Source organism: Puma concolor, chromosome B2, assembly GCF_028749965.1.
Source record: "Puma concolor isolate L17-30 chromosome B2, mPumCon1.1.hap2, whole genome shotgun sequence".
Lineage (NCBI taxonomy): Eukaryota > Metazoa > Chordata > Mammalia > Carnivora > Felidae > Puma > Puma concolor.
The window spans coordinates 1,064,834-1,136,922 of NC_141671.1; the positions used below are offsets into that span (position 1 = coordinate 1,064,834).

Below are 72,089 nucleotides of genomic sequence, written 5' to 3' on the forward strand. Positions count from 1 at the left end.
GACCAATGGAATAGAATAGAAACCCCAGAACTAGACCCACAAACGTACGGCCAACTCATCTTTGACAAAGCAGGAAAGAACATCCAATGGAAAAAAGACAGTCTCTTTAACAAATGGTGCTGGGAGAACTGGACAGCAACATGCAGAAGGTTGAAACTAGACCACTTTCTCACACCATTCACAAAAATAAACTCAAAATGGATAAAGGACCTGAATGTGAGACAGGAAACCATCAAAACCTTAGAGGAGAAAGCAGGAAAAGACCTCTCTGACCTCAGCCGTAGCAATCTCTTCCTCGACACATCCCCAAAGGCAAGGGAATTAAAAGCAAAAGTGAATTACTGGGACCTTATGAAGATAAAAAGCTTCTGCACAGCAAAGGAAACAACCAACAAAACTAAAAGGCAACCAACGGAATGGGAAAAGATATTTGCAAATGACATATCGGACAAAGGGCTAGTGTCCAAAATCTATAAAGAGCTCACCAAACTCCACACCCGAAAAGCAAATAACCCAGTGAAGAAATGGGCAGAAAACATGAATAGACACTTCTCTAAAGAAGACATCCGGATGGCCAACAGGCACATGAAAAGATGTTCAGCGTCGCTCCTTATCAGGGAAATACAAATCAAAACCACACTCAGATATCACCTCACGCCAGTCAGAGTGGCCAAAATGAACAAATCAGGAGACTATAGATGCTGGAGAGGATGTGGAGAAACGGGAACCCTCTTGCACTGTTGGTGGGAATGCAAATTGGTGCAGCCACTCTGGAAAGCAGTGTGGAGGTTCCTCAGAAAATTAAAAATAGACCTACCCTATGACCCAGCAATAGCACTGCTAGGAATTTATCCAAGGGACACAGGAGTACTGATGCATAGGGGCACTTGTACCCCAATGTTCATAGCAGCACTCTCAACAATAGCCAAATTATGGAAAGAGCCTAAATGTCCATCAACTGATGAATGGATAAAGAAATTGTGGTTTATATACACAATGGAGTACTACGTGGCAATGAGAAAAAATGAAATATGGCCTTTTGTAGCAACGTGGATGGAACTGGAGAGTGTGATGCTAAGTGAAATAAGCCATACAGAGAAAGACAGATACCATATGGTTTCACTCTTATGTGGATCCTGAGAAACTTAAGAGAAACCCATGGGGGAGGGGAACAAAAAAAAAAAAAAAAAAAAAAAAAGAGGTTAGAGTGGGAGAGAGCCAAAGCATAAGAGACTGTTGAGAACTGAGAACAAACTAAGGGTTGATGGGGGGTGGGAGGGAGGAGAGGGTGGGGGATGGGTACTGAGGAGGGCACCTTTTGGGATGAGCACTGGGTGTTGTATGGAAACCAATTTGACAATAAATTTCATATATAAAAAAAAAAAATAAAAAATAAAAAAAATAAAAGTAAAATGGCAAAAAAAAAAAAAAAAAAAAAAAAAAAAAAGAAAGAAAGAAAGAAAGAAAGAAAGCCATAAAAGGAGCCATTTTGAAGAGCTTTCAACTGGCCAAAGAGGAGGCATCTGAGCATCAGTAAAATAATGATTAAACCACAATAAAAGCATCAAATCTTGCCATTTGCAATGATGTAGATAGAGCTACAGAGTATTATGCTAAGCAAAATAAGTTGGAGAAAGACAAATATACCATTTCACTCATATAGGGAATTTAAGAGGCAAAAAAAGATGAACATGGTGGGGGGAAAAGAGGCAATCCAGAAAACAGAGTCTTAACTAAGGAAAATAAACTGAGGGTTGCTGGAGGGGAGGCAGGCAGGTGGAAAGGATGAAATGGGTAATGGGAATAAGGAGGACACTTGTGATGAAAGCTGCGTGTTATAAATAAGTGATGGACCACTAAATTCTACTTCTGAAACCAATGTTACACTATAAATTAACTAATTAGGATTCAAATAAAAACTTGAAACATAAAAAAAGACACATAGATCAATGGAACAGAATAAAAAAAAAATAGAAATGAACCCACAACTATATAGGTAATTAACTTTCAATGAAGCAGGAAAGAAAATCCAATGGAAAAAGAGACTCACTTCAACAAATGGTGTTGAGAAAACTGGACAGCAACATGAAGAATGAAACTGGACCACTTTATTACACCATACACAAAAATAAATCCAAAATGGATAAAAGAACTAAATGTGAGACAAGAAACCATCAAATCCAAGAAGAAAACACAGGCAGCAACTTCTTGGAAATCAGCAATAGCAACTTCTTACTAGACACATCTCCGGAGCAAGGGAAACAAAAGCAAAGATGAACTATTATGACTTCATCAAGATAAAAAGCTTCTGCACAGTGAAGGAAACAATTAACAAAAGCAACGTGCAACCTTCAGCATGGAAGATGGTATTTGCAAATGACATATTGGATAATGGGTTAGTATCCAAAATCTATAAAGAAAACTTACCACATTCAACTGCCAAAAACAAATAATCCAGTGAAGAAATAGGCAGAAGACAAGAATAGACATTTTTCCAAAGAAGACATCCAGATGGCTAACAGACACATGAAGTGATGCTCAACATCACTCTTTGAAGGGAAACATAAATTAAAACTACAATGAGGCATAACTTCACACTGTCAGAAGGGCTAAAATTAATAACAGGAAACAACAGATATCAGTGAGGATGGAGAAAGAAGAAGTCTTTTACACTCTTGGTGGAAATGCAAATGAGTGCAGACACTCTGGAAAAGAGTATGGAGGTTCCTCAAAAAATTAAAAATGGAGCATCCCACAGTTTATCAAATACACTACTGGGCATCTACCTGAAGGATATAAAAATGCAGATTCAAAGGGACACATGCACCCTGATGTTTATAACAGCATTATCAACTATAGCCAAATTATGGAAAGAGGCCAAATGTCCTTTGAACAATGAATTAATGAATACATATATCAATATATATATATAGAAATATTAGTCAGCCATAAAAAAGAATGAAATTTTGCCATTTGCAATGATGTGAACAGAGCTACAGTGCATTACGCTAAAAAACATGTCAGTAAGAGAAAGACAAATACCAATATGATTTCACTCCTTTGTAGAATTTAGGAAATGAAACAGATGAACATATGGGAGGAACAAAGAAAGAGGGAAGCAAACTATAAAACAGACTCTTAACTATAGAGAACACACTGAGGGTTACTAGAGGGCAGTTGAGGGAGGGAAATGCGTTAAATGGGTGATGGATATTAAGGAGGGTACTTGTGATGAACACCGAGAGTTATATGTAAATGACGTATCACTAAATTCTACACCTGAAACTAATATTACACTATAGACTAACTAATGGGAATTTAAATAAAAACTAGAAACAAACAAAAAACTTTAAACAGGAAAAAAAATAGAACTATTCCACAATCCAGAAATTCCTTTACTATGTATTTACCTAAAGGATACAAAAATACTGATTCACAGGTACACAAGCACCTTGAGGTTTGTAGCAGTGTTATCAACAATAGCTAAATCATGGAAAGAGCCAAAATGTCCATCAACTGACAAATGAATAAAGAAAGTGTGGTGTGTGTGTATATGTGTGTGTGTGTGTGTGTGTGTGTGTGTGTGTGTGTGTATATATATATATATATACTTTTATATATATATATACTTTTATATATATATATATATACACACACATATATATACATACATATGTATATATATGCACATACATATGTATACATAAGAGCTGGCATATGTGTATATATATACATACATACATATATACATATATATATATATATACATACATACATACATACAATGGAATATTTCTCAGTCATAAAAAAGAACTAAATATTGCCGTTTACAACAACATAGATGGAGGTAGAGTGTATTATGCTAAATGAAAAAAGTCAGTCAGAGAAAGACAGCTACCATATGATTTCACTCATATGTGGAAATTAAGAAATCAAACAGGTGAACATGGAGGAAAAAAGAGAGTGAGACAAACCATAAAACAGACTCTTAACTGTAGAGAACAAAGTGAGGGTTGCTAAAGGGGAGGTGAGTGTGGGGGTGCGTATTAAGGAGGGTACTTGCTGTGATGAGCACTGGGTGTAAGTGATGAATCATTAAATTCTACTCCTGAAATTAATGTTACACTATATGTTACCTACTAAGAATTTACATAAAACTTGAAACATGTGTGTGTGTGTGATGTGTGTACATATATATTTAATTGCACTGTAATTTGACTCAGTCAAGGAAAATCAACAACTGAAGACAACTGGATTTCATCTACCCAAGGAAAAGCAGAGACCAAGAGTAAGAATGTGTCTGTGTCTCTCCATCCCTCCAGCACCTCTTTCATGGGACTAAGAGCTCTTATTCAAAGAAACATAAAAAGGGACTGCATTCCTAGATTATATGATTTGAATATTCCTTTGATTGAAAAGCAGCATTTCTTATATTATATATCTGAAGCATAAAAATAAGACATGGCTGCCATTGAGAAGGATTATGAGGAGGTTGATGTAGATTCTCTTGAAGGAGAGGGTGACGAAGAAGTAGAGGAATGTTAATTACCATTCCTTTCAGCCTGTAAGCAGGACACACTCAGAACTTAAGCTTCAAAGTTAGCTGACAGGCTAAGCATTAAAATCAAAGAGGAAATGGGATTCTCTCTCTTTCTCTGCCTTTTCCCCAGCTTGGGCTCCCCCTCCTCTCAAAATAAATAAACATTAAAAACTGGCTGACAAGCACACAATATTTCTGGTTAGAATGTCTTCACTTTCACTGTGATAATGCCTTACTTTCCATGTGTACCTGGAACATTTCTCCATCATGTCTCAAATGCTTTAATAAAAAAAAAAAAATAATGCTTTATAGAACAAATGTGTTCTTTGTAGAGAACTAACCCCAGTGCTTGATCCAGACATTAACATAAAATTTCTATGAATATAATAAAATAATATAAATTTTAAAGTTTAAAATTTAAAAATAAAATAAAAGTGATCATTCCGAATGTAGAATGTTCCATAAGACAATTTGCCTGGACTCTTTAAAAAAGTCAGTTCCATGAAAGAAAAAGGTGAGTAAATTGTTCCACATACACAATATCTAATAGAAATGCCGTGTAGGAACATACACAAGCTATATGTGTATTTAAATTTTCTGGTAGTCACATTTAAAAAGGAAAACTGGGGGAGGAGTCAAGATTGTGGAAACAGTAGGGGGACCCTATGCTTGTATCTTCCCTCAAACACACCTACATAAATCAGCAAATCATTCCAAACACCCAAGAAATCAATCTGAATACTCAGAAAACAAACTGCAGAACTAGAAGGAGAAAAGAATCCAGCCACATTATGGGAGGTAAAAGGTGCAGAGACATGATGCCAGGTAGAAAAGAATCACAGGTGCTGCGGGTGGGAGGGAGTTCAAATCACAGAGAGAGGAGGCAAGAGAGATCGAGAGTGAGAGTGAGAGCATGAGAGAGAAAGTGAGTTAAAGCAGTACACAGGAATTACAAAAGAAAAACTTCTCCCAAACCATTCACTGGGAAAAGAGAGGGGCTGATGACCATAGGTTTTTATAGGTAGCAGAGCTCAAAGTCTGAAGTTTTAGAAGTCCACCCCATCACGGAAATCTTGCCTGGTGGGATTAGTGGTGTACCTGTGGCAAGGAGGGCAGAAGCCTGGGAGCAGACATTATGATTAGGGGATAACATGATGGCACTGGAAGACACAGGTCTCCTTCTTGGAATGCATTTCAGAGAGGTGGCACAGCCTCTCAGGGGACAAAAGAGCTGGTGGGCTCTAATGTGCTGCCCCATTCCTTAGCATAGGAACAGAGACACCTGCTGAGGAGAACACACCTTGGTGCCAGCTTCTTGTTGAACTTTACCATAGACTCCAACCCCTGCATGATCCTACAGCTGCTTTTCTGGGACAAACTGGCACCAGCCACAAAGTGGTGAGACTCTCCCCCAGAGGATCCGTGTGGGTCCATCCTGCCCCAGTTCTCTAAAATTTGGAGTTTGAAACCCAGCCTGGCACCTGACATAAAACACAGGAGTACAGTACTGTCTGGCAGGCAGACAGCTTGAACACAGACAGAGTGAAGGCAGAGACCTGATGGAAGCTGGGGACGCAAAAGGGGAGACTGTTTTCTCTTCTCTGAAGACTTCCTGAAACAGTGTTGGGTGAAAACTCCCCATTCCAGGAATGAGAGAGGGCAACATCGTTTCCCCCCTGGACCATCATCAGTGACAGACTTCAGTGAGCAACACAGAACCCCCAGTGGAGACTGGAAACACTTACAACAAGCCCTACACTCCCACACCCATGCGCTTGCAGGTGCATCTTTACTGAGGCAAGTTGCTCTGAAAACCACCACAGCAGGAGCCTCCCCCCCCCCCACCACAAGCCCCTCACACTCACCAAACTTAATGACCCTAGGATGCTGTAAAATTTTGGCTCTAATGCAAATAGAATTAGGCTTATTTTAACAAGCAAACCAAAGCACACATGATATAAACATCACACACCAGACCAGGTTAAACACTCCCCACTTCAGGCAAGGAGAAACCCTGCAGTCACAGGGCTGACCTAAGGAAAAGAGCAGCCAAAACACAAGAGCAGAATGCACACTCTGAAACACTTTCTGAAGCACCAGGACCTGGATGGTAAAGGATTTCTTCTTAATATAACCACTAGTCTCAGGAGCGGGAAACATAACAGGTTTTCTTTACACACAACAACAACAAAAACAACAACAACAACAACAACAAAATCAGTGACCTAGACAAAATGACAGGATAAAAAAATTCACCCATAAAGACAGAACAAAAAGAGGTCATGGCCAGAGATCTAATCAAAACAGATGTAAGTAATATGTATGACCAAGAATTTAAAACAACAATCATAAAGATACTATCTAGGCTTGGGAACAGCATAAAGACACTACAGAATCCCTTACAACAGAGACAAAAGACCTAAAAACTAGTCAGGCGAAAATTAAAAAAAAATGCTATAACAGAGATACAAAACCGACTGATTGCAGTGATAACAAGGATGGACAAGACAGAAGAATGAATCAGTGATATAGAAGATAAAACTATGGAAAATTATGAATCTGAAAAGAATAGGGAGATAAAAATATTAGATTACAAATGTAGATTTAAGTAACTCATTGTCTCCATAAAGCATAATAACATTTGTATGATAGGATTTTCAGAAGTGGGACAAGGGAGCAGAAAGTTAATTTCAGAAAATTAGAGCTGAAAACTTCCCTAATCTGGGAATGGAAACAGATCAAAATTCAGGAAGTACAAAGAACTCCCATCAAATTCAACAAAAGCCAGACAACACCAAGACATACCATAGAAAAATTTGCAAAATATAGAGAAAAGGAAAGAATGCTGAAAGCAGAAGGGAAAAGAAATCATTAACCTAAAAGGGAAGACAAATCAGGTTAGCAGCAGATCTCTACACAGAAAGCTGACAGGCCAGATGGAAGTGGCATGATATAGTCAAAGTGCTGAAGGGGGGAAATATGCAGCTGGGAATACTTTATTCAGCAGGACTCACTGAGAAAAGAATGAGAGATAAAAAGTTTCCCAGAAAAACAAAAACTAAGCCATTTGTGACCACTAAACCAGCATGCAAGAAATATGAAAGGGTAATCTTGGACTGTCAAGTGTTACAGAACCACGCTGGAATGCTGGCGGAAAAACCAAGTGGCACTCAGAGATCTTGGTGGATTGGAGATTTATTTAACACCGGCGGGATCAGAGGAGACCATTTCTCCAAAGATCTGAGCACCGAATGCAAGTGGGGAGGGTGATTTATAGTCACCTACAAATCCCACGCGCAGCAAACGAAGGAAGAAGAACCCAGAGGAGGGGTCTCTGAGATAGAGGTCAGAGCTTGTTTTAGCCCCATGGGCCATCTTTGGCATACTTTATGCACCTCTCCAACATTCTCTTCTTTGATGCCTTTAAAAAAAAACTTTTAGGGAATTAAAAGCAAAAATGAACTACTGGGACCTTATGAAGATAAAAAGCTTCTGCACAGCAAAGGAGACAACAAACAAAACTAAAAGGCAACCAACGGAATGGGAAAAGATATTTGCAAATGACATATCGGACAAAGGGCTAGTATCCAAAATCTATAAAGAGCTCACCAAACTCCACACCTGAAAAACAAATAATCCAGTGAAGAAATGAGCAGAAAACATGAATAGACACTTCTCTAAAGAAGACATCCGGATGGACAACAGGCACATAAAAAGATGCTCAACATCACTCCTCATCAAGGAAATACAAATCAAAACCACACTCAGATATCACCTCACGCCAGTCAGAGTGGCCAGAATGAACAAATCAGGAGACTATAGATGTTGGCGAGGATGTGGAGAAACAGGAACCCTCTTGCACTGTTGGTGGGAATGCAAACTGGTGCAGCCACTCTGGAAAACAGTGTGGAGGTTCCTCAATGCACTTGTACCCCAATGTTTATAGCAGCACTCTCAACAATAGCCAAATTATGGAAAGAGCCTAAATGTCCATCAACTGATGAATGGATAAAGAAATTGTGGTTTATATACACAATGGAGTACTACATGGCAATGAGAAAGAATGAAATATGGCCCTTTGTAGCAACATGGATGGAACTGGAGAGTGTGATGCTAAGTGAAATAAGCCATACAGAGAAAGACAGATACCATATGGTTTCACTCTTATGTGGATTCTGAGAAACTTAACAGAAACCCATGGGGGAGGGGAAGGAAAAAAAAAAAAGAGGTTAGAGTGGAAGAGAGCCAAAGCATAAGACCCTTAAAAACTGAGAACAAACTGAGGGTTGATGGGGGGTGGGAGGGAGGGGAGGGTGGGTGATGGGTATTGAGGCGGGCACCATTTGGGATGAGCACTGGGTGTTGTATGGAAACCAATTTGACAATAAACTTCATATATTGAAAAAAAAACTTTTAGTAGGCATTACCTTTCAGTTTTACAGATTGGTACTCTTGGAATGCTAAGATACATGCTGTAGTTTGACGAGCAACAGTGTTTTCAATAAAACATACCACGGCATTAAGTATACAGGGGCCAATGGATACAAGTAAAATTATGGAGGGGAGGGGCCCCACCAGGGCAGGAAGCCAGGATACCCAATCCGTGAGATCCCATCCTTTCCATTGATTGATACTTTCCTGTTGTCTATGTTGAATTCTTTCCTTGAGTTCCTTAACCTTAGTTGTAACTCTTCCTGACTGGTTTATGAAATAGCAACATTTCTCCCCCAGAAAGATGCAAGTCCCTCCTTTTTCTGAAGTGAGGAGGTCGAGGGCTCTTCTATTTTGGAGGGTCACTGCCGCCAGAGAGTTTATTTGGCTTTGTAAGGTTACCAGAGAATCTGCCACCTGTTCCATGTCTTCATTTAGCTCTTGAGATAGTCTATGGTATAATCCTACAGATGAATCTATGCCCCCAATTCCAGTTACTATTCCTGTTGCAATTCCTGCTCCTATCAGAACGGCAGCAGGATTGCCCATTTAGCCCAGGACTTGGGGCTAAAGGCTGTTAGGAACTGATCTTCAGTGTATAAGGATATCTCTGGGGTTAGGAAGACAGAATAACATATCCGAGTCCAGTTGGCCTCTAAGCATAGGTAGGCTGAATTAGAACACAGATAGAACACACCAGGGGTTGAATATAGGGTTGTATTCCTCTTTAAAGTTATATTTCTTCTGCATAGAGCGGTACCGTTCATACCTTCAGGGACTGTACATATTATATTGTCGGGATTTGTTAGATGAATCCCAGTGGCCAGGAGTCCAATTAAGACAGAGGTGTTGGTTTTGAGATTTTCAGGAGCTCCCCAGGTCAAAGAGATGGGAGTGGCTAAGTAAGCCCTCCGGCTGAGGGGTAAGCACATCCAGCAGGTTTGGGTGTGATTATCTATTTTATGGAGGACTTGTAGAGTAGTGTTGGCTCAACACTGGAGTGGGGAATTTGTAAGCATCTAATTGAGGGCTGAAAGGTTCAAACCCTGGTAGACTGCCAAGGGAGTGGCCGCCTTTATGGCTTGTATTACCCTATGCTGGGTATCCCTTATAACCTTTTGAAGATCCCTGTCTTTCACCCCTCCCCCATCCGAGATCCCCCATTAAGGAAGGTAAGTGTAGCAAGCTCATTTCCCTCTCTGGAAGCCCTTGTTGTGACATGGGTTCCTGACATTTTGGTTTATCTCTATGGTCCAATACTTAGTTCTTGAGGCACCGGATGACTGACAGAGAGTGGTTGTTTTCCCTTGTAGCAATCTTTGTGGAGGGAGGTAAAGGCTCTGAATGTCCTTGACCCCCTTATTGTCATATAACAATCCTGGGGGCAAAGTGGGTAAGCAGCAGTTGTGAGAGGGAGAGAGGTTATCATAATATACAGGCAGTAATTAATAATCCTACCGAACAGAGGAGGTATGTGAGACCCAGCATGCATCTTTTGTCCCATGTCCAGCTTGTTGGTGCAGTCTCTATCAGCCCAACGGTAAGAAGTAAGATCAGGGCAATGACACCAATAAGGGGCAAGGGCTGACAGAGTTGCATCCAAACCCCTGGGCTAGGTTCACGTGTTGATTCCTCAAGCTTCTGCCATCAGGCCAGCCAGCTTCTGAGGTGTCGCTGGAGCAAGGCTGGAGGTCTCAGTGGCAAGTTTCCCTTTTGAGGGTCAGTTTAAGCGGGTTGACTGGATCTGGATCACGTCACCAGGATATGGGTTCTTCTAAGTTGGCCTTATGGACCCATGGAATGATACCTGAAACTTTAAGGGCTGTAGGAGTTGTTATAATAACAGTATGAGGCCCAGTCCAGCATGGTTTAAGAGGTTCCCTTTTCCAATATTTGACCCACACAGAGTCTCCTGGCTGAAAGGGGTGAATGGGGGTCCCTAAAGAAATTGGGGCCCTCTCTATGGTGTATCTCTGTAACTTGTTTAGGACTGCCCCCAAGGTCTAGAGCTGTTCTCTTATTTCCTTGTCTCCAATCTGGTGTAGGTATCCTGGGAGTTTTCCTAAACATGGCAAAGGGGAGGTCGTCCATATAATAACTCAAAAGGGGAGAATCCTAGTGCCCCAGGCATGTATTGGGCACACAGGAGGGCCAGCAGTAGTAAATCTGGCTATGGGAGATTAGTCTCTGGTGGAACTTAGCCAGGGTTTCCTGGGGATGCAATTCATTTGCTCTACTTTCCCTGAGCTCTGGGGTCGGTAAGCAATGTGCAGTTTCCAGGTAATGTTGAAGGACTTTGTCAGGGTTTATATAATGTCTGCCACAAATGCAGATCCGTTATCACTGTGTATGGTTAAGGGTAGACCAAACCGAGGTACAATCTCCCATAGAAGAGCTTTGGCCACGTCGAGACTTCGTTCCATCCTGGTCGGGAATGCTTTGACCCATACCGAATATGTGCAGATTATTACAAGAAGGTACCTGAACCCTTTATTTGATTGTATGTCAGTAAAGTCCACCTCTAAGTCTTCGAAAGGGGCAGCCCCCATCCTTTGTGTGCCAGGCAGGGGCCATGGGGTAGACCAAGCATTGTTTTTGGCACACGTTATACATTGTTCACTGACAGTTCAGCATAATGCCGGCAGCTGGCTGATATAGTAATTCTTTTTGAGGAGGGCCTCTAGTGCAGTTTTCCCTAGGTGCAAGAGTTGGTGATATTCCTTCACTAGGTGTTTTCCCATAGATGACGGGAGAAAGATGTTTCCATTTGGCATGACCCACCATCCCTCTTTGCTTAGTGTGCCCCCTTCTGTCGAGGCCCAACTTCTTTCCTCACTTGTGTACTGGGGCGGGGAGGCTTCCCTCTGGGGCACAAGAGTCATAGGTAGGTAGGAGCTTCAACTGGGTCACCACAGGCTGCAGCTCTGGCTGTTTTGTTGGCCAGGCGATTTCCTTGAGTTATAGGGTCATCTCCTTTCTGATATCCCTTACAGTGTAGCATAGCTACCTTGTCTGGCAGCCATATGGCTTCAAGAAGCTTTAGTATTTCTTCCTTGTTTTTGATAGTTTTCCCTATAGCAGTAAGGAGGTCCTTCTTTATAGATGGCCCCAAGTACATGCACAGTAGCGATTGCATACTGAGAATCCATATAGATGTTAACTCATTTACCTTTGCTAAGGATGAGGGCTTGAGTTAAGGTGTACAGTTCAGCTTGTTGTGCTGACCATCCTTCCAGCAAGGCCTTGGCTTCCAGAACTTTGGTGGTTGTGCTTGCCACATATCCTGCTCTTTGGCTGCCCTCTTGTAAATGGCTGCTCACATCTCTGAACAGGGTGATCCCCAGGCTTGTTATAGCCTGGTCTTTGAGGTCTGGGCAGCTGGAGCAGACTTCATCCACTACTTCGGAACAATCATGGTCGGGTTCTCCCTCCTCCATGGGAAGGAATGTGGCTGGGTTTGGTGTTCTTACTATTTCAAGAGTGACTATTTCAAGAGGGGCCCTTGGGTTTTCATACAGAAGTCCTTGGTATTGTGTCAGCAGAGAATTGGAGAGGAAACGATATCCTTGGGTGCTCATGAGGGACACGACCACGTGTGGGACCTTAACATTAAGTGTTTGTCCCAGTGTGAGTTTGTCTGCCTCCTCGATGAGAAGGACTGTGGCTGCCAGCACTCTGAGGCATGGTGGCCATCCTGCAGCCACAGGATCAATTTTTTTTTGACAGGTAGGCTACTGGCCATTGCCAAGGCCCCATGCTCTGAGTGAGCACTCCAAGGGCTATTTTGTCCTTGTCATGTATGAGTATGTTAAAGGGCCTTTCTCTGTCAGGCAAACCCAGGGCTGGGGCTTGTCCAAGAGCCAACTTTATTTATGTGAAAGTGGCCCTTGCCTCCTCAGTCCATGCAAAGGGCTCCTGGTCTGGCCCTCCCAACAGGTCATACAGGGGTCTCACTATGGCTGAGAATCTAGGAATCCAAATACGACAGAACCCTGCGGCCCCTAAAAATTCATGCAAGCCCCGTTTTGTTTGGGGCTGTGGCAGTGTGGTGATAACACTCTTCCTTTCTGGTCCTAGTTCTCTTTTTCCTTTTGTGAGGAGAAAGCTTAAGTATAAGACGTGCTGCTGACAAATCTGTGCCTTTTTCTGAGAGGCCCATTACCCCGATCAGGATAGGAGCTGCAGGAGGGTCTTGGTACCTTTCATAGAGTCTTGTTGGGTGTCACTAGCAAGGAGGAGGTCGTCTACATATTAGAGGAGGACACACCGTGGGGTTTCCCTCAGAAAGTCGGCAAGGTCTGTAGCTAGTACTTCCCCAAAAAGAGTGGGCAAGTTCTTGAAACCTTGGGGAAGTCGTGTCCAGGTCAGCTGCATCTGCCGTCCTGTAATGGGCTCAGTCCATTCAAAGGCAAACAATGGTTGACTTTGAGGAGCCAGGCAGAGGAAGAAGAAAGCATCCTTTAGGTCAAGGCATGTAAACCACCTGGCTCACCCCAGAATTTGGCTGAGGAGAGTATACAGGTTCGGAACCACTGGGTGTAAGGAAACAGTCAGTTTGTTAATGGCCCTCAAATCCTGTACTGGTCGGTATCCTCCTCCTGGCTTCTTGACTGGCAAGAGCAGGGTATTCCAAGCCAACTGGCACTCAGTTAAATACCTGCTTCTCTGAGCTTGGTCAGGTGCTCTTGTATACCCATTCTAGCCTCGAGTGGAAGGGAGTACTGCCTTTGTCTCTGGGTTGGGCACCAGGGATCGGGGTCAACAATGATGGGTCCCAACTCCAAGCTAGTCCAGGTGGGTTATCTTCAGACCATACAGAGGGGAATATGAGCCTGAATTCTGAGGGGCTACAGGGTAGGGCCTGGGTGAAGAATAGTCTCCATTCTTCTTCTCTTGGCAGGGTAATCGTCAAGACCAGGGTTTCATTCTACCTTGGGTTTAACTGGAGGCTTGCGTGTTCAGTGGGTTCAAAAGTTATCTGGGCCCCAAATTTGGAGAGCAGATCCCGGCCCAGGAGAGAGCCGGTCAGGTAAGTAGAGGAACTCATGCCAGACCTTGTGACCCCCAAGTTCACATTGTTGAGCTTGACAGAAGGGCTGCTGCATCACCCGTGTCCCAGTAGCCCCAAGTATTGTTGCTGTCTTTTGGCTGAAGGGTGCCACCAGGGAAGTAACAACGGAGTATTCAGCCCCAGTGTCAACCATGAAAGTTATTGTTTGGCTCCCTACCTTCATTTCGACCATGGGTGTATGGGGACCAAGAAAGAAAGAGCCCAGTCCCCCTCAATCCGACTCTATCCTGGCCAGACCAACGAGGTTCTCGCCTCAAGGTTCCTCTCAATATCGGCTGTGTTTTGAGGGCCCCTTCTGATTTGGACATTCATTCTTCAAGTGTCCCTTCTCTTTGCAGTATGCACATTGGTCCTTTGCTAAGGGGACTCTGGGCTTCCCCCCTTGTGGTGGTTGGGGTCTTCCCGTCTTTACAGTGTCTATTTCTTTTAGTGCTGCTTTGAGAAGGGTGGCCTTCTTTTTTAGTCTTCTCTCCACTTATCTTTTGGCTGTGACTTCTCTGTTCATGAAATCTTTATTGGCGACCTATATCAGCTGAGTGATGTTCATCCCAGCAAAGCCCTCCAACTTCTGGAGCTTTCTTCTGATATCTGTGGCAGCCTGTGCCACAAAAGAGGTATTTACCATTTGTTGACTTTCTGGTGCCTCAGGGTCAAACAGGGTGTATGCACAGTATGCTTCACATAATATTTCATAGTAGTCTCCAGGAGACTCCCAAAGGTGCTGTGTGACTGACAATATCTTAGTCATGTTCATGGGCTTTTTGGCTCCAGCTTGGATTCCCCAAAGGAGGGCTTCCTGGTATCGTTGGATGTGGGTTTGTCCTTCTTCTGTAGTGAAATCCCATGTTGGGCAAGCTTCAGGTGCAGCAGCTTGAGCCCAGACAGCAGGATCATTAATCCCCAGAGGTGTGTGATCTTCTAGGTACTGTCATGTTTCTCTCATTATTCTTCTTCTTTCTTCTGTATTAAACAGAGTATGGAGTAACTGTTGACAATCTTCCCAAGTCAGTCGGTGGGTTTGGAAGAGGGACTCCATCAAGTCTACCATTGCTTGTGGCTTTTCAGAGTATGATGGAGTGTTGTGTTTCCAATTGAGGAGGTCGGGTGTAGAGAAAGGTTGATAATACATCATGGAACACCTGGTCTGGACTGTTCTATCCTCATTCTGTCTTTCAGTCTCTCTTGTCTCCCTTACAGGCATTTGGAGAGCATTAGGTCTGGGTCTTGGGCACATTCTAGCTGCTGGCCCCTGTGGGGGAGGGTTCTCTGGATCTGAGCGGGGCAGGGAGATGGGCGGTGGCGATGGTGGCAGCGGTGGCAGAGAGACAGACGGGGGAGATGTTTCAAGTTCAGAGGAAGGGGGGAGGGAGATTGAGGAGTCATAAGGAGGCAGAAAGACAATATCTTCCTCCATGTCTCCTTTAAATATTAGAGGAGTGGTGGGTCACTTCTTTGGTTCCCTGGGTGAGCCTCTGGATAAAGTGGCTAAAACCTTTGTCTGGCTCTTCTTGCTAAGGATGAATCACACCCAAGGCCGGCGATTTGGGGCAATTTCAAGCCAGGGGTTGATGTATGGAAATTGATCAGGGTGGCCTGGGTTCCCAGTGACTATTAGCCAAACCCACTGCACTATTTGAGCATCTAATGTCCCTTCTGGGAGCCATCGTACATTGAATATGGGTCATTCTAGTTCACAAGAGGCCCTTAACTTTCTGGGTGTCATTTTCACCCTGTAATCATCTGAAAGTCACTTTTTAAAATTTTTGAGCATGACCTCTAAAATCGTAGGCTTACTCTGTTTTGATCCCACTACACTTCTCGTGTTCGGCGTTGCAAAGACAGACAAAGGGAGGGTATCCCCTCAGATGAGAGGACCAATCAGATACTCCACTGGTCGTGTCCCCAAGAGACTTTAGGTGAGGCTTGGCCACAGCAGACTCAGCTATGTGACTTGTGATTGGAGTCTGATCCGATACAGCCCTAGACCTTATGCTCCCACCACAATACACAGGAGAGCCCATTCAGACTCTGTAGACTTTTGGGGACCTTAAGTGTACCCATCTGTAGAGCCACAAACTCGAACTCAACTGGCATGTCTGGCCGAGCTGCACATTCACACACACATACACACACACACACACACACACACACACACACACACACACACCAGAGTCTATTACATGCCCTCCCACAAAATTTTCTACCTGTGAGACCATTAAGGCCTCTGGGGATTGATCAGGTCCCCCTTCCACCCTTTTGGGTGGGCCTGAATACTTCGGAGCCCCAGCCTTACTGGTTCCAGCATTGGGTCCAGGTCCTCACCTACCAGGTCTCTTTGAGTCCTACAGAAAGGATGGAGGGGGAAAGACCTGAGGTGACCAAGTAGGAGACTGCCAAAATTCAGGCAGGGTGCACCTTCTCCCTTGCTATCCCTCGCCCCGCCACCGCCTAACTATTTTTCCAAACCAGTGGCAACAATGGGCCAGTGCGTTTGGGTTTCCAGGTCAGGGAACCAAATATGTTACGGAACCAGGCTGGAATGCTGGCAGAAAAACTAAGTGGCACTCAGAGATCTTGGTGGATCTGAGATTTATTTAACACCAACGGGCTCAGAGGAGACTGTTTCTCCAAAGATCTGAGTGCCGAATGCAAGTGGGGAGGGTAACTTATAGTCGTCAGCTTCCATATCTGTGGGGGTTTTCACGTGTGCACCAAACAAAGGAAGAAGAACTCAGAATCTCTCTGAGCTAGAGACAAGAGCTTATGTTAGCCCTATTGACCATCTTTGGCATACTTTATTCACTTCTCCAACAAAGGAATGACCAAAAAGCAATAAACACAAGAAAGGAACAGAGAAAATCTCCAGAAACAGTGAATTTTTAGGTAATACAATGACACAAAATTCTCATCTATCAACAATTACTCTTCATGTGAATGGGCTAAATGCTCCAATCAAAAGACATAGAGTATCAGAATAGATTAAAAACAAGACCCACCGAAATGCTGCTTAGACCTAAAGACACTCCCAGATTTAAAGAGAGTGGAAGGAGAACAATATCATGGTAATGGATGTAAAAAGAAGGCTGGAGTAGTTATACTTATATCAGACAGACTAGATTTTTTTTCATTTCAATTTTAGTTAGTTAACATACAGTGCAATGTTGGCTTCAGGAGTAGAATTCAGTGATTCATCATTTATATACAACACCCAGTGTTCATCATAAAAAGTGCCCTCCTCAATACCCATCAGCAACTAGCCCATCCCACACCCATCTCCACTCCAGCAACCCTCAGTTTGTTCTCTGTTGTTAACAGTCTCTTATGGCTTGTTTCCCTCTTTCTTTTTTTCTTTTTTCCCATCCTATATGTTCATCTGTTTTGTTTCTTAAATTCCATATATGAGGGAATTCTCTTATAATTGCTAGTATTTCTGTGGGGTTGGTTAGATCTCTCTCCTCTTTCATTTGAGATTTTTTATTTTTAATTTTTTAATGTTTATTTATTTTTAACAGAGAGAGGCAGACAGACAGAACATGAGTGGGGGAGGGGCAGAGAGAGATGGAAACACAGAATCTGAAGCAGGGTCGAGATTTCTAGATGTCAGCACAGAACCCAACACAGGGCTCAAACTCAGGACTGCAAGATCATGACTCAAGCCGAAGTCGGATGCTTAACTGACTGAGCCACCTAGGCACCACTCTGTTATTTGTGATATTTTCTATTTGGGTCCTCTCTCTTTTCTTTTTGACAAGTCTGGCTAGGGAGTTACCAATTTTGTGTGTTTTTTCAAAGACCCAGCTCTTAGGTTCATTGATATGTTCCTCTGGGGTTTTTGTTTGTTTGTTTCCTTGTTTCTATATTGTTTATTTCTGCTCTAATTTATTTCTTCATTATTTCCCCTCAACTGCTTGCTTTAGGTTATTTTGCTGTTTGCTTTCTAGGTCCTTTACATGTAAGGTTAGGTTGTGTAAGTGGGGTCTTTCTTCCTTCTTGAGATAGGCCTGAATTGCAATGTACTTTCCTCTTAGGACTGTCTTTGCTGAATCCCAAAGGGCGTGGAGTGTTGCGTTTTCATTTTTATTTGCTTCTGTGTATTTTTTATTTCTTCTTTAATTTCCTGGTGAACCCATTCATTTCTTAAGAGGATGTTCTTTAAACTCCATATATTTGAGGGCTTTCCAAAATTTTCTTGTGTTTGACTTCAAGTTTCGTATGTTACGACCTGAAAACATGCATGGTATGACCTCGATCTTTTTATATCTGCTGAGGCCTGATTTGTTACCCAGTATGTGATCTATTCTGCAGAATGTTCCATGTGCACTCAAGAGGGATGTATATTATGCTGCTTTAGGATGAAATGATCTGGTTATATCTGTTAAGTCCATCTGGCACAGTGTGTCATTCAAAGCCATTGTTTCCATGTTGAATTTCTGCTTAGGTTATGTGTCCATTGATGCAAGTGGAGTGTAAAGTCCCCTATTATTATAGTATGACTATCAATGAGTTTATGCAAATGGCAATATTTCATTCTTTTTTTCTAAATTTTATTTAAATTCTAGAGAGTTGACATATAGTGTAATACTAATTTCAGTAGTAGAATTTAGTGATTCATCTCTTACATATAACATCCAATGCTCATCATAGCAAATACCCTTCTTAATACTAATCACTCATTTAGCCCATCCCCCCATCTCCCTTCATCAACCTCAGTTTGTTCTCTATTGTTGAAAGTCTCTAATGTTTTGCTTCCTTCTCTCTTTTATTTTCCTTCCCATATAGCCAGCTGTTTTGTTTTTGGTTTTTTTCAATATATGAAATTTATTGTCAAATTGGTTTCATACAACACCCAGTGCTCATCCCAAAAGGTGCCCTCCTCAATAACCATCACCCACCCTCCCCTCCCTCCCACCCCCCATCAACCCTCAGTTTGTTCTCAGTTTTTAAGAGTCTCTTATGCTTTAGCTCTCTTCCACTCTAACCTCTTTTTTTTCCTTCCCCTCCCCCATGGGTTTCTGTTAAGTTTCTCAAGATCCACATAAGGGTGAAAACATATGGTATCTGTATTTCTCTGTATAGCTTATTTCACTTAGCATAACACTCTCCAGTTCCATCCACGTTGCTACAAAGGGCCATATTTCATTCTTTCTTATTGCCCTGTAGTACTCCATTGTGTATGTAAACCACAATTTCTTTACCCATTCATCAGTTGATGGACATTTAGGCTCTTTCCATAATTTGGCTATTGTTGAGAGTGCTACTATAAACATTGGGGTACAAGTGTCCCTATGCATCAGTACTCCTGTATCCATTGGGTAAATTCCTAGCAGTGCTATTGCTGGGTCATAGGATAGATATATTTTTTAATTTTTTGAGGAACCTCCACACTGTTTTCCAGAGTGGCTGCACCAATTTGTATTCCCACCAACAGTGCAAAAGGGTTCCCATTTTTCCACATCCTCTCCAGTATCTATAGTCTCCTGATTTGTTCATTTTGGCCACTCTGACTGGCGTGAGGTGATATCTGAGTGTGGTTTTGATTTGGATTTCCCTGATAAGGAGCGACGTTGAGCATCTTTTCATGCGCCTGTTGGCCATCCGGATGTCTTCTTTAGAGAAGTGTCTATTCATGTTTTCTGCCCATTTCTTCACTGGATTATTTGTTTTTCGGGTGTGGAGTTTGGTGAGCTCTTTATGGATTTTGGATACTAGCCCTTTGTCCGATATGTCATTTGCAAATATCTTTTCCCATTCCGTTGGTTGCCTTTTAGTTTTGTTGGTTGTTTCCTTTGCTGTGCAGAAGCTTTTTATCTTCATAAGGTCCCAGTAATTCACTTTTGCTTTTAATTCCCTTGCCTTTGGGGATGTATCAAGTAAGAAATTGCTACGACTGAGGTCAGAGAGGTCTTTTCCTGCTTTCTCTTCTCCTCTAGGGTTTTGATGGTTTCCTGTTTCACTTTCAGGTCCTTTATCCATTTTGAGTTTATTTTAGTGAATGGTGTGAGAAAGAGGTCTAGTTTCAAACTTCTGCATGTTGCTGTCCAGTTCTCCCAGCACCATTTGTTAAAGAGACTGTCTTTTTTCCATTGGATGTTCTTTCCTGCTTTGTCAAAGATTAGTTGGCATACGTTTGTGGGTCTAGTTCTGGGGTTTCTATTCTATTCCATTGGTCTATGTGTCTGTTTTTGTGCCAATATCATGCTGTCTTGATGATTACAGCTTTGTAGTGGAGGCTAAATTCTGGGATTGTGATGCCTCCTGCTTTGATCTTCTTCAAATTTACTTTGCCTATTCGGGGCCTTTTGTGGTTCCATACGAATTTTAGGATTGCTTGTTCTAGTTTCAAGAAGAATGCTGGTGCAATTTTGACTGGGATTGCATTGAATGTGTAGATAGCTTTGGGTAGTAGTGACATTTTGACAACATTTATTCTTCCAATCCATGAGCATGGAATGTTTTACCATTTCTTTATATCTTCTTCAATTTCCTTCATGAGCTTTCTATAGTTTTCAGCATTCAGACCTTTTACATCTTTGGTTAGATTTATTCCTAGGTGTTTTATGCTTCTTGGTGCAATTGTGAATGGGATCAGTTTATTTATTTTCCTTTCTGTTGCTTCATTATTAGTGTATAAGAATGCAACTGATTTCTGTACATTGATTTTGTATCCTGCAACTTTGCTGAATTCATGTATCAATTCTAGCAGACTTCTGGTGGAGTCTATTGGATTTTCCATGTATAATATCATGTCATCTGCAAAAAAAGAAAGCTTGACTTCATCTTTGCAAATTTTACTGGCTTTGATTTCCTTTTGTTGTCTGATTGCTGATGCTAGAACTTCCAACACTATGTTAAACAACAACGGTGAGAGTGGACATCCCTGTCGTGTTCCTGATATCAGGGGAAAAGCTCTGTCTTTCCTCATTGAGGATGATGTTAGCTGTGGGCTTTTCATAAATGGTTTTTATGATATTTAAGTATGTTCCTTCTATCTCGACTTTCTCGAGGGTTTTTATTAAGAAAGGGTGCTGAATTTTGTCAAATGCCTTTTCTGCATCGATAGACAGGATCATATGGTTCCTCTCTTTTCTTTCATTAATGTGATGTATCACGTGGATTGATTTGCAAATGTTGAACCAGCCCTGCATCCCAGGAATGAATCCCACTTGACCATGGTGAATAATTCTTTTTATATGCTGTTGAATTCGATTTGCTAGTATTTTATTGAGAATTTTTGCATCCATATTCATCGGGGATATTGGCCTGTAGTTCTCTTTTTTTTACTGGGTCTCTGTCTGGTTTAGGAATCAAAGTAATACTGGCTTCATAGAATGAGTCTGGAAGTTTTCCTTCCCTTTCTATTTCTTGGAATAGCTTGAGAAGGATAGGTATTATTTCTGCTTTAAATGTCTGGTAGAACTCCCCTGGGAAGCCATCTGGTCCTGGACTCTTATTTGTTGGGAGATTTTTGATAACTGATTCAACTTCTTCGCTGGTTATGGGTCTGTTCAAGCTTTCTATTTCCTTCTGATTGAGTTTTGGAAGTGTGTGGGTGTTTAAGAATTTGCCCATTTCTTCCAGGTTGTCCAATTTGTTGGCATATAATTTTTCATAGTATTCCCTGATAATTGTTTGTATCTCTGAGGGATTGGTTGTAATAATTCCATTTTCATTCATGATTTTATCTATTTGGGTCATCTCCCTTTTCTTTTTGAGAAGCCTGGCTAGAGGTTTGTCAATTGTGTTTATTTTTTCAAAAAACCAACTCTGGGTTTCGTTGATCTGCTCTACAGTTTTTTTATATTGTATATTGTTTATTTCTGCTCTGGTCTTTATTATTTCTCTTCTTCTGCTGGGTTTAGGCTGTGTTTGCTGTTCTGCTTCTATTTCCTTTAGGTGCGCTGTTAGATTTTGTACTTGGGATTTTTCTTGTTTCTTGAGATAGGCCTGGATTGCAATGTATTTTCCTCTCAGGACTGCTTTCGGTGCATCCCAAAGCGTTTGGATTGTTGTATTTTCATTTTCGTTTGTTTCCATATATTTTTTAATTTCTTCTCTAATTGCCTGGTTGACCCACTCATTCTTTAGTAGGGTGTTCTTTAACCTCCATGCTTTTAGAGGTTTTCCAGACTTTTTCCTGTGGTTGATTTCAAGCTTCATAGCATTGTGGTCTGAAAGTATGCATGGTATGATTTCAATTCTTGTATACTTATGAAGGGCTGCTTTGTGACCGAGTATGTGATCTATCTTGGAGAATGTTCCATGTGCACTTGAGAAGAAAGTATATTCTGTTGCTTTGGGATGCAGAATTCTAAATATATCTGTCAAGTCCATCTGATCCAATGTCTCATTCAGGGCCCTTTTTTCTTTATTGACCGTGTGTCTAGTTGATCTATCCGTTTCTGTAAGTGGGGTGTTAAAGTCCCCTGCAATTACTACATTCTTGTCAATAAGGTTGCTTATGTTTGTGAGTAATTGTTTTATATATTTGGGGGCTCCTGTATTCGGCGCATAGACATTTATAATTGTTAGCTCTTCCTGATGGATAGACCCTGTCACTATTATATAATGTCCTTCTTCATCTCTTGTTACAGCCTTTAATTTAAAGTCTAGTTTGTCTGATATAAGTATGGCTACTCCAGTTTTGTTTTGACTTCCAGTGGCATGATAAATAGTTCTCCATCCCGTCACTCTCAAACTGAAGGTGTCCTCAGGTCTAAAATGAGTCTCTTGTAGACAGTAAATAGATGGGTCTTGTTTTTTTTTATCCATTCTGATACCCTATGTCTTTTGGTTGGCGCATTTAATCCATTTACATTCATTGTTATTACAGAAAGATATGGGTTTAGAGTCATTGTGATGTCCATAGGTTTCATGCTTGTAGCGTTGTCTCTGGTACTTTGTCTCACAGGATCCCCCTTAGGATCTCTTGTAGGGCTGGTTTAGTGGTGACGAATTCCTTCAGTTTTTGTTTGTTTGGGAAGACCTTTATCTCTACTTCTATTCTAAATGACAGTCTTGCTGGATAAAGGATTCTCGGCTGCATATTTTTCCTGTTCAGCACATTGAAGATCTCCTGCCATTCCTTTCTGGCCTGCCAAGTTTCAGAAGAGAGATCGGTCATGAGTCTTATAGGTCTCTCTTTATATGTTAGAGCACGTTTAACCCCTTGCTGCTTTCAGAATTTTCTCTTTATCCTTGTATTTTTCCAGTTTCACTATGATATGTCATGCAGAAGATCGATTCAAGTTACAACTGAAGGGAGTTCTCTGTGCCTCTTGGATTTCAATGCCTTTTTCCTTCCCGGATCAGGGAAGTTCTCAGCTATTATTTCTTGAAGTACACGTTTCCCTCTCTCTTCCTCCTTTGGAATACCAATTATGTGTATATTGTTTCTCTCTAGTGCATCACTTAGTTCTCTAATTTTCCCCTCATACTCCTGGATTCTTTTATCTCTCTTTTTCTCAGCTTCTTCTTTTTCCATAATTTTATCTTCTAGTTCACCTATTCTCTCCTCTGCCTCTTCAATCTGAGCCGTGGTCGTTTCCATTTTATTTTGCATCTCATTTAAAGCATTTTTCAGCTCCTCCTGACTATTTCTTAGTCCCTTGATCTCTGTAGCAAGAGATTCCCTGCTGTCCTGTATACTGTTTTCAAACTCAGCGATTAATTTTATGACTATTATTCTAAATTCACTTTCTGTTATATTGTTTAAATCCTTTTTGATCAGTTCGTTAGCTGTTGTTATTTGCTGGAGATTCTTTTGAGGGGAAATCTTCCATTTGGTCATTTTGGATAGTTCCTGGAGTGGTGCGGAACTGCAGGGCACTTCCCCTGTGCTGTCTTGAATAACTGGCGTTGGTGGGTGGGCCCTAGTCAGACCTGATGTCTGCCCCCAGCCCACCGCTGGGGCCACAGTCAAACTGGTGTGCCTTGTCTTTCCCTCTCCTAGGGGCGGAATTCACTATGGGGTGGGGTGGCATGGCCCGTCTGGGCTACTTGCACACTGCCAGGCTTGTGGTGCTGGGGATCTGGCGTATTAGCTGGGGTGGATAGGCAAGGTGCACAGGGGTGGGAGGGACAGGCTCAGCTCGCTTCTCCTTTCGTGATCTGCTTTGGGAGGGGCCCTGTGGCAGCGGGAGGGAGTCAGACCCGCCGCCGGAGGTGTGGATCCACAGAAGCACAGTGTTGGGTGTTTGTGCGGTGCAAGCAAGTTCCCTGGCGGGAGCTGGTTCCCTTTGGGTTTGGGCTGGGGGATGGGCGAGGGAAATGGTGCTGGCGAGCACCTTTGTTCCCTGCCAAACTGACCTCTGTCATCCCAGGGCTCAGCAACTCTCCCTCCCATTGTCCTCCAGCCTTCCCACTCTCTGAGCAGAGCTGTTAACTTATAACCTTCCAGATGTTGAGTCCGCTCACTGTATGAACACACTCCATCCGGCCCCTCTGCTTTTGCAAGCCAGACTCGGGGTCTCTGCTTGGCCAGCGGGCCGCCCCTCTGCTCGGGCTCCCTCCTGCCAGGCCGTGTAGCACGCACCGCCTTGCCCCCTTCCAACCCTCTTCCGTGGGCCTCTCATCTGCGCTTGGCTCCAGAGACACTGTTCTGCTAGTCTTCTAGTGGTTTTCTGGGTTATTTAGGCAGGTGTAGGTGGAATCTAAGTGATCAGCAGGACGCGGTCTGTTTTGTTTTTTAAATTCTACATATGAGTGAAAGTGTGTGGTATTTCCTTTTCTATGGCTGACTTATTTTGCCTAGTATAATACACTCTAGCTCCATCCACATCATTGCAAATTGCAAGATTTCATTCTTTTTCTTGATTAATACCCCATCTTATATGTATATACAACATTTTATCCATTCATCAGTTTATGGACATTTGGGCTCATTCCATAATTTGGCTATTACATATTATGCTACCAGAAACATCAGGGTTCATGTGTTCTTTATAGTCAGTATCTTTAATTCCTTTGTGTAAAAACGTAGTAGTATAGGCATTGTATTGTAGGGTAGTTCTATTTTTCACTTTTTGAGGAAATTTTATACTGTTCCAATTGGGCTGCACCAGTTTGCATTGTCATAACAGTGTAAGTGGGTTTCTTTACATTCTCACAAATACCTATTGGTTCCTTTGTTGTTCATTTTAGCTATTCTGACAGGTGTGAGGTGTTATCTCATTGTGGTTTGGATTTGTATTTCTCTGATGATGAATGATGTTGAGTATCTTTTCATGTGTCTGTTAGCCATCTGGATGTCTTCTTTGGAAAAGTGTCTATTCTTCTCTCAGCCCATTTCTTAACTGTATTACTTGTCATTTTCTGTTCTGAATGATAGCCTTGCTTGATAGAGTATTCTTGGCTGCACATTTTTCCCCATTAGGCACACTGAACATATCAACCTATTCCATTCTGACCTGCCAAGTTTGTATTAAGAGATATTCAACCAGCCTCATGGGTCTTCCCATATAAGTTATGGAATTCTTTTGTCTTGCTGCATTTAGGATTTTTACTTTATTGCAATATTTTTTAAGTTTAACTATATCTTGGTGTTGGCCTACTTGTGTTGATTTTGATGGGACTAATCTGCCCTTTCTGAATGTGGCCATCTGTTTCTATCCCGACATTAAAGTAGTTTTCTCTGCTCCTGTATTTTCTCTTCTTCTTCTGAGGCTCCTATGACATGAATGTTATTATGGTTTATGGAATCATTGAGTTCCGTAATTCTACATTCATGATCTAATATTTTACTTTCCTTCTTCTTTTCAGTTTCATTATCTTCCATAATTATATCTTCTATATCATTTATTCATTCCACTGTTTCTTCCATCCTTGTGGTCATTACATCAAGACAGTTTTGAAGCTCAGTTATTCTTTTTTTCACTTTTGGTTGTTTTTTTTAATTCTTTTATCTCTGTGGTATAGTATCCCTGAAATATTCCATCCTTTTCTCAAGTCCAGAGAATATCCTTATGATTGCTGATTTGAGTTTTCCATCAGGCATATTACTCATATCTGTTTTGATTAGATCTCTGTGTATGACCTTTCTTGTTCTTTCCTTGGGGGTGAATTCCTCCATATTGGCAATATATCTAGATCTCTGTATACTTCTCTGTGTTAGAAAGCTTGTTCCTTTTCCAACTCCTGAGAGTAATATCTTTATGAAGAAGAGGTCATATAGTGTCCTGAACCTGGTACTTCAAGGAGTGTCTCTGATGTGCGCTTCATGCCCTCTGGTGCTCTTTTGGCTGATTTATCCCTCTGCTCAGTCCTCTGCAGAGGCTCTCCTTTCCTGCAGTACACAGTGTTTGGACTTTAATCAGAGGGTGGCAAGTCGTAACTAGATGTGCTCTGGTCTGCTTGTTAAATGAGACTGATGCTACTTCCACTAGAACTGAAGACATTCAGAACTCTATGGTCTGGAGACATGGTGCATGCAGAGGTTTCTACTGGCCTTATGAGAAAGGAGACTTTCAACTATGTTTCTTAAGACAAGTTATCACTTACTAGAGCACTGAAACTCACAAATGAAAGAATATAGTGGAAATTTCAAATATTGAGAATCAGAAACATGACATCAGCAAAATAGGAACTTTCTACCATATTCCCCCAAAGAACACTGAGTGTGACACAACCAACAGATGACAGTGCCTTGTGCACTCTGGCAGTCCAGCAGAGAAGTCCAGCACACCATCAAATCAGAGACCAATTCAAGATTGACACCCTGAGGAACAGCTTCCTTTTACTCCTCAGGTCACACCTATTCCATAGTGGAAGGGCTCAGCACCAAAAGAGACCTTCTCAGCCAGCGACTTCTACTTTTGGGAAATTAGGACCTTGTGAGTGAACACCGTGCTTCTCAGCTGTGAAAAATGCTTAAGCACTATTGGTGGGAATGTAAATTGTCAAAGCCACCATGGAAGACAGTTTGGAGGTTACTCAGAAAAATACACTGGTAATTTATCTAAAGAAAATGAAAACACTAATTTGAAAAGATATATGCACCCCATGTTCATTACAGCATTATTTACCAATATAGCCAAGACATAAGTATTCATAAAGAAACATGGGGGTGGGTGAAATAAGTGAAGAGGGTCAAAAACCATTAAATAGCAATTAACTCATTGCAATCTAAGTTGCAAAACTGTGACTATAGTTAATAATACTATATTGCATATTTGATACTTGCTCAGAAGTAGATCTTAAAAGTCCTCATCACAAGAAATAAAAATTAATTTGTAACTATGGATGTTCACTATACTTATTGTGGCGATCGTCATCTCCCAATATTTACAAGTATTAAATAATTTTGTGTGGACCTGAAATTAATACATATCAATTATACTTCAACTTAAAAATGGCAAGAAGAAGATTATCAAGGAGGAATTTTTTGCCCTACCAGATATCAAGATTTATAATAAATATACAATAACAGACAGTAGGTGGCATTGTTTCAGTAACAGACTCACTGAGCACTAAAGGAGAACTGAAGGCCCAGAAATATATCAGCACCCTCACATATGTGCACACGCGCGTGCACACACACATACATACACATGCAGGACTTTGATATAATTAAGAGGTATAATGACATCCTTGGACAAAGAAAAAAATATTTCAATGAATTAAACTAAACTTTGGTTACAAAAATGAAAAACAAATTTGAATGCTTACACTCACCCATACACATAATCTAATTCCAGGTGTATTTAGGGTATGACATTAAAATTTTTAGGAAAAATATATAGGTTAAGGTCATTCTCACTTTGAGAAAAATTTCTTAAAGATGAATTAAAAGTTTCTTCCATATTAAATTTAGAAGTTTGGCCACCACGAGACCCATTTTTAAGTAAAATGCCAAGTAACAAACTGAGAGAAAATATTCCAGACCACACAACCAACAGAGAGTTAAAAGCAATTATAAAGACCCCTATACATTAATGATAAAAACAGAGAAGCAATGCCATAGACCTCTTGTCAGAACCTACAGATGTGCTTTTCATAGAAAGACAAGTATACATGGCAGTAAGTATATGAGGATATATTCAATTATTCGTTATTAGGGAAACAAAAACCAAGGTCGCAACTCAATAGCATTTATGATCTTTCAGTCAGCAATTATTTAAAAGTCTGCAAGACCAAGTGCCACAGAAAATGTAGATCAGTGGAATAATTTATACAAAACTAGGGTAGAGTAAATTGAAAGAACTGTTTGGGTTACAACATCTGTGAAGTTTGCTTATTCCATGACCAGCAATTCCTGTCCTAGGCATACATCCAAAAGACTTTCTTGCATACATACCCCAAGAGTCACAAACAAAATGTTCATCCTAATGTCTTTCATATGAGTCACAAACTTTCATCATCAAAAATGGCCATCAGCAAGTGAAGAGACAAATTAATTATAATATATTCACACAATGGAATATTAGAAAGTAGTGAAAACAAATGAACCACAGCTACACAAATAATATTGGATAATCTTAGTGTCAAAACGCGAAATAGTGGAATAAGGAAAGTGCCAAAAGCACATATAATAGATGACACATTTTATGGAATTTGAAACAAACTGAACTTTATACATTAGGTAGGTTTTGACATATATACGTGACTGTATTAGTATATCACAGAACCAATTCTGTTTACATTTGCACTAAAAACAATAAGATACCTAGGAATAAACCCAACAAAAGGGGTAAAGATCTGTATGCTGAAATTATAGAAACTTATTTAAAATATTGAATAAGACACAAAGAAATGGAAAACCATACCACACTCATGGATTGGAGGAACAAATATTGTTAAAATGTCGATACTACCCAAAGCAGCCTACACATTCAAAGCAATCCTTATCAAAATAACACCAGTGAGGAATTCCGGAAGATGGTCGCGTAGGAGGACGCTGGGCTCACCGAGCGTCCTGCTGATCACTTAGATTCCACCTACACCTGCCTAAATAACCCAGAAAACCGCCAGAGGATTAGCAGAACGGAGTCGCCGGAGCCAAGCGCAGACGAGAGGCCCACGGAAGAGGGTAGGAAGGGCGGCGAGGCGGTGCGCGCTCCACGGACTGGCGGGAGGGAGCCGGGGCGGAGGGGCGGCTCGCCGGCCAAGCAGAGCCCCCGAGTCTGGCTTGCAAAAAGCGGAGGGGCCTGACGGACTGTGTTCTGACAGCAAGCGCGACTTAGCATCTGGGAGGTCATAAGTTAACAGCTCTGCTCGGAAAGCGGGAAGGCTGGAGGACAAAGGGAAGGAGAGCTGCTGAGCCCCCTGACGACAGAGCTCAGTTTGGTGGGGAACAAAGGCACTCGCCAGCACCATCTCCCCCGCCCATCCCCCAGCCAAAATCCCAAAGAGAACCAGTTCCTGCCAGGGAACTTGCTGGCTCCGCGCAAACACCCAACTCTGCGCTTCTGCGAAGCCAAACCTCCGGCAGCGGATCTGACTCCCTCCCGCTGCCACAGGGCCCCTCCTGAAGTGGATCACCTAAAGAGAAGCGAGCTAAGCCTGCCCCTCCTGCCCCTGTGCACCTTGCCTACCCACCCCAGCTAAGACGCCAGATCCCCAGCATCACAAGCCTGGCAGTGTGCAAGTAGCCCAGACGGGCCACGCCACCCCACAGTGAATCCCGCCCCTAGGAGAGGGGAAGAGAAGGCACACACGAGTCTGGCTGTGGCCCCAGCAGTGGGCTGGGGGCAGACATCAGGACTGACTGCGGCCCCGCCCACAAACTCCAGTTATACACCACAGCACAGGGGAAGTGCCCTGCAGGTCCGCACCACTCCAGAGACTATCCAAAATGACCAAACAGAAGAATTCCCCTCAGAAGAATCTCCAGGAAATAACAACAGCTAATGAACTGATCAAAAAGGATTTAAATAATATAACAGAAAGTGAATTTAGAATACTAGTCATAAAATTAATCGCTGGGCTTGAAAACATTATACAGGACAGTAGAGAATCTCTTGCTACAGAGATAAAGGGACTAAGGAACAGTCATGAGGAGCTGAAAAATGCTTTAAGCGAAATGCAAAACAAAATGGAAACCACCACGGCTCGGATTGAAGAGGCAGAGGAGAGAATAGGTGAACTAGAAGATAAAGTTATGGAAAAAGAGGAAGCTGAGAAAAAGAGAGTTAAAAAAAATCCAGGAGTATGAGGGGAAAATTAGAGAACAAAGTGATACACTAAAAAGAAATAATATACGCATAATTGGTATCCCAGAGGAGGAAGAGAGAGGGAAAGGTGCTGAAGGGGTACTTGAAGAAATCATAGCTGAGAACTTCCCTGAACTGGGGAAGGAAAAAGGCATTGAAATCCAAGAGGCACAGAGAACTCCCTTCAGACGTAACTTGAATCGATCTTCTGCACGACATATCATAGTGAAACTGGCAAAATACAAGGATAAAGAGAAAATTCTGAAAGCAGCAAGGGGTAAACGTGCCCTCACATATAAAGGGAGACCTATAAGACTCGTGACTGATCTCTCTTTTGAAACTTGGCAGGCCAGAAAGAATTGGCACGAGATTTTCAGTGTGCTAGACAGAAAAATATGCAGTCGAGAATCCTTTATCCAGCAAGTCTCTCATTTAGAATAGAAGGAGAGATAAAGGTCTTCCCAAACAAACAAAAACTGAAGGAATTTGTCACCACTAAACCAGCCCTACAAGAGATCCTAAGGGGGACCCTGTGAGACAAAGTACCAGAGACATCACTACAAGCATAAAACATACAGACATCACAATGACTCTAAACCCATATCTTTCTATAATAACACTGAATGTAAACGGATTAAATGCGCCAACCAAAAGACATAGGGTATCAGAATGGATAAAAAAAAACAAGACCCATCTATTTGCTGTCTACAAGAGACTCATTTTAGACCTGAGGACACCTTTAGATTGAGAGTGAGGGGATGGAGAACTATTTATCATGCTACTGGAAGCCAAAAGAAAGCTGGAGTAGCCATACTTATATCAGACAAACTAGACTTTAAATTAAAGGCTGTAACAAGAGATGAAGAAGGACATTATATAATAGTGACAGGGTCTATCCATCAGGAAGAGCTAACAATTATGAATGTCTATGCGCCGAATACTGGAGCGCCCAAATATATAAAACAATTACTCATAAACATAAGCAACCTTATTGATAAGAATGTGGTAATTGCAGGGGACTTTAACACCCCACTTACAGAAATGGATAGATCATCTAGACACACGGTCAATAAAGAAACAAGGGCCCTGAATGAGACAATGGATCAGATGGACTTGACAGATATATTTAGAATTCTGCATCCCAAAGCAACAGAATATACTTTCTTCTCGAGTGCACATGGACATTCTCCAAGATAGATCATATACTGGGTCACAAAACAGCCCTTCATAAGTTTACAAGAATTGAAATTATACCATGCATACTTTCAGACCACAATGCTATGAAGCTTGAAATCAACCACAGAAAAAAGTCTGGAAAACCTCCAAAAGCATGGAGGTTAAAGAACACCCTACTAACGAATGAGTGCGTCAAACAGGCAATTAGAGAAGAAATTTAAAAATATATGGAAACAAACGAAAATGAAAGTACAACAATCCAAACGCTTTGGGACGCAGTGAAGGCAGTCCTGAGAGGAAAATACATTGCAATCCAGGCCTATCTCAAGAAACAAGAAAAATCCCAAATACAAAATCTAACAGCACACCTAAAGGAACTAGAAGCAGAACAGCAAAGGCAGCCTAAACCCAGCAGAAGAAGAGAAATAATAAAGATCAGAGCAGAAATAAACAATATAGAATCTAAAAAAACTGTAGAGCAGATCAACGAAACCCAGAGTTGGTTTTTTGAAAAAATAAACACAATTGACAAACCTCTAGCCAGGCTTCTCAAAAAGAAAAGGGAGATGACCCAAATAGATAAAATCATGAATGAAAATGGAATTATTACAACCAATCCCTCAGAGATACAAACAATTATCAGGGAATACTATGAAAAATTATATGCCAACAAATTGGACAACCTGGAAGAAATGGACAAATTCCTGAACACCCACACTCTTCCAAAACTCAATCAGGAGGAAATAGAAAGCTTGAACAGACCCATCACCAGCGAAGAAATTGAATCGGTTATCAAAAATCTCCCAACAAATAAGAGTCCAGGACCAGATGGCTTCCCAGGGGAGTTCTATCAGACGTTTAAAGCAGAGATAATACCTATCCTTCTCAAGCTATTCCAAGAAATAGAAAGGGAAGGAAAACTTCCAGACTCATTCTATGAAGCCTGTATTACTTTGATTCCTAAACCAGACAGAGACCCAGTAAAAAAAGAGAACTACAGGCCAATATCCCTGATGAATATGGATGCAAAAATTCTCAATAAGATACTAGCAAATCGAATTCAACGGCATATAAAAAGAATTATTCACCATGATCAAGTGGGATTCATTCCTGGGATGCAGGGCTGGTTCAACATTCGCAAATCAATCAACGTGATACATCACATTAACAAAAAAAGAGAGAAGAACCATATGATCCTGTCAATCGATGCAGAAAAGGCCTTTGACAAAATCCAGCACCCTTTCTTAATAAAAACCCTTGAGAAAGTCGGGATAGAAGGAACATACTTAAACATCATAAAAGCCATTTATGAAAAGCCCACAGCTAACATCATCCTCAATGGGGAAAAACTGAGAGCTTTTTCCCTGAAATCAGTAACACAACAGGGATGCCCACTCTCACCGCTGCTGTTTAACATAGTGCTGGAAGTTCTAGCATCAGCAATCAGACAACAACAGGAAATCAAAGGCATCAAAATTGGCAAAGATGAAGTCAAGCTTTCGTTTTTTGCAGATGACATGATATTATACATGGAAAATCCGATAGACTCCACCAAAAGTCTGCTAGAACTGATACATGAATTCAGCAAAGTTGCAGGATACAAAATCAATGTACAGAAATCAGTTGCATTCTTATACACTAACAATGAAGCAACAGAAAGACAAATAAAGAAACTGATCCCATTCACAATTGCACCAAGAAGCATAAAATACCTAGGAATAAATCTAACCAAAGATGTAAAGGATCTGTATGCTGAAAGCTATAGAAAGCTTATGAAGGTAATTGAAGAAGATTTAAAGAAATGGAAAGACATTCCCTGCTCATGGATTGGAAGAATAAATATTGTCAAAATGTCAATACTACCCAAAGCTATCTACACATTCAATGCAATCCCAATCAAAATTGCACCAGCATTCTTCTCGAAACTAGAACAAGCAATCCTAAAATTCATATGGAACCACAAAAGGCCCCGAATAGCCAAAGCAATTTTGAAGAAGAAGACCAAAGCAGGAGGCATCACAATCCCAGAATTTAGCCTCTACTACAAAGCTGTCATCATCAAGACAGCATGGTATTGGCACAAAAACAGACACATAGACCAATGGAATAGAATAGAAACCCCAGAACTAGACCCACAAACGTATGGCCAACTCATCTTTGACAAAGCAGGAAAGAACATCCAATGGAAAAAAGACAGTCTCTTTAACAAATGGTGCTGGGAGAACTGCACAGCAACATGCAGAAGGTTGAAACTAGACCACTTCCTCACACCATTCACAAAAATAAACTCAAAATGGATAAAGGACCTGAATGTGAGACAGGAAACCATCAAAACCTTAGAGGAGAAAGCAGGAAAAGACCTCTCTGACCTCAGCCGTAGCAATCTCTTACTCGACACATCCCCAAAGGCAAGGGAATTAAAAGCAAAAGTGAATTACTGGGACCTTATGAAGATAAAAAGCTTCTGCACAGCAAAGGAAACAACCAACAAAACTAAAAGGCAACCAACGGAATGGGAAAAGATATTTGCAAATGACATATCAGACAAAGGGCTAGTATCCAAAATCTATAAAGAGCTCACCAAACTCCACACCCGAAAAACAAATAACCCAGTGAAGAAATGGGCAGAAAACATGAATAGACACTTCTCTAAAGAAGACATCCGGATGGCCAACAGGCACATGAAAAGATGTTCAGCGTCGCTCCTTATCAGGGAAATACAAATCAAAACCACACTCAGGTATCACCTCACGCCAGTCAGAGTGGCCAAAATGAACAAATCAGGAGACTATAGATGCTGGAGAGGATGTGGAGAAACGGGAACCCTCTTGCACTGTTGGTGGGAATGCAAATTGGTGCAGCTGCTCTGGAAAGCAGTGTGGAGGTTCCTCAGAAAATTAAAAATAGACCTACCCTATGACCCAGCAATAGCACTGCTAGGAATTTACCCAATGGATACAGGAGTACTGATGCATAGGGGCACTTGTACCCCAATGTTCATAGCAGCACTCTCAACAATAGCCAAATTATGGGAAGAGCCTAAATGTCCATCAACTGATGAATGGATAAAGAAATTGTGGTTTATATACACAATGGAATACTACGTGGCAATGAGAAAAAATGAAATATGGCCTTTTGTAGCAACGTGGATGGAACTGGAGAGTGTGATGCTAAGTGAAATAAGCCATACAGAGAAAGACAGATACCATATGGTTTCACTCTTATGTGGATCCTGAGAAACTTAACAGGAACCCATGGGGGAGGGGAAGGAAAAAAAAAAGGTTAGAGTGGGAGAGAGCCAAAGCATAAGAGACTGTTAAAAACTGAGAACAAACTGAGGGTTGATGGGGGTTGGGAGGGAGGGGAGGGTGGGTGATGGGTATTGAGGAGGGCACCTTTTGGGATGAGCACTGGGTGTTGTATGGAAACCAATTTGACAATAAATTTCATATATTAAAAAAATAAAATAAAATAACACCAGTATTTTTCACAGAGCTAGAACAACAATGCTAAAATTTGTATGGAACCGCAAAATACCCAAATAGCCAAAGTAATGTTGAAACAGAAAACCAAAGCTGGAGGCATCACAATTCTGGACTTCATACTCTATTACAAACCTGTGATCATCATGACAGTATGGTACAGGCACAAAAACAGACAATGGAACAGAATAAAGAACCTAGAAATGGGCCCACAAATGTATGGCCAAATAATCTTCAACAAGCAGAAAAGCGTATTAAATGGAAAAAAAAGACAGCCTCTTCAGCAAATAGTGTTGAGAAAACTGGACAGCGACAGGCAGAGAATGAACCTGGAACACTTTATTTCACCAATACAAAAACAAATTCAAAATAGGTGAAAGACCTAAGTGTGATATATGAAACGATCAAAATCATACAGGAGAAAACAGGCAGCAACATCTTTGACCTGGGCTGCAGCAACTTCTTACTTGACATGTCTCTGGAGACAAGGAAAATAGAAGCAAAAATGAACTGTTGGGAGCTCATCAAGATAAAATCTTCTGCCCAGCGAAGGAAACAATCAACAAAATGCCTTTTGCATTTTGTAAAATGCAACCTTTGGAATGGGAAAAGATATTTGCAACTGACATATCAGATAAAGGGTTAGTATTCAAAACCTATAAAGAACTTACCAAACTTAACACTCCCTAAAAACTAATCCAGTGAAGAAATGGGAAAAAGATGTGAACAGAACTTTTCCAAAGAAGACATCTAGATGGCTAACAGGCTCATGAAAAGATGTTCAACATTGCTCATCATCAGAGAAATACAAATCAAACCACGATGAGATACCACCTCACACCTGTCAGAATTGTTAAAATTAACAACTCAGGAAATAAGAGATGTTACACAGGATGCACAGAAAGGGTAACATTTTTGTACTGTTGGTGGGAATGCAAACTGGTGCAGCCACTCTGGAAAACAGGATGGAGGTTCCTCAAAAAATTAAAAATAGAAATACCCAGGACCCAGAAATTGCACTACTAAGAATTTATCCAAAGGATACAAAAATGCTGATTCAAAGGAGCGCAGTACCCCCAATGTTTACAGCAGCATTATTAACAATAGCCAAATTATGGAAAGAGCCCAAATGTACATCGGCTGATGAATGGATAAAGAAGATGTGTGTGGTGTGTATATATGATGGAACTAGAAAGTATTATGTTAAAGGAAATAAGTCAGAGAAAGACAGATATCATATGATTTTACTCATATGTGGAATTTGAGAAACAAAAGAGATAACAGGGGAAGGGCAGGAAAAATACGTTAAAAACAGAGAGAAAGGCAAACCATAAGAGACTTAACAACAGAGAACAAATTGAGGGTTGCTGGAGGGGAAGTAGGTGGGGGGAATGGCCTGTATGGGTCATGGGCATTAAGGAGGGCACTTTTTCAATAGAAAAAGTAGCTGTCATATGTAAGAGATGTATCACTGGGTTCTACTCCTAAAGCTAAGACTACACTGTATGCTAACTAGCTTGAATTTAAATTTAAAAAAATTATATTCTAATGCAAGTGTGTGATGAACACAAAATTCAAGGTCATGATTTCCCTGGGTGGCAGGTAGAAATAAGAGAGAGTGTAAAGACAGAGAGTAGCTATAAGCTATTAGTAACATTCCAGTTCTTGAATTTAGTGGTAGGCTAAATATTTTCATGGAGGGGCGCCTGAGTGGCTCAGTCGGTTGAGCGTCTGACTTCAGCTCAGGTCACGATCTCACGGTTCGTGAGTTCGAGCCCTGCGTCAGGCTCTGGGCTGATGGTTCAGAGCCTGGAGCCTGCTTTCAATCCTGTGTCTCCCTCTCTCTGCCCCTCCCCCATTCATGCTCTGTCTCAAAAATAAATAAACATTAAAAAAAATTTTTTTAAATATTTTCATGGAATTATTTTTAATCCATTGAAAATGGAACAATGATGATATGGCTCATGAACAACAGAACTATAATGATTCTATAGCTTTTTAAAAACATATATTTTCTTTCGTGCATATAAAACACCTAGATAATTCCTATATTTCTCCAACTTTATTGATGTCTTACCCACTAAAAACAGTTCAAGTAAATATGTTAATTTTTATCAATATGATTTACAATACATTTATACTCTTAAATAGTGAATTCAATACATAAATAAATTTATCTCTGAAATTAATTTCCATGGTGGAAATCTAAAGAAGAAAAAGAAAGACAAGATGAAACCCAATGTCTGTAGGAAACCTTTCTTAAAATAGTTATTTGGATAAGCTTCTGACAATATTCCAAGATTTGTTAATTACCTCTGTGGGACACCAGTCCCAACAGTCTATACCATGTTCACATACTAGACTTCATCATCTACATCAACACTTCTTGGAGCACATGTACACCAGTGAAGGGTTCCCCTTGTTGAACTGGCAGAGATCCACCTACAAGCATGCCTCACAGGAGTCCTCACTAAAAGACTAGAAACATCCCATCAAAAACATTCAACAAACCAAATTCATGAACTTTTCACCAGTCCCATATCTAGTTTTCTTCAACATCCATATTAAATAAAGACTTCACTGAATCTTCACTCAGCTGTTGCATTTAAATGCAAAGGTGATTGTAAAGTTAATTCAAGAAAGCAGTGGCTCATCATACTTCATGGACTCAGTAACTTGCAAACAAGAATCCTTATGTTTACCTGTGAAATGAAGACTCATCACGATGGGAACAAGGGTATCTTTGGACTACATAAGAACAAGACAGCTGTGAATTCTTCCCTCCTAAAATGTAAATATGTTCCAACTTGTTTCTAGTTTTCTCTCCACATCACTGTTACATTCAAATTATGTTTAAATATGTTTGCTCCATTTGTCTTAAATTTCACTGAGCAAACTAAAATGTAAGTTCATACTATTCTTTTAGAAACTGAAGTCCATACTATGGAAAATGAAAATCTGTTTCAGTAAAAACATAGAATTCCTCTTTTTAAACACATAATGTTGTCTCATTTTTAATATCACAATGGCTTTTAAATTAATATTACAATAAGACCTGAAAATTGAGACCATGGATTGAACCAATATGGAAAATGCTTACAAGCATGAAGTGAAAAGTCCTATATTTGGATTCACTACATTAAATTACATAAGGTGTAATTTCTGGCTTGGCACTTCCGATAAGGATAGCTGGGACATTATGTGATCTGAAGTTTAAAAAAAGCCAGTAATGTTTTTCACCTGCTAAGCTTATTAACATATATTTTGGAAACTGTGTGTGCATTATGGATGCTCACTGCTTTCTTCAATGATTTAGCACATCTGCAGTACTGTGTTCACTTCTCAACTAACTAATCAAAGGCATTTAATAAACCATGGTGAGTCTAATGGATATCAACCAGAAAAGCATGGTAATTAAACTTCATACATTGTGAGCAACGCTGACAACCATCTACGCATGTAGTCTAGGAACATTAAGTCTAAGACTATATTTGATAATAGGTTCAAATATTAAAGGAAACACAAAAGACATATAAAACATTTTTAATGGGACAAAAATACAATATTGTCTAGAGATGTACATTGGGGTAATCACACTATTAAAATAAAGGGTGGTGATTACTATAAACATGAAAACAGTGGATACTTTATGGTACAGGAAAGGTTAATGACTGGGATGAGGCACAAATAGAAGCTCCTTGGTGCTTGCCAAGGTTCTATTTCTTGATCTGCATGTTAGTTATGAGACTATTCACCTTAACTCAGTGAGTTTTTGCTTTTTTCTTTTGTTTTTTCTTTTGTTTTTATTTTTTAAAAATAAAATTGTTTTTTAAGAAGTCATGTGAATTCACCTATTCCATATTATTTCCAGAATAAAGAAAAACAGGCAGTGCCTGGGTGTTAAAGAGGAATATCTGAGCTCACGTAAGGAGAAGGTATGAGGCCCTCTTTAAAGGACATTTAGGGAGCTATGAAAACAGGAATTTTGTGAATGTTCTGTGGAAGATCTCCTTCATAAGGCTGGATAATGGTTTCTGAGTCTATACCAACTCTAAAATTCTATGGCCTTCTCATTCCCAAAACTGTCCCAACCTGATGTGGTCAAGAAAAGCTGACAAGAAAAGCTGGTGAACAAACAGGTTACATACCTGTCCAAGGACACATTACTTCCAAGTACTAAAGCTGGGATTTGACACTAAGCTCTGAGTCCACATTCTCTGCACTTAAGCATTATGCTCAACTTAGGTGATATTCTTAGGTCACACTCATTAATTAAATTAAATTTCCATTTCCTCGTGAGAAAAATTATATTCCTATATCTTACCACTTGGTAATAACAGCTCCTTCATCATGATTATAACATTTTCAGGTTCTAACTAAGATGCCTGTAACAATGATATACTGTATGTAATTTCCTTATTTTACTGTAATAGGAGAAAATAAAGTTATTATGCCTTGGCTCCAAACACACTATGAATATAAAAACCTTAATTCTGAAGTTCATGGTCAGAAATTATCTGCAGAAAAATTATAAATGAAAAAAATTAAAAATTAAAAATTAAAAATTAAAATAAATTAGTGGACTGATTCAGACATTAAACATTCCATATGTTTAATGATATGATAAAATATTTAGAGAGTGAAATTTATGTATTCTTTAACCCTTTTCTGTACTCTTTCAGAATTGAAGTGAAATTTTACCTATAGGGTTCTGAAGCGACCAGAGGATCAGCTCATATTATTGGTAAATTCCATGAGGTAAAAGAGCTTCCTGATTACTTAATAAACTGCCTTTTGTTCAAGTTATCTATCTTGCCAATTCTGCTGAATGGTCTAGTGTGTAGAAGCTAACATAGGTTGTTGATGTGTGTATGTAGTAAGCAAATGCTTCTGGAATTCAATTTTTAACTATGCAACAAATCAGTAAGTCTATTTAAGAGGTATAATAGCAGTAATGAAAGATATTCTAAGAAATACAGGGCCACTGTACATGTGAATAATGGTTAAGAAGAAGGAGGATTTTTTGTTTCTTGGCAACAAAAACACACTCACAAAAACAGGACAAAATAGTGAAAAAGTCCAAAATTGATACAGGAACATCAGTGTCTGAAATGTTGAATAGGAGGGAAAACATGAGGAGGAGATTGGTGGTGAGGGTGAAGATAATGCCTGCATGCAGACATATGTAAGTGATTATAGAAAGTGATTCTACTATCAAACAGTGGTGTTTATCCCAACAAAATTACTCATTTTTTACCTCAAACTCCCCTGTTTTGATAAGGGAAAAAAATTGTCATGATAAACTAACGTTTACATCATAACCTCATGAAGTAACAACTCAAACTATGTTCCACTCCTAAATTATATCATTAAATTTACGGATTTATTGCTTACCCAGAAAACACAGAAACATAAGTGTCATGGCATATTACCCTTTTCAATGATTTGCAATTCAGTGTGATAGGGTTTACATTTTATTTTTATTTTTTTAAATATTTAATTTTTATTTCTGAAGGAGAGAGAGATAGAGCACATGGGTGGGGGGAGAGGCAGAGGGAGACCCAATCTGAAGCAGGCTCCAAGCTCTCAGCTGTCAGCATAGAGCCTGATGCAGGGCTTGAACTCACAAGCTGTGAGATCATGACCTGAGCAGAAGTCAGACACTTAGCCAAGTGAGCCACCCAGGTGCTCCTACCATATTATTTTTAGAACCACTCTGGGTATGAGTACACACAGAGAGTCTTTGAACACTGACACAGAGTGTTAAAAGAAGTGTTCTGAACGGGAGAGAGCACACAAACAACTGAAATGGGAATACTCATGCAAATTTCAGAGATTTTTATTTCTACCTAAACCTGATGCTATTTTTTTATTACCATGGTATTATCTCCTAGACCTTCATAAGGAGTCATGAACACAAACAATGGAAGTGCCACAGCAGACTTCATCTTGCTGGGGTTTTCTGATCAGCCCCAGGTAGAACACATCATCTCTGGGGTTGTCTTCGTCTTCTATATTGTGACTTTGGTAGGAAACACAACCATCATCCTTGTATCTAACCTAGACAGCCAGCTCCATACTCCCATGTATTTCTTCCTATCCAATTTGTCTTTTCTGGACCTCTGTTATGCAACTAGCATTATCCCACAGATGCTGGTAAATCTATGGGGTCCAACAAAGTCTATTACCTATGGAGGGTGTGTGCTCCAATTCTTCTTTGCCCTTGACTTTGGAGCCACAGAATGTCTTCTCCTAGCTGTGATGGCCTATGATCGCTATGCTGCTGTCTGTCAACCTCTTTACTACACAATAGTAATGCACCCTCAGCTTTGCCAGAAGATGGTTCTCACTGCCTGGTTAGGTGGTCTTGGCAGTTCCTTAATTCTTTGCTCCTTGACTTTGAAGTTGCCAAGATGTGGGCACAGGGAGGTGGATAATTTTATTTGTGAGATGCCAGCATTGCTCAAGTTGGCTTGTGTCTACTCAAAAGTAGTTGAGGTTATCGTCTATGCTCTTGGGGTGATATTTCTTCTAGTACCTCTATCACTAATTCTCATCTCATACGCAATTATCACTCAAGCTGTCATGAGAATCAAGTCAACAGCAAGGTGGCGTAAGGTCCTTAATACCTGTGGTTCCCACCTCACAGTAGTAACTCTGTTTTACGGAACAATCATTTATATGTACATGAAGCCACAGAATAGCACATCTGAAGATGAGGGGAAGTTCCTTACACTCTTTTACACAATTGTCACACCCACCCTTAACCCTCTGATCTACACATTAAGAAACAAAGATGTGAAGAATGCAGTAAAGAGAATACTGTATGTGAGAAAATGTTCAGCAAAGTCATGAGTTAGATGGAAGAGAGGTAAGGAAATAACACTGACCTTTACCAACAGAAGATGAATGATTCACTTACACAAACAGCATTTATTGGATGTGTACCTTGTACCAAGAATTGTGCTATATACTGATTTATGAACAATTAAATAAGTACAGAAATTATAAGGAGATAGAGATGCAGACACATAAGGAAACTTGAATTCATACACTTAAAAGCCTTCAAGACTATTCAGGAACTACAGACATGTAAACCTAGAATTGTGAAAAGTGGTTAAGTACAGAAATATATGTACAAGGTATTAAGAAAATACTTCACATGAAAATTTATTTTAATGTAGGGTTACATTGGACATTGATTTTTTTCTTCCAGACTTAACGCTTTTATGTAAAAAAAATGACACTAACTTTCATCCACCTGTTGTGGTCATTGGGGCTTTTGTGGTACAGATCAACTGCTCACCGATACCTATCCACCTTCTCCCTCAAGTTTTAACTGGCCCAGGGCCACCATCCTGCATATCACATTTCCAAGACTGGCTTCCACCAACATAATGCCAGGAAAGCAATGTGTGCAATTCCTGGGTTATCTTCTCAAATATGAAGCTGTTTACCCTCAGCCTTCTCCATCTTGTTCCTGCTGTCTAGGATATGAATGTGGAGAGTTTCTAGCTTTGACAATATCCCTAAGAGGGAATGGAACAATAAGATGGAACCACAACCATCCAGAAGAAGAGCAATGCCTCCAGACTCTTACAGCAGAAAAATCTTCATTCTTATTTAATATTAATTAAGCCAATCTATTTTGGGGTCTGTTTTTTAGAGTAGCTTAGCTTTTCCTATCCATGGCCTAATAAGGACTTTGGGCTCTTTCCTGTAAAATCATGCGGTCCTTGGACCAGCACCAAAAGAATTACTTGGTAAGTATCAAACTGAACAACACTGGAGCCACATCAGACCTATTCAACCAACAATACAGGATGGACCCAGAAACTGATGTTTTTAGTCAACACTACTGTTGATCAGGCTAAAGTTTGAGAACTACTGTTACAGAGAATAGAGAGACACTGGGTCTCTAAACAGAAAATGTACATGGTTTTATATATTTTAATTAATTTCCTTTCTATAGACATGGGAAAATAGATGGGTAATGGTTTCTCGAGGCTTTTAGATAAGAGTAATGAAGGAAATGAGAAGTTTCATGAAATTAAATCAATATCAAAAGTTATTCTTGGGGTACCTGGGTGGCTCAGTCAGTTAAGCTTCCGACTTTGGCTCAGGTCATGCTCTCACAGCTTGTGAGTTCAAGCCCCGCGTCAGACTCTGTGCTGACAGCTCAGAGCCTGGAGCCTGCTTAAATTCTGTGTCTCCCTCTCTCTCTGCCCCTACCCTACTTGTGCTGTCTCTCACAAATGAATAAATGTTTAAAAAAATTTTAAGTTATTCTTTATTTAATATGATATTCTTGCCCTTTGGTTTTATAATTGTTCTCCTTGTATTCAATTATGGTGACAGTTGATGGTAATTTTGGCAAAGGGGTTTGATGCTCTTATTTGACAAAACAAAAATTTAGCAATGTCATGTTTGTTCCCTATTATTTTTTACTTTGTTTTACTGGGAAATGCATTCAAATTCTGAGTATCTCTATTAGGAGAAAAAACACTCCTCTTCTCTACAAGTTGATCATTTCAGAGATTGGAAGTGCCCTGCATGTGAGAGTCCTCACATTTATGGGGCTCGTGCTCTGTGATTTCAAGGCTGAATGAGGTACAATCTACCGGAGTATTGGAGTGTGAATATGGAGTTGTAACTGTTAATGGTCTTTTCTCTCCCGTATTTAAACCTTCTGGTTTCTAGGTTTCCACAGTAAAAAAACTGAAGTTGTCATTCTTTTCTGGGTAGCTTTAAACCTGACAGGTGTGTAAGCCTTGATAAAAATAAGAATATGAAAGAGGATGATGATACCAAAACATAGGAAGGCACAGAGAAAATATAAACTTCAAGGAATTGTAAAGAGTTTGAGAGGACAACATATAAAATGGTGACAGTCTGATTACTGAAAATGGATATAAACTTTTCCTTGTGAGAAAATCTCATCCCAATCTTGATAAACAAGTAGTTTACGACTTAAAAATCTCTCAACTTCGACACTCAGTTGATATGTTACTCATGACAAATGTCCTTACAAATCTCACAAATTGTCCTTTGAATTCCCTCCAAAAACTTTCCTATCACTATATTGGGATTATCTCATCATATATATTTATTTGTATAAATGTTTGAGGAAAAGGCATTGGTGAACTTTTCAACAACATAGAACCTCTCATTCATGTGAGATTTTGCTGTGTCTAAACTGACTTCTAACATGAAATACATACTCTGTAAATATCGATAGTACTATTAAGTGAATGAACTATTTTTAATAAATATACATGAAAATGTTACTATTCTACAGAATATGTAAAAGATTCATTGGGTAATAAATACTGGAGCAACATCTTCAGGCTTTTAACGTTTAGGACATTTGTAACGTAAGAAAAGGGAAATATAGAATACATTTTTTTCATGTGCATAATATTATGGAATCCTATAAGTGTGTATCTGGAAATTTAAAAAAAAAGGATAAAAAATGTTCTCATTACCTCAACCTTGAAATAGTGATTACTAACTTTGTAACCTATTTCCTTTTAATTTCTTCTCATCCATACTAAAATTTGTCACACTGAGTACCTGATTTCCTTCCCCAGTGTATGCATTCACATCACATATATCACTCCCAAGGGAGAAACCTTGGCTTCTAGGGAAGTGGCAAAACTCCTAGCAAATATACTGATGGGTAGCCCTCCAAAGACCACAGCACATGAATGCACAAAGTGTAACTGTGATGTGAAAACGTCACTGGGAGGGACTTGCTGACAATGGCAAAAAGATTGAAAAACAATGTCTCAGTGTTGTAGCATGTGCTTGTCTTTGTCTGCAAAGATGACTGAGATCTCCCCTGGCCCAAACTGAATGACTAGCCAGCATACCCAGGCTCTAGCACCTTAGTAAGACATGAATGGTCTTCTAGGTTAGTGGCTGACACCTTGGACCCAAGGATGGCTTCAGTTAATCAGGTTCAAATGCTGGAAATTCCCTGGAATATTATAGAAAAATTTGACACCATGTATTACCACAAATTTGGGGAAACAGTCATCTTACTCTTGTATTAGTTAGCTACCGCCTCATAAATATTGTTTTTAGAAACTAACGGGACTGCTAGAAGTGATAGACATAGGTTGAAAATCTCAACCCCACCAGTCTAAATCTAAAAAGGTTGTAAAAGTAACAGTGTTCATAATTCTATTGGCAGCTAACTTGTCCTAATTATATGTGAGGCTACTTCTATTCTTTGCTTTCATTTCTGTTAAACAAAGGTAGATCTGTGTCAAAAGAAAACAATTCCTTTATAAGAGAGAATATTATTAGCTACTCGTCATTTTTCAGAAACAGCAGCCACTTCTTAAGGAGGACACTCATTACTATCACTCTTTCATAAATCCGTACATTTTCTTTGGAGCTGAGGATTCAAGAGAAACTAGACTCTGCTTTAGGTTGCAGTGATAACATGAAAGGAAATACTCCCAGAGAGTAACTTAACTTTCACTTATTTCCTCTATGATGTTAAGTGCACATTTATAGCAGACATGTGAAAAGTATGGGTCATGTTTTACCCGCTTGTTTGCCAACCAAAATATAAAAAGAAAACTTTCTGTCCTTTGTATCATTGTATCTTACTGGGAAGAAATGTTCCGTGAACTCTGAGTACAAATATATGGCCTATTGCTTTTCTTCATTATCATTATTTTCCAATGTGTTCACCAGTCGCCAATTGCAGCTTTAGCAGGACGTCCAGTGTTTCCATTTTGGGCTCCCCTTCCCCAGGTATAATCTCAAATTTTCTAATCTTCAGAGTACTTGCCTATTAGTGTGCTTGCCAACCAGTAATTACTCTATATTTACTGCAGTACTACCATTTCTGCTTTGTGCCACAGGTGCCACACTACCTATTGGGGGATGATGCCACAGGTGCCAAGGCACTACTGGGGGCTGATGGTCCTTCAGGCATAAACCCTGACCATCCCTATCATAAGGAGGACCAGTATTCCAGATCTCTGCCCCAGCCTCTCTGGGCCTTCTAAGGAGGCACACTCCCCTGCCCTCTTTTGCATGAGAAATGGGTCCCTGTGAGCCCTGCCTTCAGTCTTTGAATTGGCCTACACCACAAAATGCTCAAGGCCTGTGTGACAAGCCCACAGCTAAATCATATTCAATGGTGGATGTCCACCCGCACCACCTCTATTCAACACAGTATTAGAAGTCCTAGCCATAGACTGGGGGAGGAACCAAGAGGGCAGAACATCATGGAAGTTTTTTGTGTGTCTTGCATCCATGAAATACAGCCAGACCAAAACTAAACCATCCTACACACCTAGAAAACTGGTCTGAGTATTAACACAACAATCTTCACAAACTGAACCACAGAATTCAGCAGTGTGCGGTGTGGAGAGGTGAACTTGGGGAGAGAGAAGCGGAGGAGAGCAGGGAGGTGCTTTTGCATGCAGAGAGAGGATGGAGATTGGGGGAGGGTGAATATGGGAAAATCACCCCTCCCCAAAAATAGCTGGAGAGAAAGTGGAAAATTGGAAACAGCCACAGGGACTGAACTAAAAAGGGAGAAAGGAGAGGGTTTAAATTCCAGTAAGACTGTAAACAGGGGTAGTGCAGAGTCTGCAACTCTGCAACTTGATACCTAGTGGTGCTCTGGTATAAAGGGTAAATCCCCAGGAGCAGAAAGGGGTCTGGGAGGTTCTCGGGCCACATGGGGAGAAACGGTTCCACTGCTGGAAGGATATTTGGTAGAGGCTGTGAGGCCACCCTGGCCCAACAAACCCCAGAGAATGGCCACATTCGTTGGTGCTGGAACAATGTTGTTGGCTGTGAAGCCTGGTGCCAGATGTGTGTTGTGATTTTCCATAATCCCCAAGGACTGCTGCTACACTGTCTCGTGAACTATTTCTGGGGTGGGCAGGCATCTGTCCACAGTCTCTGAGCATTGGCAGCAGCATGGTCCTGTGAACATTCCTGGGTGTGGCCAGCGACCAGCTACTGCTTGGTGAGACCCTTCTGCAGAGGGGCAGAGCAGGTCAAAGCTACAGTCCCTCAGAAGTGGGGGGCTGTGGAAGGGAGCCACATCTGAGACAAAACTTGGGAGGGAGGTGTTGCCTGGGGCTTGGTCATGGACACTGTGAAAACAGGGAGTGAATGGAAACAAAAGACGAAGTATGGGTGCACAATTGCTGATTGGGGAGAACAGAGTTCAGATACTAGAGACTGGGTAGCTGGGTGAGCCATTGTCAGCCCTCCCGCACATGCGCATACGCACCTACAAGAGCCACAGCAATCCACCCCAGTAGACTAGCAGTGTCATCTAGTGGAGAACAGAACTGTTACACCAAGTCCCTCCCAACAGGGCCAACCTCCCTCTTCAAGAATACAATCTCACTGCCAGCTTAGTTTATGGACTACACAGCCTTCCATACGTTGACTTCTAGGGGAAAATGAAGCAATTTCAGTCATATTTCAGTCTGTTAGCTGGTCCAACTGTTCAATTTTCTTTCTTTTTTTTCTCTTTTTCATTTCTTTTTCTTGAATATAAAAAAAGAAAAATTCATTTTTACTTTCAATTTTTATTAAAATATATTTTTTTAAATTTTTTTCTACTATATTTTTGGCTTTTGCGTATTTTTTTCAAATCCCATTTTACTTCCATCACTTCATTTTAGTCTATTCAGTATATTAACTTTGTCAAATTTTCAAATGACTTACTTTTTTTTTCTTTTTTTCACCTTTTTCTCTAATCTATCAAGCCCCTTTCAACACCCAAACCAAACCACACCTAGAATCTAGCATCATTTATTCAAATTTGTGTATTTGTTTTTAATTTTTTAATTTTAATATATTTTTTAAATTTTTTAATGTTTTACTTATTTTCGAGAGAGAGAGAGAGAGTGTGTGAGTGGGGGAGGAGCAGAGAGAGAGGGAAACACAGAATCTGAAGCAGGGTCCAGGCTCTGAGCTGTCAGCACAGAGCCTGATGTGGGCCTCAAACTCACGAACAATGAGATCATGACCTGAGCCAAAGTCGGATGCTCAACCGACTGAGGCACCCATGGTACACTAATTTTAATTTTTTGTAATTTTAATTTTTTCTACCTCATTAATTCCTTTTCACCCTGCAAAATTATGAAATGAAGGAATTCACTGAAATTAAACAACAGAAAGAAAAGACAGCCAGGGACTTGACCAACACAAATACAAGCAAGATGTCTAAACCAGAATTTAGAATCACGATAAGAATACTAGCTGGAGTCAAAAATAAATGAGAATCCCCTTCTGCAGAGACCAAAGAAGTAAAAGCTAGTCACGATGAAATATAAAATGCTATAACTGAGCTACAATCTCGAATGGATGCCATGGTGGAAAGGATGGATGAGGCAGAACAGAGAATCAGCAATATAGAGGATGAACTTATGGAGAATAATAAAGCAGAAAAAGAGGGAGATTAAGGCAAAAGAGCAAGATTTAAGGATTAGAGAAATCAGTGACTCATTAAGAAGGAACAACATCAGAATCATAGGGGTCCCAGAAGAGGAAGAGAGAGAAAAAGGGGTAGAAGGGTTATGTGAGCAAATCATAATGGAAAACTTTCCTAACATGAGGTAAGACACAGACATCAAAATCCAGGAAGCACAGAGAACCCCAATTAGATTTAACAAAAACTGACCTAAACAAGACATGTCATAGTCAAATTCACAAAAATTCAGTCAAGGAGAGAATCATGAAAGCAGCAAGAGAAAAAAGTCCTTAATGTACAAGGGAAGACAGATCAGGTTTGCAGGAGACCTATCCACAGAAACTTGGCAGGCCAGAAAGGACTGGCAGGGTATATTCCATGTGCTGAATCAGAAAAATATGCAGCCAAGAATTCTTTATCCAGCAAGGCTATCATTCAGAATAGAAGGAAAGATAAAAAGTTTCCCTGACAAACAAAAATTAAAGGAGTTTGTGACCACCAAACCAGCCATGGAAGAATTTTTAAGGGGGACTATCTGAGTGGAGAAAGCATGAAAAAATAAATAAATAAATAAATAAATAAATAAATAAATAAATAAATACCAAAACCAACAAAGATTAGAAAGGACGAGAGAACACCACCAGAAACTCCAACTCTACAAGCATCATAATGGCAATAAATTCATATCTTTCAGTACTCACTCTAAATGTCAAAGGACTAAATACTCCAATCAAAAGACATAGGGTAACAGAATGGATAAGAAAACAAATCCATCTGTATGCTGTTTACAAAGGACCCACTTTAGACCTACAGACGCCTTCAAATTGAAAGTAAGGGGATAGAAACCATCTATCATGCTAATGGTCAACAAAACAAAGCAGGAGTAGCCATAATTATATCAGAAAATCTAGACTTTAAAATAAAGACTGTATCAAGAGATGCAGAAGGGCATTATATCATAATCAAGGGGTTTAGCCACCAAGAAGACCTAAAAACTGTAAACATTTAGGCAAACACAACAACACAACAGAAATAAAAACAATAATAAGAGAATATTATGAGCAATTATACACCAATAAAATGGACAATCTGGAAGAAATGGACAAATGTCTAGAAACATATACACTACCAAAACTGAAACAGGAAGAAATAGAAAATTGGAACAGACCCATAACCAGTAAAGATATCGAATTAGTAATAAAAAAAAAAATCTACCAAAAAACGAGAGTCCAGGGCCAGATGGCTTTCCACGGGAATTCTACCAAAGATGTAAGGAAGAGTTAACACCTATTCTCTTGAAGCTGTTCCAAAAAATAGAAATGGAAGGAAAACTTCCAAACTCATTCTATGAAGCCATCATTACCTTGATTCCAAAACCAGACAGAAACCCCACTAAAAAGGAGAACTACAGACCAATATCCCTGATGAACATGGACGCAAAAATCCTCATCAATATATTAGCCAATTGGCTCCAAAAATATATTAAAAAATTATTCACCCCAACGAAGTGGAATTTGTACCTGGGATACAGGGCTGGTTCAATATCAGCAAAACAACGTGATTCATCACATCAACAAAAGAAAGGACAAGAAACATATGATTCTCTCAATAGATGCAGAGGAAGCATTTGACAAAATATACCATCCTTCCTTGATAAAAACCTTCAAGAAAGTAGGGATAGAAGGATCATACCTTGAGATCATAAAAGCCATATATAAATGACCCAATGCTAATATCATCCTCAATGGGGAAAAACTGAGAGCTTTCCCCCTAAGGTCAGGAACAAGACAGGGATGTCCACTCTCGCCACTCTTATTCAACATAGAATTGGAAGTCTTAGTCTCTGCAATCAGACAACACTAAGAAACAAAAGGCATCCAAATCAGCCAGGAGGAGGTCAAACTTGCACTCTTTGCAGATGACATGATACTCTGTATGGAAAACCCTAAAGATTCCACCAAAAAACTGTTAGAACTGATTCACGAATTCAGCAAAGTTGCAGGATATAAAATCAATGCACGGAAATCGGTTGCATTCCTATACACCAACAATGAAGCAACAGAAAGAGAAATCAAGGAATCTATCCCATTTACAGTTACACCAAAAACCATAAAATACCTAGGAATAAATCTAACCAAAGAGATGAAAAATCTATACACTGAAAACTATAGAAAGCTGATGAAAGAAATTGAAGAAGACACAAAGAAATGGAAAAAGATTCCATGCTCCTGAATAGGAAGAACAAATATTGTTAAAATGTCAATACTACCCAAAGCAATCTACATATTCAAAGGGATATCTATCAAAACAACACCAGCATTCTTCACAGAGCTAGAACAAATAATCTTAAAATTTTTATGGAACAAGAAAAGACCCCAAATAGCCAAAGCAATCTTGAAAAAGAAAACCAAAGCAGGAGGCATCACAACCCCAGACTTCAAGCTATACTACAAAGCTGTAATAATCACGACAGTATGGTACTGGCACAAGAACAGACACTTAGATCAATGTAATAGAATAGAGAACCTAGAAATGGACCCACAAACGTATGGCTAACTAATCTTTGACAAAGCAAAAGAATATCCAATGGAATAAAGACAGTCTCTTCAGCAAGTGGTGCTGGGAAAACTGGACAGCGACATGCAGAAGAATGAACCTGGACCACTTTCTTACACCATACACAAAAATAAATTCAAAGTGGATGAAATACCTCAATGTAAGACAGGAAGCCATCAAAATCCTTGAGGAGAAAGCAGGCAAAAACCTATTGGATCTTGTCCGCAGTAATTTCTTACTCAACATGCGTCCGGAGGCAAGGGAAACAAAAGCAAAAATGAACTACTGGGACCTCATCAAAATAAAAAGCTTCTGCACAGCGAAGGAAATAATCAGCAAAACTAAAAGGCAACTGACAGAATGGGAGAAGATATTTGCAAATGACATATCAGATAAAGGGTTAGTATCCAAAATCTACAAAGAACTTATCAAACTCAACACCCAAAAAACAAATAATCCAGTGAAGAAATGGGCAAAAGACAAGAATAGACACTTCTCCAAGGAAGACATCCAGATGGCCAACTGACACATGAAAAAAAAGCTCAACTTCACTCATCATCAGGGAAATGCAAATCAAAACCACAAGGAGATACCACCTTACACCTGTCAGAAGGGCTAACGTTAATAACTCAGTCAACAACATATGTTGGCGAGGATGCGGAGAAAGAGGATCTCTTTTGGATTGTTGGTGGGAATGCAAGCTGGTGCAGCCACTCTAGAAAAAAGTATGGAGGTTCCTCAAAAAACTATAAATGGAACTACCCTATGACCCAGCAATTGCACTACTAGGCATTTATCCACGGGATAGAGGTGTGCTGTTTTGAAGGGACACATGCACCCCCATGTTTATAGCAGCACTATCAACAATATTCAAAGTATGGAAAGAGCCCAAATGTCCATCAATGGATGAATGGACAAAGAAAATACGGTGTATATATACAATGGAGTATTACTCGGCAATCAAAAAGAATGAAATCTTGCCATTTGCAACTATGTGGATGGAATTGGTGGGTATTATGCTAAATGAAACTAGTCAGCCAGAGAAAGAAAAATATCATATGACTTCACTGATATGAGGAATTTAAAAGACAAAACAGATGAACATAAGGGAAGGGAAGCAAAAATATTAGAAAAACAGGGAAGGGGACAAAACATAAGAGACTCATAAATATGGAGGACAAACTGAAGGTTACTGGAGGGATTGTGGGACGGGGTATTGGATAAATGGGTAAGGAGCATTAAGGAATCTACTCCTGAAATTATTTTTGCACTATATGCTAACTAATTTGGATGCAAATAAAAAAATAAAACTAAAAAGAAATAAAATAAACAAAAAAGAAATCCTAGCCAGAGCACCCAGGCAAGAAAAAGAAATAAAGGCAACGAAATAAAGAAGGAAGAAATAAAACTGTCTGTATATGCTGATGACATGAGGTCGTATAAGAAAATCCTAAGATTCCACCATAAAAGTGAACTATTGAACAATTCTGTAAAGTTGCAAGATACAAATTCAATATAAAAAAATACATCATTTTTATAGAATAATTGCAAACTAGTAGAAGGGAAATGAAGAAAACTAATCTCATTTACAATCACGTCAAAAAGAATTAATTTCACCAAGTATATGAAAACCTGTACACCAAAAAGTATAAGGTTGATGCAAAAAACTGAAGACACACAAATAAATGGAAAGACAGTCGATGTTTATGGATTGGAAAAATATTTTTAAATGTATATACCACCTAAATACAGCTACAGATTCAATACAATCCCTATCAAAATCCCAGTGGCATTTCTCCTAGAGATACAACCAAAAACCTTAACATTTATATGGAACCACAAAAAGCCTTGAAATTCTAAAGCAATCTTGAAAGAACAACAATGTTGAAGGTATTACACATCCTAATTTCAAACTATATTAAAATCCATAGTAATCAAAGCCATGTGTTGTTAACATGAGAACAGACACATGTATCAATGGAATAAGGGGGCATATCAGAAATAAATTCATATTAATAGGAAACCTATGATTTATGAGTATGTATATATATATATATATATATATATATATATATATATATATATTTGAATATTACTCATCCAAAAGAATGGACACCCTGCCATAGTGACAATACGGATGAACTTTGAAGGCATTATGCTAAGTTAGATAAGTCACAGAAAGACCCATACTGCATGATGTTTCTTATATGTGGAATCCTAAAAAAAGAGTCAAACTCATTGAAAAACAGAGAGAAAAAATGGTTAATAGGGGTTGAGGGTGAGGGAAATAGGGAGAGGTTGATAAAAAGGTACAAACTTCAGCTGTAAGATGAATAAGGCATGAGAATCTCGTGCAAAACATGGTGTCTACGGATAATAACAATGTATTTCATAATTGAAATCTGCTGAGAGAGTAGAACTGAAATGTTCATACCAAACCAAAAAACTAAATACATAAGGCAATGAGGCACCTGATGGCGCCATTAGTTGAGTGTCCAACATCGTCTCAGCCATGATCTTGCACTTCATGAGTTCAAGCCCAACATCAGCCTCACTGCTGTCAGCACAGAGCCTGCTTTGGATCCTCTGCCCCCCTATTTTCTGCCCCTCCCCCACTTGCACTCTCTTAAAATTAAGAAAACATTTAAAAAATACATGAGCCTATGGATATGTTAACTATATGGGGGAGGGTATCTTTTCAAAGTGTATACGTATATCAAATCTCCATGATGTACACATGAAATATCTTACAATTTTATGTCTGAATTTTATTTCAATAAAGCTGAATCTTGAAAGAAAGAAAAAAGGAAAGAAAGAAAGAAAGAAAGAAAGAGAAAGAAAGAAAGAAAGAAAGAAAGAAAGAAAGAAAGAAAGAAAGAAAGAAAGAAAAAGAAAGAAAGGGCAGCGTTAGGGGAGAGTGGTGAAAAGTGCTATTTTAGAAAAGGTGGTCCAGGAGGGTTCTCTGAGCAGAGACCTGAATAAAGCAAGAGGGTCAGTCTCAAGACGCTTATGAGGAAGAGTATTCCCAGGAAGTTGCAAGGGATACATTTGATGTGTTTGGTAAACAGCAAGAAAGGCCTTGCAGCTGAGTCCTAAGTGGCCCTCCAGCAGCAGCAGCAGCAGCAGCAGCAGCAGCAGCAGCAGGAAAAGCACGAACCATGAAAAGGCTTGCATTTCATAACATTTTTAGTTTAAAAGGAATTATTCAGAATTAGGAGATTCTATAAGACAACTTGCCTGGCCTATTTTTTTTTTTAATTTTAGTCAACATTCAGTTCAATATTAGCTTCAGGAGTAGAATTCAGTGATTCATCACTTACATACAATATCCAGTGTTCATGCCAAGTGTCCTCCTTAATGCCCAACACCCATCTAGCCCATCTCCCACCCACATCCCTCCATCAACCTTCAGTTTGTTCTCTATCATTAAGAGTCTTCTGTGGTTTGTTTTCCTCACTCCTCTTCCCCCCGCCATTCCCATATGTTCACCAGTTTTGTTTCTTAAATACCACATATAAACAAAAATCAGAGAGAGAGAGGGAAGATGGCGGTGTAGGAGGATGCTGGGCTCACCGCGCGTCCTGCTGATCACTTAGATTCCACCTACACCTGCCTAAATAACCCAGAAAACCACCAGAGGATTAGCAGAACGGAGTCGCCGGAGCCAAGCGCAGACGAGAGGCCCACGGAAGAGGGTAGGAAGGGCGGCGAGGCGGTGCGCGCTCCACGGACTGGCGGGAGGGAGCCGGGGCGGAGGGGCGGCTCGCCAGCCAAGCAGAGCCCCCGAGTCTGGCTTGCAAAAAGCGGAGGGGCCTGACGGACTGTGTTCTGACAGCAAGCGCGACTTAGCATCTGGGAGGTCATAAGCTAACAGCTCTGCTCAGAAAGCGGGAAGGCTGGAGGACAAAGGGAAGGAGAGCTGCTGAGCCCCCTGACGACAGAGCTCAGTTTGGTGGGGAACAAAGGCGCTCGCCAGAGCCATCTCCCCCGCCCATCCCCCAGCCAAAATCCCAAAGAGCACCAGTTCCTGCCAAGGAACTTGCTCGCTCCGCGCAAACACCCAACTCTGCGCTTCTGCGGAGCCAAACCTCCGGCAGCGGATCTGACTCCCTCCTGCTGCCACAGGGCCCCTCCTGAAGTGGAACACCTAAGGAGAAGCAAGCTAAGCCTGCCCCTCCTGCCCCCGTGCACCTTGCCTACCCACCCCAGCTAAGACGCCAGATCCCCAGCATCACAAGCCTGGCAGTCTGCAAGTAGCCCAGACAGGCCACCCCACCCCACAGTGAATCCCGCCCCTAGGAGAGGGGAAGAGAAGGCACACACCAGTCTGACTGTGGACACAGCGGTGGGCTGGGGGCAGACATCAGGTCTGACTGCGGCTCCGCCCACCAACTCCAGTTATACACCACAGCACAGGGGAAGCGCCCTGCAGGTCCTCACCACGCCAGGGACTATCCAAAATGACCAAGCGGAAGAATTCCCCTCAGAAGAATCTCCAGGAAATAACAACAGCTAATGAGCTGATCAAAAAGGATTTAAATAATATAACAGAAAGTGAATTTAGAATAATAGTCATAAAATTAATCGCTGGGCTTGAAAACAGTATAGCTGACAGCAGAGAATCTCTTGCTACAGAGATCAAGGGACTAAGGAACAGTCACGAGGAGCTGAAAAACGCTTTAAACGAAATGCATAACAAAATGGAAACCACCACGGCTCGGATTGAAGAGGCAGAGGAGAGAATAGGTGAACTAGAAGATAAAGTTATGGAAAAAGAGGAAGCTGAGAAAAAGAGAGATAAAAAAATCCAGGAGTATGAGGGGAAAATTAGAGAACTAAGTGATACACTAAAAAGAAATAATATACGCATAATAGGTATCCCAGAGGAGGAAGAGAGAGGGAAAGGTGCTGAAGGGGTACTTGAAGAAATCATAGCTGAGAACTTCCCTGAACTGGGGAAGGAAAAAGGCATTGAAATCCAAGAGGCACAGAGAACTCCCTTCAGACGTAACTTGAATCGATCTTCTGCACGACATATCATAGTGAAACTGGCAAAATACAAGGATAAAGAGAAAATTCTGAAAGCAGCAAGGGGTAAACGTGCCCTCACATATAAAGGGAGACCTATAAGACTCGTGACTGATCTCTTTTTTGAAACTTGGCAGGCCAGAAAGAATTGGCACGAGATTTTCAGTGTGCTAGACAGAAAAAATATGCAGCCGAGAATCCTTTATCCAGCAAGTCTGTCATTTAGGATAGAAGGAGAGATAAAGGTCTTCCCAAACAAACAAAAACTGAAGGAATTTGTCACCACTAAACCAGCCCTCCAAGAGATCCTAAGGGGGACCCTGTGAGACAAAGTACCAGAGACATCACTACAAGCATAAAACATACAGACATCACAATGACTCTAAACCCATATCTTTCTATAATAACACTGAATGTCAATGGATTAAATGCGCCAACCAAAAGACATAGGGTATCAGAATGGATAAAAAAACAAGACCCATCTATTTGCTGTCTACAAGAGACTCATTTTAGACCTGAGGACACCTTTAGATTGAGAGTGAGGGGGATGGAGAACTATTTATCATGCGACTGGAAGCCAAAAGAAAGCTGGAGTAGCCATCCTTATATCAGACAAACTAGACTTTAAATTAAAGGCTGTAACAAGAGATGAAGAAGGACATTATATAATAGTGACAGGGTCTATCCATCAGGAAGAGCTAACAATTATAAATGTCTATGCGCCGAATACCGGAGCGCCCAAATATATAAAACAATTACTCATAAACATAAGCAACCTTATTGAGAAGAATGTGGTAATTGCAGGGGACTTTAACACCCCACTTACAGAAATGGATAGATCATCTAGACACACGGTCAATAAAGAAACAAGGGCCCTGAATGAGACATTGGATCAGATGGACTTCACAGATATATTTAGAACTCTGCATCCCAAAGCAACAGAATATACTTTCTTCTCGAGTGCACATGGAACATTCTCCAAGATAGATCATATACTGGGTCACAAAACAGCCCTTCATAAGTTTACAAGAATTGAAATCATACCATGCATACTTTCAGACCACAATGCTATGAAGCTTGAAATCAACCACAGAAAAAAGTCTGGAAAACCTCCAAAAACATGGAGGTTAAAGAACACCCTACTAACGAATGAGTGGGTCAACCAGGCAATTAGAGAAGAAATTAAAAAATATATGGAAACAAACGAAAATGAAAATACAACAATCCAAACGCTTTGGGACGCAGCGAAGGCAGTCCTGAGAGGAAAATACATTGCAATCCAGGCCTATCTCAAGAAACAAGAAAAATCCCAAATACAAAATCTAACAGCGCACCTAAAGGAAATAGAAGCAGAACAGCAAAGGCAGCCTAAACCCAGCAGCAGAAGAGAAATAATAAAGATCAGAGCAGAAATAAACAATATAGAATCTAAAAAAACTGTAGAGCAGATCAACGAAACCCAGAGTTGGTTTTTTGAAAAAATAACCACAATTGACAAACCTCTAGCCAGGCTTCTCAAAAAGAAAAGGGAGATGACCCAAATAGATAAAATCATGAATGAAAATGGAATTATTACAACCAATCCCTCAGAGATACAAACAATTATCAGGGAATACTATGAAAAATTATATGCCAACAAATTGGACAACCTGGAAGAAATGGACAAATTCCTGAACACCCACACTCTTCCAAAACTCAATCAGGAGGAAATAGAAAGCTTGAACAGACCCATCACCAGCGAAGAAATTGAATCGGTTATCAAAAATCTCCCAACAAATAAGAGTCCAGGACCAGATGGCTTCCCAGGGGAGTTCTACCAGACGTTTAAAGCAGAGATAATACCTATCCTTCTCAAGCTATTCCAAGAAATAGAAAGGGAAGGAAAACTTCCAGACTCATTCTATGAAGCCAGTATTACTTTGATTCCTAAACCAGACAGAGACCCAGTAAAAAAAGAGAACTACAGGCCAATATCCCCGATGAATATGGATGCAAAAATTCTCAATAAGATACTAGCAAATCCAATTCAATGGCATATAAAAAGAATTATTCACCATGATCAAGTGGGATTCATTCCTGGGATGCAGGGCTGGTTCAACATTTGCAAATCAATCAACGTGATACATCGCATTAACAAAAACAAAGAGAAGAACCATATGATCCTGTCAATCGATGCAGAAAAGGCCTTTGACAAAATCCAGCACCCTTTCTTAATAAAAACCCTTGAGAAAGTCGGGATAGAAGGAACATACTTAAACATCATAAAAGCCATTTATGAAAAGCCCACAGCTAACATCATCCTCAACGGGGAAAAACTGAGAGCTTTTTCCCTGAGATCAGGAACACGACAGGGATGCCCACTCTCACCGCAGTTGTTTAACATAGTGCTGGAAGTTCTAGCATCAGCAATCAGACAACAAAAGGAAATCAAAGGCATCAAAATTGGCAAAGATGAAGTCAAGCCTTCGCTTTTTGCAGATGACATGATATTATACGTGGAAAATCCGATAGACTCCACCAAAAGTCTGCTAGTACTGATCCATGAATTCAGCAAAGTTGCAGGATACAAAATCAATGTACAGAAATCAGTTGCATTCTTATACACTAACAATGAAGCAACAGAAAGACAAATAAAGAAACTGATCCCATTCACAATTGCACCAAGAAGCATAAAATACCTAGGAATAAATCTAACCAAAGATGTAAAGGATCTGTATGCTGAAAACTATAGAAAGCTTATGAAGGTAATTGAAGAAGATTTAAAGAAATGGAAAGACATTCCCTGCTCATGGATTGGAAGAATAAATATTGTCAAAATGTCAATACTACCCAAAGCTATCTACACATTCAATGCAATCCCAATCAAAATTGCACCAGCATTCTTCTCGAAACTAGAACAAGCAATCCTAAAATTCATATGGAACCACAAAAGGCCCCGAATAGCCAAAGGAATTTTGAAGAAGAAGACCAAAGCAGGAGGCATCACAATCCCAGACTTTAGCCTCTACTACAAAGCTGTCATCATCAAGACAGCATGGTATTGGCACAAAAACAGACACATAGACCAATGGAATAGAATAGAAACCCCAGAACTAGACCCACAAACGTATGGCCAACTAATCTTTGACAAAGCAGGAAAGAACATCCAATGGAAAAAAGACAGTCTCTTTAACAAATGGTGCTTGGAGAACTGGACAGCAACATGCAGAAGGTTGAAACTAGACCACTTTCTCACACAATTCACAAGAATAAACTCAAAATGGATAAAGGACCTGAATGTGAGACAGGAAACCATCAAAACCTTAGAGGAGAAAGCAGGAAAAGACCTCTCTGACCTCAGCCATAGCAATCTCTTACTCGACACATCCCCAAAGGCAAGGGAATTAAAAGCAAAAGTGAATTACTGGGACCTTATGAAGATAAAAAGCTTCTGCACAGCAAAGGAAACAACCAACAAAACTAAAAGGCAACCAACGGAATGGGAAAAGATATTTGCAAATGACATATCGGACAAAGAGCTAGTATACAAAATCTATAAAGAGCTCACCAAACTCCACACCCGAAAAGCAAATAACCCAGTGAAGAAATGGGCAGAAAACATGAATAGACACTTCTCTAAAGAAGACATCCGGATGGCCAACAGGCACATGAAAAGATGTTCAGCGTCGCTCCTTATCAGGGAAATACAAATCAAAACCACACTCAGGTATCACCTCACGCCAGTCAGAGTGGCCAAAATGAACAAATCAGGAGACTATAGATGCTGGAGAGGATGTGGAGAAACGGGAACCCTCTTGCACTGTTGGTGGGAATGCAAATTGGTGCAGCCGCTCTGGAAAACAGTGTGGAGGTTCCTCAGAAAATTAAAAATAGACCTACCCTATGACCCAGCAATAGCACTGCTAGGAATTTATCCAAGGGACACAGGAGTACTGATGCATAGGGGCACTTGTACCCCAATGTTCATAGCAGCACTCTCAACAATAGCCAAATTATGGAAAGAGCCTAAATGTCCATCAACTGATGAATGGATAAAGAAATTGTGGTTTATATACACTATGGAATACTACGTGGCAATGAGAAAAAACGAAATATGGCCTTTTGTAGCAACGTGGATGGAACTGGAGAGTGTGATGCTAAGTTAAATAAGCCATACAGAGAAAGACAGATACCATATGGTTTCACTCTTATGTGGATCCTGAGAAACTTAACAGGAACCCATGGGGGAGGGGAACAAAAAAAAAAAAAAAGAGGTTAGAGTGGGAGAGAGCCAAAGCATAAGAGACTGTTGAGAACTGAGAACAAACTAAGGGTTGATGGGGGGTGGGAGGGAGGAGAGGGTGGGTGATGGGTATTGAGGAGGACACGTTTTGGGATGAGCACTGGGTGTTGTATGGAAACCAATTTGACAATAAATTTCATATATAAATAAAAAAAATCATACGGTATTTGTCTTTCTCTGACTTATTTCACCTAGCATAATACATCCTAGCTCCATCCACATTGTTGCAAATGGAAACTATTTCATTCTGTTTGAACGTTGAGTAATATTCCATGATATATATCTATATTGTCATATTTTCTTTTTCTATTCATCAGTCACGGGGCGCCTGGGTGGCTCAGTCAGTTAAGCGTTTGACTTCAGCCCAGGTCAGGATCTCACAGTTCGTGAGTTTGAGCCCCACATCAGGCTCTGTGCTGACATCTCATCAGTCAATAGAATTTGGGCTCTTTCCATAATTTGGCTATTTCAGATAATGCTGCTGTAAATATCGGGATGCAATTCAAATCAGCATTTTCATAAACTTTGGGGAAGTACCTAACAGTGCAACTACTGAGTGGTAGGGTTTTTCTATTTTTCGTTTTCTGACAAACCTCCATACAGTTTTCTAGAGTCACTGCACCACTTTTCCTTTCCACCAACAGTTTAAGACGGTTCCCATTTCTCTGCATCCTTGCCAACATCTGTTGCTTTCTGAATTGTTAATTTTAGTCATTCTGATTGGTGTCTGACAAGTGATGAGGTACTACTATGGTTTTGATTTGCATTTTCCTAATGATGAGTGATGTTAAGATCCTTTCATGTGTCTCTTGGCTATCTGGATGTCTTCCTTGGAAAAAAAAAGTCTATTCTTGTCTTCTGCCCATTTTTAACTGGATTTTTTGTTTTATTAGTGTTGAGTGTTATATGTTGTTTATATTTTTGGATACTAACCCTTTATCAGATATGTCATTTTCAAATATCTTCTCCTATTCAATAGGCTGCCTTTTAGTTTTGTTGGTTGTTTCCTTTTCTGTGTGGAAGTTATTTATCTTGGTGAAGTCCCAACAGTTCATGTTTCCTTTTCTTTCCCATGCCTCACAAGAATTTTCTAGTAAGACCTTGCCAAGGCCAATGTCAAAGAGGTTACTGTCTTAGTTGTCCTCTAGGATTTGGATGGTTTCCTTTCTCACATTTAGGTCTTTCATCCATTTTGAATTCACTTTTGTGTATGGTGTAAGAAAGTGGTCCAGGTTCATTCTTTTGCATGTCGGTCTCCAGTTTTCACAACACCATTTGTTGAAGAGACTCTTTTTTCCACTGGATATTCTTTCCTGCTTTGTTGAAGATTAGTTGACCATATGGTATGGGTCCATTTTTGGTTCTCTATTCTGTTCCATTGATCTAAGTGTCTGTTTTTGTGCCACTAGCATACTATCTTAATGATTACAGTTTTGTAACACAACCGAAAGTCTAGAATTGTAATGCCTCCAGCTTTGCTTTGCTTCTCTAGATTGCTTTGGCTATTTGGGGTCTTTTGTGGTTCCATACAAATTTTAGGATTGTTGCTACTAGCTCTGCAAAAAATGTCCGTTGTGTTTTGATATGCTTTAGTTGCCTTAGTATGGACATTTTAACAATATTTTCCTTTCCAGTCATGAGCATGGAATGTTTTTCCATTTCTCCACATCATCTTCCATTTCTCTCATGAGTATTCTATAGTTTTCAGAGTACACACATTTTCCTTCTTTGGTTAAGTTTCTTTCTAGGTTTCTTATGGTTTTTGGTGCAATGGTAAATGGGCTGCATTCCTTGATTTCTTTTCTGCAGCTTCATTATCGCGTATAGAGATGCAGAGTTTTTCTGCTCACCGATTTTGTATCTTGTGACTTCACTGAATTTGTTTATCAGTCTAGTAACTTTTTGGTGGAGCCTTTCAGGTTCCCTACATGGAGAACCATGTCATCCTAGAATAATGAAAGCTTGACTTCTTCCTTGCTGATTTGGATGCGCTTTTTGTTTTTTTCGTGTTGTCCGATTGCAGAGGTTAGGATTTCTAGTACTATGTTAAATAACACTGGTGAGAGTGGACATCCCTTTTTGTTCCTGAATGTAGAGGTACAGCTCTCAATTTTTCACCCTTGAGGATTACCTTATCTTTGAGTATTTTGTATATGGCTTTTATGATTTGGAGGTATGTTCTTTCTATCCCTACTTTATTGAGTGTTTTTTTTTAAATTTTTTTTTTCAACGTTTATTTATTTTTGGGACAGAGAGAGACAGAGCATGAATGGGGGAGGGGCAGAGAGAGAGGGAGACACAGAGTCGGAAACAGGCTCCAGGCTCTGAGCCATCAGCCCAGAGCCTGACGCGGGGCTCGAACTCACGGACCGCGAGATCGTGACCTGGTTGAAGTTGGACGCTTAACCGACTGCGCCACCCAGGCGCCCCAGAGTGTTTTTATGATGAATGGATGTGGTACTTTGTCATTTTTTTCTGCATCTATTGACAGAATCCTATGGCTCTTATCCTTTCTTTTATTGATGTGGTGTATCACATTGATTGATTTGCCAATATTGAACAACTTTGCAGCAGGGGAATAACTCCCACTTGATCATGGTGAATAGTTCTTTTAGTGTACTGTTGGATTCAATTTGCTAGTATTTTCTTGATAATTTTTGCATTCATGTTCATGCAGGATACTGGCCTGTTCTTCCCTTTTTGTGGGGTCTTTGCCTGGTTTAGGAATCAGGGTAATGCTTACCTAATAGATGCATTTGGAAGTTTTCCTTCCATTTCTATTTTTTTGGAATAGCTTCAGAAGAATGGCTATTAACACCTCTTTAAATATTTGGTGAACTCTCCAATGAAGCCCTCTGGCCTTAGACTTTTTTTTTTTTTTTTCTGGGAGCTTTCGTATTCCTCGTTCACTTTCCTTGCTGGTTGTCAGTCTTTTCAGCCTTTCTATTTCTTCCTTTTCAGCTTTGGTAATTTATATGTTTCTAGAATTTTATTCATTTCTCCCAGATTTCCCAGTTTGTTGACATATAAATTTTCATAACATTCTCTTATATTGTTTGTACTTCTGTGGCGTTGGTTGTTATTTCTCCTCCCTCATATGTGATTTTATTTATGTGGGTCCTTTCTCTTTTCTTCTTGATACATCTGGTGAGGAGTTTCTCAATTTTATTAATTTTTTCAAAGCGCCAGCTCCTGGTTGCATTTACCTGCACTACTGTTTCTTTGGCTTCCATATCATTTATTTCTGCTCTAAACTTTATTTCCTTCCTTTGGCTGGCTTTGGGCTTCATTTGTTGTCTTTCTCTATTTCCTTTTGTTGTAAGGCTAGGCTGTTTATTTGAGGTTGCTGATCAATATTGAGGTATTGTTGTAGAAAAAGACTCACTGAGCACTACAGGAGAATTCTAGGCCCAGAAACATACTAGCTCCCTCACATGCACACACACATATGAAGGATTTTAATAATAAAGAGATATGATGGCATCACTGGGAAAAGAAAAATATTTAACAAATTAAACTGGAATTTGATTCTTCATATGGAAAACCAAATTTGGCCCCCTATGCTCTGCTATACACATATATTAATTCCACGTGTATTTAAGGTATGACTTTAAAATGATTAGGAATATATGTATATATTTATATACGTAAATATCATTCTGACTCTGGAATAGAGAAGGAGAAGGATTACTAAAGATAAATTAAAATATTCTTCCATTATTAAATTTAGAAAATCTGACCAGCAAGAGACATGTCTTTTAGAGTAAAATGCCAAGGGAGCACCTGGGTGACTCAGTTGGTTAAGCATCCAACTTTGGCTCAGGTCATGATCTCACAGTTTGTGCGCTTGAGCCCTACATCAGGCTCTATGTTGACCACTTAGAGCCTGGAACCTGCTTCAGATTCTGTGTCTCCCTCTCTCTCTGCCCCTCCCCTGCTCACATTCTGTCTCTCTGTCCTTCAAAAATAAATAAATATTTAAAAATTCAAGTTTAATGCCAAGGAAAAACTAAGAAAAAATATTGCCAGGCATACAACCAACAGATAGTTCAAATAAATCATAAAAATCTCTAAAAATTAAAAAGTAAAGAGAAGCAAGGCCAAAGAACAGTTGTCAGAACCTACAAATGGGTTTTCAAAGAAGGACAATGTTACGTAGCAGTAAGTATATGAAGATAAGTCGACTTCATTAGTTTTTAGGTAAATGGAAATCAAAGCTACAGCTAGATAGCACTTATAATCTTTCAGTTGGCAATAATTTAAAAGTCCACAGGACAAGGCATGGAGAAAATGTAGATCAATGGAATAATTTATACAAAACTAGGGTAGGAGAAATTGATAAAACCATTTTAGGGGGAAATATCTTATAAAGTTTGCTTATTCCATAACCAGCAATTCTTATCCTAGGCATACACCCAAAAGACCTTCTTGCATACACTATCCCAAGAGACATGAACAAAATTGTTCATCTTAACTAACGTCTTTCATACGAGTCCAAAAGTATAATCAGCCAAAATGGCCATCAGTGAGTGAGGAGACAAAATAATTATAATATGTTCACACAATGGAATATTATACAGTAGTGTAAGTAAATGAACCACAGCTACCCAAAAATATTGCATAATCTCAGTGACAAAAAGGTGAAAAAAGGAAAATTCCAAAATAACATATAACATATAAGAAATGATACCATTTTCAAATGAAGTAAGTTTTATTTTTTTTTTTCAAGTTTTTTTTTTATTTATATATGAAATTTATTGTCAAATTGGTTTCCATACAACACCCAGTGCTCATCCCAAAACGTGCCCTCCTCAATACCCATCACCCACCCTCCCCTCCCTCCCACCCCCCATCAACCCTTAGTTTGTTCTCAGTTCTCAACAGTCTCTTATGCTTTGGCTCTCTCCCACTCTAACCTCTTTTTTTTTTTTTCCTTCCCCTCCCCCATGGGTTCCTGTTAAGTTTCTCAGGATCCACATAAGAGTGAAACCATATGGTATCTGTCTTTCTCTGTATGGCTTATTTCACTTAGCATCACACTCTCCAGTTCCATCCACGTTGCTACAAAAGGCCATATTTCATTTTTTCTCATTGCCACGTAGTACTCCATTGTGTATATAAACCACAATTTCTTTATCCATTCATCAGTTGATGGACATTTAGGCTCTTTCCATAATTTGGCTATTGTTGAGAGTGCTGCTATGAACATTGGGGTACAAGTGCCCCTATGCATCAGTACTCCTGTGTCCCTTGGATAAATTCCTAGCAGTGCTATTGCTGGGTCATAGGGTAGGTCTATTTTTAATTTTCTGAGGAACCTCCACACTGCTTTCCAGAGCGGCTGCACCAATTTGCATTCCCACCAACAGTGCAAGAGGGTTCCCGTTTCTCCACATCCTCTCCAGCATCTATAGTCTCCTGATTTGTTCATTTTGGCCACTCTGACTGGCGTGAGGTGATACCTGAGTGTGGTTTTGATTTGTATTTCCCTGATAAGGAGCGACGCTGAACATCTTTTCATGTGCCTGTTGGCCATCCGGATGTCTTCTTTAGAGAAGTGTCTATTCATGTTTTCTGCCCATTTCTTCACTGGGTTATTTGCTTTTCGGGTGTGGAGTTTGGTGAGCTATTTATAGATTTTGTATACTAGCTCTTTGTCCGATATGTCATTTGCAAATATCTTTTCCCATTCCGTTGGTTGAACTAAGTTTTAAAATACATGCTATTTAGGCATCAACATATGTGTGTGCGTGTGTCAATATAAAAACTACATTCTAATTCAAGTGTGTAATGAACACAAAATTCAGGATCATGATTTACCAAGGGTCAGGTAGGAATAAGAATTTTAAAAGGGGAGAAGTAGCTATAAATTTAAGATCCCAGTTCTTGAATTGAGTGGTAGGCCAAAATATGTTCCTGGCATTATTTTTAATTGATTGAAAAAGGAACAATGATGATATGGCTCACTTACCACAGAATTAAGATGATTCTGTAATTTTTTTGACATATATTATCTTCTGGCAAATACAACAACTAGATAATGCCTACATTTCTTCAACTTGACACACAAAAAAGTTCAATTAAATGTACTAATTTTTGTAGACAGCTTATGTTATATTTGAAATCTTCAATAGTAAATATAATACACAAATAAATCCATCTCTGAAATTAATTTCCATGGAATAAATTTAAAAAGAAAAAGACAAGATGAAACCCGGTATCTTATGGGAACCTTTCCTAAAATAGTTGTTTGGAGAAGCGTCTGACCATAGTCTAAGATTTGTTAATCACCTCTGTGGGGCACCAGTCCCCAAGGTCTACACCACATGCACCGACTAGCCTTCATGTTCTACATAAACACTTCTTGGAGCACAAGTATACCAGAGAAGGGCTCTCCTTTCATGGGCAGACATCAGCCTACAAATGTTTCTAATGGGAGTGCTCACTAAAAGACTACAAATATCCCATAAAAAACACATTTACGAAACAAAATTTGTCAACTTTGCCACCAATCATGATTCTAGTTTTTCTCCAACATCCACATTAAATAGAGACTTCACTGAATCTTAGCTCAGCTGTTCCATTTAAATGCAAATGTGATTGTGGAGTTAGTATAATAAAGTGGTGGCTCATCAGTATTTCATGGACTCAGTAACTTGCCAAACAAGAATTCTTCTGACTACCTGTGTAATAATGGCAACATGGGTATCTTTGGGCTACATAAGAACATGAGAGCTGTGAATTCTTCACTCCTGAAATGTAAATATGTTCTAATTTTCTTCCTAGTTTTCTTTCCACATCATTGTTACATTCAAATTATGTTTAAATATGTGTGCTCTATTTGTCTTAAATTTCACTGAACAAACAAAAATGTAAGCTCATGCTATGCCATTAGAAACTAAAGTCCACACCATGAAAAATGAAAAGCTGTTTCAGTGAAAACATAGTATTCCTCTTTTTAAACATAGTTTCTTCTGCTTGCGTTCACAGTCTTAAACATTGACTTTTAAATTAAAATTACAATGACATCTAAAAGTTGAGACCCATGGTTTAAAACAATATAGAAAATGTTTGCAAGCATAAGATGAAAGTCCTATTTTGGATTCACAATATTAAATTACATAAGGTGTAACACTGGCTGGACACTTCCAATTAGTATACCTGGGGCCTTATGTTCCCCAAAGCTTAAACTGGGTCAGTAATGTTTTTCACCTGCTAAACCTACTTAACATATATTTTAGAAACTGCGTGTGTGTCATGAATGCTCCCTCCTTTCTTCAATGATTTAGCACATCTGCAGTACTATGTTCACTTCTCAACTAACTAATCCAAGGTATTTTATAATCCATGGTGAGTCCAATGGATAGCCACCAGAAAAGCATGGTAATTAAACTTCTTACAATGTGAGCAATGGCTGACAAGCATCTAGACTTAATCTGGGAACATAAATCTAAGAGTATATTTGATAACAGGATCTAATATTAAAGAAAACCCCAAAGATATATGAAAATATTTAAAGAGGCAAACTAAAAAATATTGTCTAGGGATACACAAGTGGGCAATCACACTACTAAAATACAAGGAGGTTATTACTATAAACATGAGGATAGTGGGTACTTTAGGGGACAAGGAAGGGTAATGATTGGGATGAGACACAAAGAGAAGTTCCTGGGGTGCTTGCCAAGGTTCTATTTTTTGAACTGAATGTTAGTTATCAGAATATTCACCTTGATTGAGTGAGCTTTTTGCTTCTATGTTTTATTTCATAATAAAACTGTCTTTTTTAATGAAGCCATATTGAATTGACTTATTCCATGTTATTTCCAGAATAAAGCAAAACAGGCAGTGCCTGAGAGTTAAAGAGGCATCTCTGAACTCAACATAAGGAGTAAGTATGAATCCCTCTTTAAAAGATATTTAGGAGCCTATACATGCTGGTGACTATGTGGAGAAACAGAAATCCTCTTGCACTGTTGGTGGGAATGCAACCAACAGTGGGGCCGCTCTAGAAAACATTGTGGAGGTTCCTCAAAAAATTAAAAACAAATCTACCCTATGACCCAGCAATAGCACTGCTAGGAATTTACCCAAAGGATACAGGAGTGCTGGTGCATAGGGGCACGTGTACCCCGATGTTTATAGCAGCACTTTCAACAATATCCAAATTATAGAAAGAGCCTAAATGTCCATCAACTGACGAATGGATAAAGAAGATGTGGTTTATATATACAACGGAATACTACGTGGCAATGAGAAAGAATGAAATATGGCCATTTGCAGCAACGTGGATGGAACTGGAAGGTATTATCCTAACTGAAATAAGTCCGTCCGAGAAAGACAGATACCATATATTTTCACTCCTATGTGGATCCTGAGAAACTTAACAGAAGACCATGGGGGAGGGAAGAGGGGGGAAAATTACAGAGAGAGAGAGAGAGGAAAGCAACCTATAAGAGACTCTTAAATACAGAGAACAAATTGAGGGTTGATGGGGGGTAGGGGAGAGGGGAAAGTGGGTGATGGGCATTGAGGAGGGCACCTGTTGGGATGAGCACTGAGTGTTGTATGGAAAACATTTTGACAATAAATTATATTTAAAAAAAATAAAAGACAGTTAGAAAGCTATGAAAACAGGAGTTGTGTGAATATTCTGTGGAAGGCCTGCTTCGTTGGACAGAAGGCTGGATTGTGGCTTCTGAGTCTATGTAAACTCTAAAATTCTATGGCTTTCTCATTCCCAACACTATCCCAACTCGACATGGTCAAGAAAAGCTGACTACATTTTGTAATCAAGGCATGGGAGCTTAAGTCCTCTGTCTTTTCCTGCCTCTGAGTTGGTCAGTTCACTATGTACATTGTGTTTGTGGGCACTTTTGTGTACATGAGTGTCTGTGCGTTTGAAAAGTTATCCACACATAAAATTTTAACCATTCCAGTTTAGTTTTAGACCATCATGGTAATATTACCAGTGGGAAAAATGAAGAGTAAGGAAAAAATAAAATAATAATAATTTGTGGGTAGGTGAATACAATGTTTAACGTTTTAGAATTAAATATGAACCAAGCATAGTTCTAGTGTTTTCACAAATACTAACCCTCACAGCCTCCCTGTGAGGAACATTATTAGCTTTACAGAATGTACAGAGAACATGATGTGCAAACAGGTTATATAACTGCCCAAGGAGACTTTACTTCCCACTACTTAGCTAGGATTTCACACCAAGCTCTGAGTCCAGAATCCATGCACTTAAGCACTAACTCAACTTAACTGACATCCTATCAGATAAAGACTTCACAATCATTAATTAAATGAAATTTCCAATTTTATATTGAGAAAAGCTGTATCCCTCTATCATACTACATGGTAATCACAGTTCCTTCTTCATGTTTATAACATTTTCAAGTTCTAACTAAAATGCTTGTAACAATGGTACACTGTAGGTAATTTTCCTTATTTTACTATAACTGCAACAAAGAAATTTAGTATTCTTTGGCTCCAAACACACTATGAATATAAAGTACTCTAGCCAAAGCTCATGTTCTAACACTATATGCATAAAAAAATTATAAGCCAAAAAATAAAACTAAAAAAAATATAGTAAGTTAATTCACTCATTAATTACTCCATCTATTTAATGATATTCAGAAAGTGAAATTTATGTATTCTTTATCCTTTTTCTGTATTCTTTCAGAATTGAAGTCAGATTTTACCTACAGATTTCTGAAGCAAACAGAGAATTGATCCATATGATTGGTAAATTCCAAGGGAAAAACAACTCACTGATTGTTTAATGAACTGATTTTTATTCAAGTTACCTATCTTGCTAATCCTGCTGAATGGCCTGATGAGTAGGAGCTAACACAGGTTTTTGACATGTGTAAGTGGTAACCAATCCTTCTGGAATAGGTTCCTTTTAATTCTGCAAAAAATTATAAGGCTATTTAACTGGTATAATAGCAGTCATGAAAGGTATTCAAAGAAACAAATGGCCTCTGTACATGTAAATAATGATTAATAAGAAAGACAATTTTTTTCCCAGCACCAAAAAAGAGCAGTATAATGAGGAACACCAAAATTGATTCAGAAATATCAGTGTCTGCAGGGTTGAATAGGAGTGAAAATATGAGGAGAGGTTGGTGGTGATGCTGGTGGTGATGATAATAGCTGGAATGCAGACATTTGGACATGAATGTGGAAAGTGATTTTCCTACCAAATGGTGCAGCTTATCCAAAAATAGTAGGTTATTTACCTTTTTACCTTAAACTCCACTCCTTTGATAATGGAAAACTTGTCACGTCAAGTGATCTAATGTCATAATTTCAAGAAGGAACAGCTCTAAATATATCCTACTCCTAACTTATGTCATTAACTTTATGGATTTATTGCTTACCCAAAATACAAAGAACCATAAGTGTTGTAGTATATTAAGCTTTTTCAATTGTTTACAATTTAGTGTGATTGCAATTATCGTATTATTTTTAGTATTTTTATTTTTTTCTTTTAATATGAAATTTATTTTCAAATTGGTTTCCATACAACACCCAGTGCTCATCCAAACAGGGGCCCTCTTCGATGCTCATCACCCACTTTCCCCTCTCTCCCACCCCCCAAAAACCATCAGCTTATTATCAGTTTTTACGAGTCTCTTATGCTTTGGCTCTCTCCCTCTCTAATTTTTTTTCCTTCCCCTCCCCCATGGTCTTCTGTTAAGTTTCTCAGGATCCACATAAGAATGAAAACATATGGTATCTGTCTTCTTCTGTATGACTTATTTCACTTAGCATAACACTCTCCAGTTCCATCCATGTTGCTACAAAAGGCCATATTTCATTCTTTCATTGCCAAGTAGTATTCCATTGTGTATCTAAACCACAATTTCTTTATCCATTCATCAGTTGATGGACATTTAGACCCTTTCCATAATTTGGCAATTGTTGAAAGTGCTGCTATAAACATTGGGGTACAAGTGCCCCTATGCATCAGCACTCTTGTATCCCAGCACTCTTGTATCCCTTGCTAGATACAGATCCCACTGTATCTAGCAGTGCTATTGATGGGTCATAGGGTACATCTATTTTTAATTTTTTGAGGAACCTCCACAATGTTTTCCAGAGTGGCTGCACCAGTTTGCACTCCCACCAACAGTGCAAGACGGTTCCCATTTCTCCACATCCTCACCAGCATCTGTAGTCTCCTGATTTGTTCATTTTAGCCACTCCGACTGGCGTGAGGTGGTATCTCAGTGTGGTTTTGATTTGTATTTCCCTGATGAAGAGTATCTTTTCATGTGCCTGTTGGCCATCCGGATGTCTTCTTTAGAGAAGTGTCTACTCATGTTTTCTGCACATTTCTTCACTTGATTGTTTGTTTTTTTGGGTGTGGAATTTGGTGAGTTCTTTCTAGATTTTGAATACTAGCTCTTTGTCTGATATGCCATTTGCAAATATCTTTTCCCATTCCGTCAGTTGCCTTTAGTTTTGTTGATTGTTTCCTTTGTAGTGCAGAAGCTTTTTATCTTCGTGAGGTCCCAATAGTTCATCTTTGCTTGTAATTCCTTTCCCTTTTGGAGATGTGTCAAGTAAGAATTGCTGCGGCTAAGGTCAGAGAGGTTTTTCCTGCTTTCTTCCCTACTCCTTTCGGATATTTTTTGATGGTTTCCTGCCTCACATTCAGGTCCCTCATCCATTTTGGGTTTATTTTTGTCAATGGTGTAAGACAGTGGTCTAGTTTCATTCTTCTGCATGTTGCTGTCAAGTTCTTCCAGCACCATTTGTTAAAGAGACTGTCTTTTTTCCATTAGCCAGAGATTAGTTGGCCGTACTTCTGTGGGACTAATTCTGGAGTCTCTATTCTATTCCATTGGTCTATGTGTCTGTTTTTGTGCCAATACCATGCTGTCTTGATGATTACAGATTTGT

At 39.7% G+C, this 72,089-nt stretch overlaps 1 protein-coding gene across 1 annotated transcript; it reads left to right on the forward strand.

Moving 5' to 3' along the window:
- Positions 1-40,755: 40,755 nt before the first annotated feature.
- On the forward strand, positions 40,756-41,700 carry LOC112853708 (olfactory receptor 2W1-like). The gene has a single exon (XM_025917271.1). The coding sequence runs from the start codon at positions 40,756-40,758 to the stop codon at positions 41,698-41,700; it is 945 nt and encodes a 314-aa protein (XP_025773056.1).
- Positions 41,701-72,089: the final 30,389 nt, after the last annotated feature.

Bases quoted from the DNA above. Each gene is read 5' to 3' on its own strand.
- LOC112853708 (XM_025917271.1), top strand. From the start codon at position 40,756: ATGAACACAAACAATGGAAGTGCCACAGCAGACTTCATCTTGCTGGGG.